Raw genomic sequence first — 72,089 nt, forward strand, 5'->3', positions numbered from 1 at the left:
CACAAATGCGGTGGATGAGGATGAGGCCCAGGAAGGGAACGACCCGGAGCCGGTGAAGCCACCGCAGCGGATGCCCCCGTTGAGGGGAGTACGTGCGCTGACCGGTCGGCTGCGGGGTGAGGCTGACGTTGCCGAAAAATAACGGGATGTGTGGGTGGGTAGAGGGATGGCCTGGCGGCAGCACAGCCAGCCATGGGCGGCTGGAGCAGGAAGATCAGAGATTGAAGAAACAGTCACTGATGTGTGTTGACTAAGTTGACAAAGCCTTGCGTACGCGTCAGTTTTTTTAGGACAGCGTCATCGTCAACCTAGTAGGCCCAGAAGTCAGCCTCCAAATCTATGGAAACAGCATACAGCCCATTAGTTGTTACTTTCAATAATTTACAGCCCATTTGCTAATTCTTAAGGATATTTGAAGCCCATATTCTTTTTATTAGCATTACAGACCATATATTCTGGGCACTGCTAAAAAATTCAACAATTTTTTGCATATTTTGGTGGGGTCCAAACTCTTTTAATCACGAAATTTTTTTAGTCACAAGAAAATGTATCTGTCTGATCCATAAAATCAACATCTTGTGCAAAAAAAATTCCAGGATGACTACAACTTGTTGTAAATAGAAGTCGAGCACGTTTAGAAGCCCATTTGTCCACCTGAAACTTCCTTTTTCGCTCTTCAATGTGTCCGTCCGTGAGAAATCTCTTGCGGTAAAACTTGAGCCTCATGGACAATAGTAACCTCGCATTCAACAAGAATAATGTGACAAAGCTTCTGTTTTCCTGGTTGGATGCATACCCTTCCATCATTATTGTCCTCAAACGAATGTCATGAGATTTGAGAAAATCCTGGTGCTTATTACGCCACCGATTGGTTATATGTTTTGCTCCATGTGGTTGTGCCTATGTAGACATGAAGATTGAAAATAGTTAAGGTCTGAAAAAAGAGTATGTCGAAAGAACGACAGCTGAACGGTTAATTCTGGTACAATATATATGGGCTTTCAATGTGCATGAAATCATCACCTCTATATATAAATTCTCCAGAGATCGAAAGCATCACAACAAGCCAATAATTATGTTCAGATCAAAACTAAACATTCTGATATATAAGATCTTGACAGAATCCAGTAGCATTGGTAGGCTATCAATGGACGAACTCTTCATTGAGCATATAACATAATATTAGTACCCAAAGTTTACTCCAAGATGATATAAAACTTATGCGCACAAATGAAAAAAATGCAGCTTATGATTACAAATGTGTAGATGATAATATACGGTACCTGAAAAAGTGAGGAGCCAAACACAAACTCCTTGTGATCATTAAATGGGTCACGAATTACACCCAAGGTCTCCAGTTTGGGCGCAGAGACGACAATTATTTGTGAAGGTTTATAACAATTATCAAGGAGCAACCTTTGAAGTGAAGGGGCATCTTCGATGATGAGTTGCTATCCTTCAAAAGAAATTCCAATGCTTTTAAGGTGAGGCGACTTTATTTGGAGATAACTGATAGGGATTTCTATTCCCAAAACAATCAGCAACAGGAGTGGATGGTGCAGTGAGGCCTCCGACAGATAAACCACCACAAGCGATTTTTTTTCTTTAGCAGTGGGAGTCAAAGCATTTGTACCAGATCATCCGGTAGATGGCACCAGGCGAAGGTGGCAGTGCAGAGAGAGGATGAAAAGCACGAGATGGACAATGGTGGCGTTGGAACGAATTCTTGGTGTGTTTGTGGTATGAAACTTTTGTGGTAATGGTACAACTCAAACTGCTGGAGTTTTGCGAATTCAGGGATGTCAGCCAAGCGTCCACCATGCTGGGTATGGACAACAGGTAGCATGTCGGGATGTAGAGGCATTGAACGGGGGCCTGCTGGTGAGAGGAGATGATGGCTCTGAGGAGATCAAATTCAGGAAGGACAGATATCTGACGACAATCGAGATTGAGGGGCACGGTGTGCCATAGAGGGCGCCACTGAGTTGAGAGGACTTGTGTGCGGCAGCAATCCTTGGTGGGGAGAAGTGAGATGATCTCCTCAAGGATGACGTCCAGGAGATCACTGATGCGGTCCACCGGAGATTCTACCGGTTCCTTATATCCGGGTGGGGGGCGGGGCTCGCCGCTTCTCCCCGCGCTACCGGGTGCGGGATCTACAACCGACATCGCCACTGGCGGGAGCCTCATCTTCTTGGCGCTCGAGCCAGCCGACTGCATTTTCCCTATGGGCGTCCGCTCATGAGTTTGAGCAGAGTAGCCAGAGACGAGCCTAGTGGCAGTGCGAGTGGGGAAGAAGGAGGGCTGGGGATTTCTGTAGGAGTGGAAGAAGAGGAGCATACATTTTCTGTAAGAGTGGGAAAGAAGGTGAGCGGGTGTTTTCTGGACGAGTGAGGAAGATGGGGAGCGGGGGGAATCGAGGGGAGACGGAAGCGGGAGAGCGAGTTGTTCGTGTTTATAAGGCTCGCTGCACTAACTACTCGCTTTTTCCCAAGAATTGCTCTCTTCTTTTGCATTGCTGCATTGGAGCTGGCGCATGGACTTGGCTGACTGGCCATGCATGTAGGATGCATGTGCCGGCCGGCCACTGCATGCATCTGGTTTGTTACTAGGCCTATTTAATAGGGTGGTTATGGAGTAAATTAAGGAGATTTCTTTTTCTCTGTGTGCATCTTCTTGATCATAGCAATTGGCTCATGGGCTGAATAAACCCAGATGGAGGGAGTATAAGTGGAAGCGAGGAGGAAGGAGGGTTTTTCTGGGATCGCCCCCTCTTTAAGAAATATGGGCTTCTCCTTGCAAAAAACAAAAACAAATGGGCTTTCAGATGGATAGGCTTTTGTATCGACCCAGTCGGCTGCCCGTGTTTCATACTGGAGGTCCTTGTGCTAGAGACAGCCCAAGACACTCTCCAACTTATTGCCCATTCGAAGAAAAAAAGAGATGCCCCCAACTTATGGCTACTCATCGGTAACATTTTTCAACTTGGCATCCACCGAATTAGACAATGCGGTACTGGATGCAGACACTCACATTAAACTAAGCTTCAGAAGATACGGTATGCACACTAACATTCAGAAGAACAAAAGTTCAGCATGTTTATGCATCTCAATTATTCACCATACTATAACCAATACAAAGTTGTGAGAAGGTGTGGAAATAAAGAAAATCAGTCGTTGCTTCTCTGAGCAAAGGGCCTCCCTGCGCACGCGCTAATTTCCTGGGCATGCTTGTTTCTTCTCAATGTTGCGAGCACTTTGAGCATGTTGGCAACTCCACAGCTAGCTAGCTGCCTCATCTTGCAATTGATGTTGACATATTTGCAGCAAACACATGAGGCAATAGAGATGACTCAACATGAGTCCATATTGTGTAGTTCCCCTGAAATCATCTTCAATGTCCATAATATGAAAAGATAGGAAAACAATAGCTATACTTAAATGGTGTTGCAAAATAGTAGCACATATCAATAGCTCGGCACGACAAAACACGATCATCTGGACGAAGGCGATACTGACCTGCCTGAGGAAGATTATATATAATTTCATAAGTCCTTGGTTGATTTCCACCTTCGGCTGCACTGCTTGTTTGCTCCTCCACACATGACAGGATCGTTCCACACTGCAATCAGCAATTCAACGTACGAATAAGCTTATTTCATCTTATGGTGGTCATTGCACCTAGTTACGAATGTAGGAATACCTGGAGCACCATGAGGTTAGCTGACTGCAGGTAGATGCAGCCATATAAATTTTGTGCGGTGTTACCAAAATTGAGGTTTGTATCCCTTCCCGTTATGATAATTCTTCTTGAAGTTGGTAGAATGTGAAGGCTTGTTCTTTGCATCAAACTTGCCTTTCCCCTAATATTTGTTCTTGTTGTTTTGGGGCTGGAAGTTCTTTTCGTGTACCATGTGGACACTAGAAGCTCCCTTAGCGACCCGAGCACATGTGTCTTTTGCTCTCGCCTTCTCTTAAAAGTCTAGAGTGCTAATGAGATCCAAAACAGAAAACTCATGTCTCTTGTTTTTCAAAGAAGTAGCAAAATCGTTCCACGAAGGTGGAAGCTTGGCAATGATGGTCCCAGCAAAAAATTTGTCCGGCAACACACACATAAAGTACTCAAGTTCCTTAGAGAGTGACTGTATCTCATGAGTCTGCTGAACAACAGATCGCTCATCAGTCATCTTGTAGTCACAGAATTGCTCCATGACGTACAACTTGTTGCCAGCGCCCGAGGCCCCAAACGTGGCCTCGAGCACAACCCACATGTCTTTGCCGATGTCAAACGACATATATGAATCCACAATGGAATCGTCAACAAAACTCAGCAGGGGCGGCTTTGAAGAGGGTACCCATGTTCTCAAAATCTTCCTGCTGTGTAGGATTAAGATCGCCCTCAGGCTTACCCTTAGTGGCGTCATAGCAGTACATGATCTGACACCAATATACTGCTCTTGTGCGCCACATTTTATATTTTACCCCCTTAAAAGTAGGCGGCTTCAAAAGCGCAGCAAAACCAGTCGGAGTAAATTGCCTATAATCAGGTTTTTGGATTGGATTGTTGAATATATGAGCAATTTACTATGAGATTTAATCTGAATCAACAGTAAATAGATCATGACGACAATTGCAAAGATCAAAGTAATGATGCGGACTAAACCAAGAGGACAGAATCACATACTGTGCAGCGGGAGCAGAACCGCTATGGTTGATGTTGTCACTCATGTTGTTGATGAAGAGGTTACCGAGGTCGGGTAAGAAGGTTGTCATTGAGGAAGTCGTCGCTGGCAGCAGTCACAGGAGTGTGCTCCCCAAAAACCTGATCGCCCCTCTCCCGTACAGGATCACGAAAGGCGGGGTTCGGAGGACTAATGTCCCTTCTCATGGTGCACACCGGAAGGAGGGCTGGAGAAGAATTGCATGGCGGCGCTAAGATCTGGAATGGTGCGAAACCATATGATACAGCGGCGACTAGGGTAGAGCATGTCAGGTCGGTCATGCGAGTAAGAACAAGTATAATTGTAGGCCTTTGGCCCCCAAACCCCACGTCCAAGTCAATAATAGCCCCACCGTCTAAAAAAACTTAGTAATTAAGGCATCCATTAATTATTAATTAATTACTCAAAATAAATTTTCCGACCAACAAAAATATAAACCACATGGATAGCTTTTGTCCTTAGACAGGCTCATTCCCAAAGAGCGCGCGTGTAGGTTTCCTATTATCATGCTCATGCAAATGCTATAGTAGATCACATTATAAAGTGGTGCAACTCACACCCACCTAGCAGTATGGGACTAAACTTTATTCCCACTCACACCACACTTAGAGCATGGTTAATAGTATAGCCAACATCCGGCTATATGAAGTTGACAGATTATCTAGAACCAACCTAATAGCCCGCTAGTACAATAGTTAGTCCCTTTAGTATAATACTATATCATTAATAATGGCCCCACCTTTTGCCTCACAAAGTATATTGGGGCTCCTGCTACAACCGGCTACAAGTTTACAACCCGCTTCTCTTCTCTCTCCTCTTCTCTCTCCTTCAACTAAGCACAAATACTATATTTAAATCCTTATAGCCTGCTTATGTCATCTAATTGTAGTACTTGCTCTAAAGTTACTCTCCACTGTGTATCCTGAAATGCCGGGCATGCAGCGGGCGGTGCCACAGGTCGGCGTGCCGCTTCAACGGCGGAAGCAGTGAGAGGTCGCGTCGCCCTGACTTGCCATCAATGTGGAGCAGCGGGCTCAGCTGGCGCCGGGCGGGAAGTGCGCGCGGGAGGGGGGAGGGGTTTTTATTGGGCCAAGAACGTGAGAAGCCAACTTGGGATTGGTCCAGATGGGGATATATCATGTGCTCCCATACTCACTAGTAGTTTCATGCATATGACACTAGTCTATGTTACTACTCCCTCCTTTCCGGTTTATAGAGATGTTTAGAGTAACATAGTAATATGTTACAATATAAGTTACTCCCCACTATGACCAAAATTGGCCTCTACCAGTGCTCCACCATGTATAGCTGCTAATCCTGCCACGTAGGCATAAAATATGATGTGGCAAGTTAATTAAGAAGAGAGAGACTAGTTTGGTGACCGCAGGAAGAAATGGCAGAAAGACAGTTTTGAGTCTATAGCTAATTAAATGAAGCAAGCTTAGCAACAACAAACTAAGCACATATGCAATGGAGACTTGAGTTGCTAAGCCATTTAATGCACTTAGCACCTCATCTAAGCACCTCTAAGCACTTACTAGCACTTAGCACCCCCTTGACCGTGGACCTTGATGGTGTACGTCACCTTGTGTACAGATCTGAGATGCCACGTGTACGATATGAATGACTCCAAGCTCGAACACCGTGATGCAATAGGTGCGAGCCGAGGAAAACTGTTGGAGACACCCCCCTCAGACTAGCCACAATGGGTAGTAACATATACTAGTAACATGCTCATGTTACTAGTCTATGTTACTACCTCTATAGTTACATATATGTGGTAACATGCAACACCTCATTTATTAGGCTATAGACACATCTTGCCTTGATATGTGTGATGTTACTACTTTCCTCTCTTTCTTCATTTATTGCTTACCACATTATCTACTTTATCTAGACATGTGTGATGTTACTACCTGTGTTACTCCCACTGTGGGTAGTCTCATAATTTTCAACGTCATCATCTGAGTCCTAGAAGATCTCACCTACATCATCATTAGGCATGCAGCCGCCTTGATAGACAACGTGCGCACAAGGAGTAGAGGCGACTGGGGACGCACCACGTTGTGGGCACTCCGTACGTGCTCGTGTGCGTGCAGCGTGCGTGTTTTTCCATCGGTGATAGCTCTAAGGCCGAGGCTGCGGTCCTCTTCTTCTCCGACTAGTCGTTGAGTAACGACGGCAAAGAGGTGCTGCAAGAGGTGCGTAGGCGTCGTCGTGTGCGAGCTTTGCCATAGCACGATGAACCGGACGTCACCGCAGATGGCACACGCCTCCATGCAGCCGAGTGTGTGCACATGCATGTGTTATTCACGTGCATTATGTGGCTGAGTGTGTGTGCATGCACGTGTTGTGTACGTGCGTTGTGTGCTCCATGTTGTGCGCGTATGTGCATGAGTTGGATCAGATGGAGTTAGTGTGTTGGCGTGTGTACATGCGTGGCTGCATGTGTCCTATACATGTGTGGCTTGTTGCGTAGTTATTAATATAAACTATAAAACATCTTCAACTTAGCATCCTGATGTATCATCTCTAGTGGTTAGCAAAGAGTTCATGTTTTTTATTTGTTTATAGGTGGGCAGGCGGCAAAAAACAGGGGGAAACGCGCAATGTTCCTTGCGGACGGTCCACCGCGAGGTTCCTTGCTCCTTCTCGGTCATCGGGAATCTATGTTCTTCAACTCTTTTTTACGTGAGCTTTGTTCATCCTTTTGCCACCGCGTGAGACATCTAGCATCGAGGTGCACGTGTCATGCAAGAAAATGGAGATAATCAGATAAGCAGTGCGTAAGTGAGTCGTGCACTTCGATGGCACCTACTATGCAATATTTCTTCTCCTCGATGGCACATGAATAGTGCATGTACTCAACGATGGAGCACGGGATGGTAGCCATGACATGGTCAGCCCTTTTTTGGAGAGAGTACGTACTACTAAATAACTTTGATGTTTCCCGTCAACTCGCAGAATGACGAGAAGCTTGCTTACTACGCCTTCTCCCTTGCCAACACGTGCGCGGTGGCTCGCAGCACGAGGAGAAACTTTTGCTTACAAGCGGTGGACGTGCAGCAGTTCATTTGGTGTCAGATTGCCAGAAGTACTACTGTAGAACCATCGACTTCCGGAAGAGGCGAAGAGCCAAGCGCAAGGTCACCTACTAACCTCAGGCTAGGCATAGTGGGAGTAACATAAGTAGGGGTACCTCCTTTTTCTATTCTAGAAACAACCACACTCGAATATTGGACGGTTGCAGCACAGCAACTGAAACAAAAATCAAAACCAACCAATGAACTAGTACTACTGGTGAGCGTTTGCTAGTACGTATCATGTACTCCGTCTGTCTGTGTATATAGGGCTTAATGCGTTTTCCGATACTAACTTTGGCCCTGTTTGGATCCACGGGTTAGAGTTAGTTTGAGCTAGTTGGGGCTCAAATAGCCCTAAAGTATCCCAGTAGGAGGGTTAAATTGGAGCAAGTTGCACCGAACCCACCAAAAAAACTATCCCACCCAAGAGGTGCTAATTGGAGATAGTTCTCATTGGGCCCACTAAAAAATCACTTTTCTCTTTCCATCAAGTGCATTTATTGTCAATCTAACTCTTTCACCCAAACACCTCTTTGGCTACAGTTAGTTCATCTTAGTCATGAGATAGTCTAACCTCTAGCTAAGTTAGAGTATCCAAACAGGAGCAGTATAGGACATGCAAGTTTCTCAAAGCATACAGTAAAATTCGTACGTGAAAGGATCTTTTTTTTGAAAATGGAACGTGAAAGGATCTTCGAATGATATAATTTTCAAATTATATAAAATTTTATCAATAGTCAAAGGCATCCTTGAAGAATACATTAGGCCCTATATAAAAACTTATCAATAGTCAAAACCAATTGTTCTAAACAAGTTCAAAACAAGAAACTGGACACACTCACGGCACGACACGCTTGTCTCGTTTGGTCCGTCGGTCAAAGCGCTTCCTCTTCTTGGCATAACAATAGAGTATATTACTATTTTTTTTAGAATGCTCTTGGCATGTTGCTAACATTTGATGAGTTAACCGACCTCAATAGACGGCAAAAACGCCAGCCCGCCGCACTTTGAGAGAGACGAGGAGCGAGAAGCGATACGGGCTGCTGGATTACTAGAGCTAGGTGTCGCATGGAAGCCAAGAAACATGGTGATAGCGTGGGTTAGCCATGTACTTTTACTACGATGTAACTACACCGGGTTGCTGTGTTTCGTACTCTTCCAGTCCATTGTGGAGATGATTGGTTGATTTTATATTGCTGAATAATATAAAATATTATGAATGCAGATGCTCCACCACGAGGTTCATTGCTCCTTCTCGGTCGTCGGGAATCTATGTTCTTCCACTCTTTTTTTACGTGAGCATCGTTCATCCTTTTGCCAACACACGAGACATCTAGCATCAACGTGCACGTGTCATGCAAGAAAATGGAGATAATCGATAAGCAGTGCATAAGTGAGTCTTGCACTTCGATGGCACCTAGTACTACACAATATTTTTTTCTCCTCGATGGCACGTGAATAGTGCACGTACTCAACGACAGAGCACGGGATGGTAACCATGACATGGTCAGCCCTTTTTTGGAGAGAGTACGTACTACGTACTAAATAACTTTGATGTGTCCCGTCAACTCACAGAACGATGAGAAGATTTGCTTACTACGCCTTCTCCCTCACCAACGCGTGCGCGGTGGCTCGCAGCACGAACAGAAACTTTTGCTTACAAGCCGCCTGCCAACTTATAGAACTGCCTCGCGCTGGCCAATTCCTCTCCAAACACCTAGGGAGGCGTTTGAACCCAACAAGTCTAACTTGCTCCAATTTAACCCTCATGTTTGTATACTTTAGGGCTATTTGAGCCCCAACTAGCTCAAACTAACTCTAACCCATGGATCCAAACAGGGCCAAAGTTAGTCTCGGAAAACACATTAAGCCCTATTTACATGGACAGACGGAGTACATGATACGTACTAGCAAACGCTCACCATTGGTAGTCGTTCATTGGTTGGTTTCGATTTTCGATTCAGTTGTTGTGCTGCTATCGCCAATATTTGCGTGTGGTTGTTTCTAGAGTAAAAAAAGGAGGTACTACTACATACTGTGGGAAAGGTGAAGTGATGGTTGCTTCGCCCGAGCAAGTTATTACTCTGGGAATATGGGAGTACCGGCGGATTCAAGGAATAGAGAAGTGATGGTTGCTTCGTCTGAGCAACTTACTGTGCCGAAGGTGGGGCTCTATGATTTGACTGCTCACTAGTCATTACTACTGCGGCGCAACGACCGGGGTGAATCTTTCCCTGCAGTTGTGCACTCAATATTGCTGCATGGCAGGTGGAGCCGGATGAAGGATGTCCCACATGTCGCGGAAACGAAGTTGAATTGTTTCTGGCATTGCTATCACTCCTTCATGATTTCTTTATATGTACGCATCATTTTAATGAAATTTTACTGTAATGCTATGAAGGTTTCAACTTTGGTTCCCGCAGGAAAAAAAGGTTTCAACTTAGGATTCGTGAGTCTTGCCTCAAGATTATCTCGTTAGAACATTCCATCAAATATAAATGAAACTACCATGGCTGCTAATGCATATCAATGATTCACGAATCAACGCCAATATTCACATCACAACTGAAGACAAAGTTGTGAGAAGGTGTACAAATAAAGAAAATATATAATTGATCGATGTTGTTCGTAGGCATGGCTCCATTTCCTTGGCACAGTGTTCATTGCTTGGCAGCTAGTTTCACCCAGCTCTGTAGCCAAAAAAGAGGTGTATGGAGAACACCACAATCCGATCATTGTGTGTAGCTCCACTAATCTCGAGCAGACCATCCCTGTTTCCAAAGATATCCAGTCAGTGTGATTACAATAATAGTGGAACTAGATGATGAAACATAACACACAAAAATAGAAGCCGATCACCTCTACAACATCTCTTTAGGACTAACTACTTGTTGGAGAAGATTAGGCACAGAGTTGGATGAGGAGGATAGCAAAACCAATCTCCCTTTTTGCAGTCCCACTGAAATGTAAAATGTTGCCCGTGTGACATTTTGGCGGAACTGCACAAAACACTCTTAAGAAAAAAGTGATTTGTGCAATTCACCAAAAGGTCGCAATAGCAATGAGGTGAAAATGGATAGCCCTGTTTGCAAAAGGAGGTAGAAAGAAAACAATTACTTCCCAATAACATGAGTTGAAGACACATACACCGACAACAAAGAAGCATATTCCATGTAATAAGGGAAAGATAGCACATGGTGGTTTATCAAAAATGTTTTGAGGACGAGATTGCAAGATGGAAAGTACACCGGCCGAGATACGTTTTAAGCAAACAACTAAAGAAGATCCACATGCAACAACATGGGAAGATGGGTAGTGGAGCAAGGCCGGAGGAAGCTGTACATGAGGGTCATCAGGATGTTACTAGGTGGGCGCCGACGGCCGGGATCTGCCCATTCTGCGGCAGCGAGCAAGTGGCGAAGGCCCTACCACGCCGGAGCTTGGTCAGAGAGAACGGTAGGTACCGTAGATCGGGACGTGCTGCCTCAACACCGTCGAACGGAGAGACGATGCACATCCTCCCTTTCTACCGGTGGACGGGATGCGGCTGGATCACTGACCAATGCTGAGAGAGAGAGGCCACCGCCGCCTTGTTTGAGATGGCGTGACGAGAGACAAACCCATTTTTCCATTTTCCCCACGGCAATCATTTTATATTCTGTTCCGTCTAGGTGTGGTACCCGACCCTCCTTCGAGTAAACAACCACTACACACGTCAAATTATCACGTGGGTTGCCTTTTCATACAGAAACAAACTCCACCGTGTACCCACGCGAGTGTGGCCGGGAACGAGGCGTAAGTATGTGCGTCCTGCGTGCACCTCTTCTTTAGGTGCAGGTACGTACGTGGGTGGGTGTGAGGGAGATGGTTTGTGCGAAACAGAGGCAATGTGTCGACGATATCTCAAACAAAAAAACGTAACATATGCAATGTGTGTGAAACAGAGTCATGCACGTGAGATATTGATAGAATTGAAAACATGGATGAAGTGTGTGGCTGCGCAATCGATAAAGAGTGCCATCAAATTTGTGTTTGCCCACGTCAAAGATACAGGGCAGCTGGCCTACTGGAATTTGAGAGGGCAGAGGTGCAGTTTTTCTCTGTGGCATGGATACCTACCTACAATGTTAGACTATCGGTGTGTGTAGGGGGGGGAGGAGGCAGAGGCCGATCGACTAGTATATGTGTGGGCAAGGAGGGAGATCGATCGGCATCCATGGATATGTGTAGCAGAGGGATAAGGTTGGGAGAATGACAAAGGTAGAGTGTCAGAGGGTTGGTGGTGGAGTGGCATCTCACAAATGGTGGGACAGGCCTACTAGACAAACGGAGGGTACGAGTGCAATATCAATAAGAGAGGGTGGGGGATGTTTGTCTGTCTATGTTGTCTATCTATGCACGTGCGTGTGAGAGACGGGTCGAGAGGTATGCAAGGATGATGAGGGGAGATGATATGGTTGTGGTAAGCATATTTAACTACATAGGAAGATCAACCATCTTGTGTCTGAGAAAGTAAGAGACATAACTAGCGAGGTAAGTGTATTGGTGCGTGGGGAAACTGAATTATAGTCGACTTGGCTATATGTAGGGAGATCGGTACGTATACATGCATGCTTGTGTTAGAAGCAAATAAGGTCCGGAGAGACAGACAGGGGGAGAGGGGTGCGGCTAGGAGGTGGTGCAAGAGGCCTACCATGTCGATGGGGGAGGATTTCGCGAGTATGAGATCAATGAAAAGAGGGGCGGGAGTGTGCACCTGCGTGGAACCGTATTGGACATAGGGGGCATGGACGGTGAGAAGAGAAGAGGGGAAGTATATATGTGTTTGTGGTAGGCACACTTGGCTAGAAAGGTATATCGACTGGTGTGTGCTGGAAAGAAGGAGCCGGGAGCCTACACACACCGCGGGTGAACGACCTAAAGAGAAATAACGAATGTGCGCGATGGAGGGGACGCTGAGGGAGGGTGAGAGGGGGCGGGCGTGTGCATGCACGATAGAAAGTTAGCACTAGCTAGCTACAAATAGAAGAGGATCGTGAAGGTGTAAAAGGCAAACAAAGATCATAATGCATTATAAAAAAATGGATACGGATACTTGAAGAAGATATCATAATGTAGAACATTGATTATAATTTGGGCTAATGTGTGGCTTTTGCAGCTCGGGGCTAAATACTTGTCATAATGTAGGGGGCGGGGCACTATACTTTGTGTGATAAACACGGTGTGCGTATGGAACATGGTTTAGATTATGAATATATAGTTAGTACATCAAATGTACTATTATTTGGAATCAACATCAAGTGTATTCAAAAAATAGAATGCGAGTTCATATAGTACACATAATTCATATCTATCTCTATAGTAATCATGTGGTGTGTTATTAAGGTAATACACGAATGATGGTTGAAGTTGGCAACAATCATGATTGTAGATTCTTATTGAAATAGAGAAACGAATTCAAATTCAGTTCGAATTGCAGAGGTAGTATAGACATTTGGAATGCACTAAAATGTTGGTATGAGTAGGTTGCATGCATTATACAGCTAGCGAAAAAAATTAATTGGACATAACATGGATTCATACTCCCTCCTTCCATCTATATAGGGCGCAATGCGTTTTTAAGACCGTCTTTGACTATTGGCAAGATTAATAGTACATGACATGGACAATGTGAAAATTATATCATTGAAAGCTCCTTTTACACACGAATTCAACGGTGTGCTTTGTGTAAGTTGCATGTCATATATTATTGCTCTAATATCTGGTCAAAGTTAGCATCGAAAAACGCATTAGGCCATATATAGATGAAAGGAGGGAGTAGCTTTGAATAGCATCTATCTGTTATATAATTAAAACAAGAGTAAAACAAGCCATGACGTTCGTCCACACAGATTAAATTATCTTGACCACTAATTTTATAGATTAAGGGTTGAGATTTCTAGATGTAAACGTTACACACAAATATTGTTACGTACAAACAATTGGACACGTCATGTACAAATAGTCTATTTTTCTCATGTACAAATAAGTCATATTTTTTCTGACCAAAGCCAAACGCCATGGGCAGGAGATGTATTCGGAGAAGTTAATGATTGAGAAGAGACACAAAAAGATAATTTGGAAGGACTCAGCCGAACATAAAACGGTTTGGTCCAGCGTATGTGCATAGGCAGGTCAAATCCAATTATGAGTAGGACAAGGACGTGTAACCTATTATGAGCATACGTGTGTATGCCGGTTGCTGGACATAAATTTGTAAACTTATTAAAGATTCTCTTCATCCATAGTGCACTAGATGTAAACGTTACACACAAATATTGTTACGTACAAACAATTGGACACGTCATGTACAAATAGTCTATTTTTCTCATGTACAAATAAGTCATATTTTTTCTGACCAAAGCCAAACGCCATGGGCAGGAGATGTATTCGGAGAAGTTAATGATTGAGAAGAGGCACAAAAAGATAATTTGGAAGGACTCAGCCGAACATAAAATGGTTTGGTCCAGCGTATGTGCATAGACAGATCAAATCCTATTATGAGTAGGACAAGGACGTGTAACCTATTATGAGCATACGTGTGTATGCCGGTTGCCGGACATAAATTTGTAAACTTATTAAAGATTCTCTTCATCCATAGTGCATGCGTACCTAGGCTGCCAGCTTTTGAACGTGTGCGAGAATACCTCATGCTTCGGATGATCTCGCCGCCCATCACTGCTGAGGCTCCTGCCACACAGCTGGGTGATCTGCTATTTCAAACAACGCAACAACGATCGACGATGTATGTGGTTACCACTAAAACGTTGTTTATTTAGCTATTGGTCATATATTTATGATCATTCCAGCGGCAGTGTGAGCTACGACAGCAGCAGAGGCGCCAGACAGGAACGCAGTGGCATGGCCGCGTAGCCGCTGACTTGCGCAGTTGAGGCAATGTGGACGAGTCAAGTGGTGAGCATGATCAGGTGCTTCTCGGCCGCCCGAGGAGAACACACGCATGTATGCATGCTTCTTGATGTGAACCAATCTGTATATCTCCTGCCTAAGGATACGTACATTAACTGATTCTTCATGGTAATACTAGCTTATATACTACATACAGGATGTACCAACTAGGCTGCATATTTTTTTGAATCATGTACGCATGTATTTGTCAGATAGATATATGTGTTTTTTTTATCCATTTGTTTTAATTTTCAAGGTAGGATATGCCTCATGCTGCAACTCCATGAGATATCTCTGTAATTCATTGGGAAATTCTGCAACAAAATATGATTGTGTCGAGTTTCAGTTAGAATTGTTTAGATTATGAACAATGGTGTCTCAAATTGACACTAGGAATTTTACAAGTGGAACCACCGCAGAATTTAGTTGTGTGACTGCTATGTAGCGAGTTATTTTGGTACTCCCAGCGATCCATTCCAAAATGATTGTGTCAAGTATTATTATTTTTAGATCAAAAGAAAGGTACAGGTAAATAATTTGACAAACAATAGAGTTTTGTGGTCATAGTATCTGTGCATGAGAACTTGAATATAGAAAAATAATATAGGAGTTCCTGTTGCAAAGATATATCTACTTTGCATTGTAAGATGGTTACTAAGATGGGCACATTGATGAAGATGGTTCATAGAAAGGATAAGGAAGTTCGAGATATGCTAGAGCTTGCAAATTGTTATGGCAACCTATTTCTTCAGCGTAGATACTTTGATCTGTTCTTGAGATGTTGTTATGATCACTACTAGATGTAAGAGAACAAAATTTACCAGCACACACACTGTTATGAAGTTCAAGATTTCTTCTTCTTTGGAAAAGTATTATCTTTTTCTAAATCATAATTTTGAAGAGAACCTTAAAGACTTACATATGCACTACTATATGTTATACCACATATGTATATATGTCCGTTTCCGTGGTATAACATATAGTAGTGCATATGTAAGTCTTTAAGGTTCGCTTCAAAATTATGATTTAGAAAAAGATAATACTTTTGAAGAGAACCTTAAAGACTTACATATAGTAGTATATGCACCTTAAAGACTTACATATGCACTACTATATGTTAAGGTGGTATAACATATGTTAAGGTGGTATAACATATGCACCTTAAAGACTTACATATGCACTACTATATGTTATACATCGAGTTGCATATGTAAGTCTTACATGTGCACTTTTGAAGAGAACCTTAAAGACTCGCGCCTTGCTATCCCGAAATTACAACGCGCGCGAAAACTCCCTCCAGTTGCCAAATCCCGACACGCGAAATCCCCCTTCTAAGACCGAGCTAAAAGGGCCGCTAGTGCAAATCGGTGGGGGTACTATTGTAACACACCCTACATTTTGGACAAGCGCGTCCCTATGTCATGGTTCACCCCCTCCCATCGTCTCCTTTTCGCCATTCAAAATCCCAGGCCGCCATAACCTCTCCGGTCCAGCCGCGAAACCCCACCCTCCTCTGTCGGCCACCTCACCGCTGCCCAGCCGGAGCCTCTTCCCCGACGACGTCGTCTACCGCAACAGCTTGACGTCCCTCGTCCACCTCCCCGAATGAGGATCCGTCATCCATCTCGTCGTTCCGCCGGTTTAGCCACCTCGTCCTCCACCTCCAAGGAGTTGCTCCGACGATCGCCTCGTCTATCACGGCTGCTCCATCCCCACAGCGCGCCTTAGCCTGCTCCACCAGAACCGCAGCATCCTCACCGACTCCTCGAACTAAGCCGAGGCCTACTCGACATCACCAAAGAGGTTGTACACTCATCGCATCGCACCTTCTCCTTAACTCGACCTCCCGGCACCGATGGTGCTCCATCCTGCACCCCCATGGAGCGGCTACCTTGAAGCCGGCACTGCGGGTGACATCTCCACGGCGGCTCTCCCCCAGTGCAAGGCCCCTTTGACGGCGTCGGCCATACCAGTCGGATCTGCTGCTGCTGGTCTAGCTCTCGCTCGCTCTGCTACTGCTACTCCGGCTCTCGATCGCTCGCTCGCGCTGCTGCTGCTGCTCCGGCTCTCGCTCACTCGCTCGCTCACGCGCTGCTGCTTCGGCTCTCGCTCGCTCGCTCGCGCTGCCGCTGCTACTCTCCCCCTCGCTCATGCTGCTGCTCTGCTCCGATTTAGCTACACTTCAGTCGACTGAATCGACTTTTGGGTCAGTCAATTTTCAGAGGGTGGGGGGGCTCGCCAGAGTTAAGGAAGAACCACCCGCAGCGGGGAGGGGGGCTTGCCGGAGAGGTACCCCACCATATATCTTATGGTTCACGGTGGGGGCGGGGGGGGCTAGAGGGGTAGCCGGGGCGGCGGGGTGACGGTGGGGAGTTGTTTCGGGGCGGCGAGGTGGCGCTCGGGCTGGCGGTTCAGCCGGTGGTGGCTGCAGGCTCAGGGGGGTGCAGGTTGAAGATGAACCGCAGGCCCTCCCTAAACTACATGTCAAGTGCCTCTCTGCTACCATTGCGTTCAGTTTTGACAGTAACATCCAGATTCCACAGTAAATTTCAGTTTCGACAGTTAAGTTCAGAGTCAACAGTTTTTACCTCATCTGTAGTAGTCAGGTGGTTTTTGGTGATGTAAATTTTACATCTATTTTACATCATCTATTGGAGATGCTATTAGAATCCCACTTGGGATTAACGATGTCTGTCTTGTGCTGCTTCAGCCTTGACGTCTTACGGCTCACCGGAGCTGCTCCAACGATAGAAGATCCATCACAACAGAGCAGTGCCCTGGATGCCGTCTACAGATTCCTCAGATCTTCCTCCACATCTCGGACAGCCACCTCTGCCTCAACTTCTTCAATGACAAACCCAATGATGTTGAGGTCGACACGACTATGGCAAAGAGGTTGTACACTTGTTGCATCCCATATTACTCTACATTCATGTCGACCCATTAGGGCTATTTTTGTTCAACAGAAAAACATAGCAATAGGGAATTTTCCTATGGCACTCTACTATTCAATTATTCGTGCATTTTGTTGAAAGGAATGGAGCAAAACATCCAATTGGACCTACTTTTCAAAATCCTATGCATGAAAACAAGACCAAGTGCATTAATACATGCTTTCATATGGTTTCACTTTATTTTGGCCATGTTTCTTTGCATTCCTTTGCTGTTACAATTCTTGTGAACCAAACACCCAAGTTGACAGAAATCATGTGTTTACAAATGCTCTGTTTACCATGTGCATTCCTATCCTATTCCGGTGTTTTTCCTATCCCTGCATTTTTAGAATCATGCAAGCCAAATGAGCCCTTACAAAATTACTTCAGTTACAGGTAGGTGTCGAAGGGAACTTTGTGAGGTTTGTCCTTCTCCTGCCGCGATGTCATCCACCTCACCTGAGCTGCTCCATCGACAGAAGCGTCCACCAAACTAGACATCGCGACTCCTGGCCGTCTTTCACCGCCTCAGATCTCCTTCCCTGCCACAGGCACCCACCGCAACGGCATCACCATCATCGACTCAGCAGATGAACCTGAGGAGTACACGGGTCCACAAGAGAGGCCGCACTCTTTTGTTTCTGCTTATGTTAAGCATTGCTTAAAATTACCTACTACTTTATCTTCCTGTTCACCTCTTAGACTCCAAGTGAGGTCCAAATTAATGTTCAAACTTGATTTATAAATTAGTTGTGGGGCACATATCGAAGAAGCAATGAATAGTATCCCTGTCTAATATCGGGTTCACCTAGGGTATGCCTATGTTGTTCATCTTCGGTGGGAAACAAATAGTAAAGCAATCATCATTTGTATTAAATTAAAGCAATCATCAGCCTGCTAACATTATTTTTGGACCCATCCACTGGTTGTTACCATCAAATTTCTACATTCTCTCCTTACATAATCTCACCATATTTTTTCGTATACATGTCAGATATTGTACACAGTCATGGTGAATATGTAGAGAAAAAGAGAAGAGTTTTGTTTGGCAATACAATGTCATGCAGACATCGCTCCATGGTGGGTTCAATGGCAAACCCTCCCCCCTCTCCAGATTGTAATCCAGAGGAAGATATCTGTTCTGAGGCAGATTCAGACATAGCTGACCACTCCTATTTACCCCCAAAGTGTTTGCTCTACCTTAACCTTGGCATGATGATGTTAGTCATATCATGCATATGTGAAAGTGCTAGTTATCGACTAGAGGGGGAGTGAATAGGCGATTTTTATCAAAGTCTTCAAAACGTGGAAGTTTCAAAGACAACCAATAGAAATAACCTAATTGATATGCAGCGGAAGATAAACTACAACAAGCAAGTCATAGTCAAGTATGCAATAGCGTTAACGTACGAAGACTAATAGCAGCTAGGTAGTAGGATCAGGATGGAAGATAGTACGAAGCCAATCAACAATAGTAGTCAAGCAATGAAGTCAATCAGATAAGACAGATAAGCAATGACTTCACGAAGACAAACTCAAGGTAAAAGAGGGAAGAGATAGAACCAGTTGCTTGTTGAAGACACAGGATTTGTTGGACCAGTTCCAGTTGCTGTGACAACTGTATGTCTGGTTAGGGAGGCTGAGATTCAACTCAGAAGACCGTGTCTTCACCTTATTCCCCTTGAGCTAAGGTCACTTAGTCCTCGCCCAAGCACCCTGGTAAATCTTCAAGGTAGACTTCCAAACCTTCACAGACTTCGTTCACCCGGCAATCCACAATGACTCTTGGATGCTCAGAACGCGACGCCTAACCGGCTGGAGGATACACAGTCCTCAAGTGTAATAAGTCTTCAGGTCACACAGGAAGAAAGACTTCAGTGATGCCTAACACTCTTTGGCTCTGGGTGTTTGGGCTTTGTCCTCGCAAGGATTTCTCTCTCTCAAATGCTTCGAGGTGGGTTGCTCTCAAATGACAAAAGCCGTATACTAACTCTAAGCAGCCACCAATTTATGGTGTAGGGGGTGGGCTATTTATAGCCACTAGGCAACCCGACCTGATTTGTCCGAAATGACCCTGGGTCACTAAGGAACTGACACGTGTTCCAACGGTCAGATTTCAAACACACACGGCAACTTTACTTGGGCTACAAGCAAAGCTGACTCATCCAACTCTGGATAAGATTTGCTCTCATTGTCTTCGCTCGAAGACATAGGATTTGGGTTGAGCATCAACTCAGTCACTCTGACTTAGTTCACTTGGACCTCACTTAATAGTATGGTGGTTCCTATGACTCAACAAAGTAGAAAAGGAAACAACGAAACCACATAGTCTTCGTGCTCCATAGTCTTCACGCAATGTCTTCTCATATCATAGTCTTCAATATGAATATCTTCTCATACCACCATTGTCGTCAATGTCTTCATACATTTTTAGGGGTCATCTCCGGTAGGTAAACTGAATCAATGAGGGACACTACCTGCGTTATCCTGCAATTCTCACAAATGCATTAGTCCCTCAACCAACTTTGGCACTAGATGCACTTACAATCTCCCCCTTTTTGGTGATTGATGACAAACTGGTTGAAGTTTTCAACGGGGATAAAGTATGTGAAATTGTAGAGGATAGGAATTTGTCTTCATAAGTAGCAAGGGCTCCCCCTGAAGATGTGCATATAAATAATTTTGCTTTTGGAATGCAAATGCACATGGCAGGTTGTACTTGTGGAGATCCACTTCAACTTATGAAGATAATTCATCATGCATGAAATGATATAGCATATAGGATGACATGCATAATGAAAAATGGACGTCTGCAGGATGATTTAAGTGCGGAAGTTATCATCGCACGTGGAAATGCAAATAAGTAGCAGACGACCATCAAGTTTAACTGTTACAACTAAGAGAACCAGATGTTTCAAAACGCAAGAGTTGTAAGCACGAGGCAAAATATAACGCAACCGCCCATTTGAACCCGCTTGAAGACTATCAACTCATACGCTTCTCCCCCTTTTGTCAGTAATGACCAAAAAGGTCTGAAGACATAGAGCATCTACTCGTCTTCTTGATGAGTAGGTGAAGCAGCAGGGTTGTCGTCGTTGGGTGGCGGTGCAGATGAACTTGGTGCAGTGTTGATGCGCGCAGTAGTAGTACGAGGTGGTGAAGTAGCTTCATATTCATCATCGATCACTCTGGCATTTACCGTTGCCGCGGAGGAAGAATATTCAGAGTCTTCAAGAGATGGAGTTCTTCGTAGGACAGCATTCCATGGAGGATTGGAGTCAAACTGAAATCTTTAATTGAAGCCATCGTCTTGAAGATCTGCTTCAGCACTAAGCAGGGTCAAACTCTTCCATGATCGCCGGCAAGTTTCATGAGCAACAAAGGCATTCTTGGTGGCAAGGTTGCGAACGCGATTGACATCCACGAAGAGGCTTTGCATTTGTCTCTTGAGCCAAAAGTAATGTTTATCCTGTTTCTGATGAAGGGCCACAAGAAGTTCTTGATCATTGAGAACGCGAGAACGCTTCCGAGGCCTTTGGGCAATGGTGCTTTCAGTGGCTTCAGTAGGTGCTCGATGAGGCAGACGAGTATTTCCAGCCAATGGATAGATTCGTGTAGCTGCTTGAACACCTTCAATGGGTTGAGTGAAACTTTGGTGCTCGACATTCTGAAGACAAAGAGGCTTCTTGGCAGGGTCAGGATATATAGCTTCAACTGATATATCAACCTCAGGTAGAAAAATCACATGATTGCGAGAAGAAGGTTGATAGGTGACAGTAGAGTGTCGCTTTATGAGCCGCATGACCCATGGAGCATAAAACTTCAGACCAAAGAGATCAGAGCCGGAGGCAGCAAGTTGTCTGATGAAGAAATCTTGTGCATTGAAGCTGATGCCATTAAAAATGTAGAAGACCAAAGTCTGCATAGCTCCTTCAAGCTTTGCCGCTGATGAGTGTCCTTTGATAGGCCATGATGTGATATATGGTGCGTGGCAGATACTCAAGGTCTTCAACAAAGAACTCTATTGGATATTCAGCATCACGGGGCAAAGGCTTCATCATGCTCAGCATCTAACTCATATTGGGTTCAGGTCTATGAAAGATGCTTTCCAGGGCATTGCGATGATGTTGACAGCCAGGTTCATAGAGTTCTCCAGGAGTGGACAGGCCTGTAAGCTCGATGATATCCATAGCTTTGGCTTCATGATGAACGTTTCCGGTCATCCACTCGAGAACCCAAGTCTTCGTATCTCTGTTGTAGCCGCGAATGTGCAGTGTGGCATAGAATTGAAGCAATAGTTCTTCATTCCAGTGTTCTTTATCTATGACAAAACTAAGCAGCCCAGCATCACGAAAGCAGTCAAGTGCTTCTTCTAAGCAGGGTAGTCCAGTAATGGCTTCAGTGTCGAGGCGCATATGAGGGAAGATGTGCCCTTGATCATACAAAACACAGGAGTAATAGCTTCGCTGCTGATGACTCCAGAACCGATCTGATGCAATTCTTGGCTTCGTGTAGGGGTTCTTCGAGCTATCAAAGAATGTGTTGTGGCTCTTGAAGCCATTTGCATTGAAGGACCCGACAGTGGTGGTAGTACCAGGAAATCTTGGCAGTCTTGCCTTGGGCTTCTGGACTTGAGGCCTATGCTCAATGTGATAGTCAAATTGAGGACTAGAGACATTAGGCGGAGGGACCAGAACGGGCCATCTGACTGTTGTTAGCTCTCCGTGGTTATATGCTTGCTCAATTGTATAGGGCCTTGGGGATGGAACAAGAGCAGTGGCAGTAGCTGAGGCTTTAGGTTGCACAACAGGTGCTTCAGAAGCAGTAGCTTCACTAGCTTCAGGTGCAGTGGCCGCATTAGCTTCAGGCACACTGGTTGTTGCAAGCTCCATATTAGCTTCAGCCATGACAATGTCATCGGCTTCACTTGCATTGGTTGTGGCAGCTACAGGATTTTCAACCTCCACTTGAGGAGCTGGAGGGTCAGGCATTGACACGTTCACCTCATGAACTATTTCTTCAGGAATGGGGGGAGTAGAGACACGTTCTTCTTGACGTTCTTCATCGGCTGATGCAGCCGGATTGTCTTCAGCAGTAGGTGCTTCAGACGCAGAGACATTCACAGCAGGAGTGGCTTCTGAAAACACTTGACGTGCAACAGGTTGATGATGCACTTCTCCTTCTGGAACGCTCGGAAGAGGAGCTTGAGGCCTTGGTCCTTTGCGAAGCCTTTGGAGTACATGTCAGGACCCCGACTCAATGCCACATCGATCTAGCATGTAACACCTCATATCACTTTGCGGCCGCACGCATGGTATCCCCACGGTGTCGCCTTACCTTTGCCCGGGACCGTTTGCGTCTTTTGGCACACGTATATGATAGTGTCGCTAGCATCCATATGATAAGGAGCCCGGGCTGACATGGCTAGTCGTAAACCCAAAGTGGCACAAACTTACAGGGACAGGCATCCATGACCCAACATCGAACATGTCGGTCATCAGCGAGTGAATCCAGGCTGTAGCACTGGGCTAGCAGGACTCCGATGAACCGGGCTGTAGCGGGCTAACAGGACTCCGGTATTCATCGCGTGACATTTCCCCGAAGGGACAGACACAGGAACGAAGAAGGACACATGCCGGCCAGCCTAAGTGTTCCGGAGCAGTAGCAAGCTACCAAGGCTCAGTGAAACACTAGGAGACATTTCCCGGTAAGAGAGGCTACTAAGGATAAACAACTAGATAGTCAGATCCCACACATACCAAGCATTTCAATAACATACACACAATATGCTCGATATGTGCAAATACAACATGGCATCACAACATGACTCTACAACTCAAGTATTTTATTCAATAGGCTCCGAGGAGCGAGATATTACAAACATGGGTCTCTCGACCTAGCATTCAGAGCATACAAGTCAAAGCACAAGCGGAAGCTTAACATGTCTGAGTACAGACATCTACAAATGAAAAAGGCTGAGAAGCCTGACTATCTACCAGATCCTGCCGAGGGCACAAGATCATAGCTGAGGTAACATGCTAAACGTCGAAGTCCACGCGCTACTACTAGCGAGACTGAAGTCTCTCTGCAAAAACATAAATTAAGCAACGTGAGTACAAATGTACCCAGCAAGACTTACATCAGATCTACCTACATATGCATCATTATCAACAAAGGGGATGGTGGGGTTTAACTGCAGCAAGCCAGCTTTGACTCGGTGGCTATCCTGAACTACGACTGCAAGTAACTCTTTTGAGGTGGCGCACACGAGTCCACATATTCACCATATCAATACACCACTATGGATCCGCCCCCGTCTCCCTACGAGAACGCCATCCATAGCACCCACGCTTATCTTGCGTATTTTAGAGTATCCACTTTCACTTGTCTATGAACTGTACAGGCAACCCATAAGTCCTTTACCGCGGACACGGCTATTCGAATAGATCATATTAACCCTGCAGGGGTGTACTTCTTCACACACGCTCTCACCACTTACCGCCGTTTACACGACATGTACTCGGCAACCTTCAAGCGGAAACCCAGCGAGGGTGTCGGCCACGACCTGACTAACCACACAAGTCTCTCGTCCAGGTTTATCGCCTATTCGGGTTCCATCCGCAAGGAGATCCGGCCGGGGTGTCGCACACGGCCCCAAACGATGTGTGCAGGGTTCCCAAGCCCACCTCGACGGGTGGATCTACGCTTGGTACACCGTGCCATGGTGCCTAGTCTGTCCCAAGCCCACCTGTACCGGGTGCCACTTGGTAGACTACTAACACAACCTACAAACACCAGAAACTAGTTGCAACTCCTGGACAGAGATCGAGTTGATTAATAAGTCGAGAGAGCTTGGAGCGCCCGGAGCCCAATGTGTGGTAGTAACTAATCATGGATCACAAACACATAACTCAGTTCCTGAGGACGGCTGCAATGAGACAACCCACCATGTACTCCTACATGGCCTCTCACCGCTACCTTTACCAAATCATGTTCACACACTTAGTTCACACACAGTAGGACATGTTCACACACCTCTGATTCATTCCCGATGAATCAGACCTGACTCAACTCTAATCAGTAGCAGGCATGACAAACAAGCATGAATGAGTAGGCACATCAGGGCTCAAACAACTCCTACTCATGCTAGTGGGTTTCATCTATTTACTGTGGCAATGACAGGTCATGCAGAGGATAAAGGGGTTCAACTACCGCAGCATGTAACAGTTGAATCGGTGTTGCCCTAATGCAGTAAAAGAGAGCAGGAGCGAGAGAGTGGGATTGTATCGGAATGAACAAGGGGGGTTTGCTTGCCTGGCACTTCTGAAGATAATATAGCTCTTCATCGGTGTCATCGATCACATCGTCGGTATCACGTCTATCGAGAGGGGACAAATACCGGCAACACAGAAAAGAACACAATCAATGCAATGCACAATATGATGCATGATCATGACATGACAATATGTTGTGGTTTGAGCTAATGCAACTAGCAATAAGTTAAATGAAGTTGGTTTGAACCCTAAGTTCAAATCCAAACTCCATATGTGATTATTCAAATGCCATTTAATTGAATTGTCCTAAACAGTACTCATAAGTTGTTCTAACATGCATGAAAATAGTACAGATGGATAGATTGGATTTTTCTGATCATTTTTCATATATAATTTATCTCATTTGGAGTTACGGTTGATTTTATATGAATTTTAGAAGTTTGTGGTATTTCTGGAATTTCCTAAAAAGAATAATTCCAGTAATTGAATTAATGCGTCAGCACTGCATCGGGGTGACGTCAGCGGTCAACTGGGTCGGCCAGGTCAAACCTGACCTGTGGGACCCATACGTCAGTGTCTCAGTCAGTTAACAGGGTTAATTAGTAATAACTAAAAGTTAATCTAGGATAATTAGTCCCTGGACCCACACGTCAGTGACTATGGGATTAACTTAAGTTAATTTCAACACTTAGCTAAATAACAGGGACCGGGGCCCGCATGTCAGTGAAAGAGAGGGGTCAAACCTCACCAGTCAAAACGGTCAACCCCGGGTCAAACTCACCGGAGTTGACCACGGCTCGTCGCCGGCGATGCCAGAGACGGCGGAGGGCGTCGGAAACGCACCTCCGACGACCAAATCGATGGCTGAGAGGTCCTACGCGATGCTGGAGCTCGTCCGCGTCTTGTGGTGCACGCAGCAGCAGCTCAGGTGACCTAAATCGACGGCGGCGGCAACTTGCACAGCGGCTGGAGTTCGGGCGCGAAAGACGGGGCGCTGCGCTTGGCTGACGAGCGAGCTATGCGGCGGGGCGGATTCCTGGGAGCTCCAGGAGCACGCTGGTGCCACTGGACCGAGCGGAGGTCCTCAGGAGCGAGGACCTTATCGGCCATGGCGGACGGCGGCACGGGAGCTTGCGGGGCAGCAGCTAGAGGACGCGAGGGACAACGGGGCAAGGGGGAAACGGGTCAGCGGCTCACCACGGGTCGTCTGGTGCTGCTGGAGAGGCCGGGAAGGCCGAAGCTGAGCGGGGCGGTGAGGCCGATCTCCGGCGGCCGAGGAGGAAAACGGCGGCGGTGGCGGTGTTGCGGCATGTCCGTGGCGTCGTGGCTGGTTGAGGAGGTTGGGGACGTCGAGACGGAGCTCGTAGGCACGGCGAGGGGTCGATGGGGAGACGATGGCCGCGGCGTTACGGTGGCACGGCTGCGGCTGCGCTCGGGCTCGAGAGGGAGAGGGAGCAGAGGAGGGGAAGAGTTCGGGAGAGAGTGAGAGAGTTCCAGGGGGGTGGTGTGGCACGCATGGAGGCGTCCAGGGTGTTGGGGACGCAGTCAGCCAGGCAGGAGGTGGCTTGGGCACGTGTGCGCGCGCGACGAGCTCGCGCTCTGCCTACTGGCTAGGGAAGAAGACAACAGGGGGAGCCCCTGGTGGGCTGGGCCAGTACAGGAGCTGGGCCGGCTCTACGGCAGGTGAGAAGCCCAGGTGAGTCCTTCTCTCTCTCTCTCTCTTATTAATTGTTTCTGTTTTTCTATTTTGTTATTTTGTTCTAAGCTTTATTAAAAATATCTAGGCACTTTCAAAAATCACCAAACTGTGCATGGACATTGTTTGGAATATATCCAACATGGAACATTTCAGTTTAGGATTATTTGGACATTTAAAATATTTTATAGTATTTAAATGCCCAAATTCAAATAGAGTATGATTTAATTCAGAACCCAAATATGTCATGAAAAAATGTGCATCACCTCTGGCTACTGTTTACAATATTTTCCATAAATGATGAACATTTTTAAAAGCCATTTGGACTTACTAAAAATATTTTAGATGAACCTAGTGAATTCCTTTAATGCTAGGGTTTAGGCAATCCCCATTTCAACTTTAAAAGAATTTAAACATGATGCAACACATGGCTAGCTAGCTCAGAGCAAACCAGAAGCTAGGGATGTGACAGTACAGGCGACGCTTTTGGAGATGGAGTGGGCAGGCCCTCATCCTCTTCAGCTTGTACGGATGTTGTGACTTGTTGTTGTTGGGGAGTGTTGGGGGAGTCCTGTTCTTGCCGGTGATCAGCCCATGAATCATCCTGTGCAATTGGCGTCAGAGGACGACCAATGCTGATGAGTTCGCTGTTCGTATGAACAGGCGATGATACCACATTGTATTCGATCTGAGGAAGAACTTCATCATCTTCAACATTGTCATGATGACCAATGTCTTCAGCAGCGGTGGGTTCAGCTGCTGGTATATCTTCAGCTTCAGGAGCCTCTGTGGAAGCAGGCTCATGAACAGTCATGTGAAGTTCTTGGGATGCAGATGTAGGATGAATCACTGAGATGGGTTCAACAAAAAGGGGCTCTGTGGGAGCAGCCCGATTCTTCTTGGTCTTGCGCTTCTTCTTGGAGGGAGTGGCATCAGAGGCTTCGGTATTCTTCCTTTTTCTGGCTTCAGCCAATGCAGCCCTCGTCTTCTTCTGTTCTGAACCGGTTGTGGTGACCTTTGGCTTCGAGCCAGTCATGCTACTTGGGAAGATAATACGTGGAGCTTCTTGGCTTGAAGGCGCAGGCTGATCAGCAGGAAGCTTCTTCTTTTTCTTTGCTGCCATCCTGGGGTCAATGCCAGGACAGCCAAGTGACTTGCGCTTCTCAGCCTCATTGTAGGCAAGCACACACTTATCAGCCAAACTCTTCATGCGCTCACGAGAGCCTTGAGCTTCTTGGCGCTTCTTCAGAAAAGCTTCTTTAAGCTCATGCAGCATGACCTTGAAGTTCCTGACGTCTTGAACACTCAGCTTGGCCATATGCTTCTTGAATTGAGCCTTTTCATAATCAATCTTGTTCTTGAGCTCAACGATTCGCTGAGCGAGAGCCAGCTCAGAAGCAATGGCACCATTGAAAGAGACGCTGAGGCCAATGGGAAGTTGTAAATCTTCAAAGCTGACATTTGGGCTGTCGAACCACTCATCAATGAAAGTGTGGATGATGGCCACATCAAAGAGAGGCAAATTGCTGAAGATTTCTGCTTCTTCCTTGCTCTTTATCAGCTGCTCAAGAGCATCATCCGCAAGATCTTCATCACTTGATAGATCAATGGGTTCTTCACGCAGAATAGCAGCAGGAGTCAGAGCTTGATCAGTACGCCTGACAAGTTGCTTTTTCTTCTTCGTCTTCTTGGAGATACAAGATTGATCTTCAGACTGCACACTGGCTTCAGGAGGTGCAGTGGCCAATGGCTTCACACGAGAAGCTTTTGGAGGTGCGGCTGATGATGAAACCTTAACCTTCTTTGGCTTCTTCGGCCTTGGAGTAGGAGCAGGGGCTTCATCAGAATCAGCATCATTGTTGGGATGGTCCACTTTGGCACCCTGAACCAAGACGTAAGATATGAGACCATCAAGGTTTGCAAAGGGGCCAATTCTATTCTCTTCAGCTTCACGTGTCCCATCCTCACGGGGAGTAGAGGGACCAGGATTGAAGTCTAATCCCCATGACTTCTTGTTTTCCTTTGCTGAAGACATAGCAAACTGGAAGTTGCCCTTGAAGAGATTGTCGTCGCGACACTAGAGCAATGATGATGGGTCGGCTTCTTCAGGCTGTGGTCCACGGACCATGCACAGATAGAATTTTTGCTCAATGGCTTCATCTCTGTTCTTGGGGGGAAGGCCTCGATATAGAATATCGCCCCAAGGACTCTTGATAGCATACTTCTCTGCGTACTCCTGGGTGACGAACTTGTACTTGTACCACTGTTCAGCCCAATAGCGTCGAATCCATTGGATTCGAGTCTTGCGTTGATTGTAATCTTCTTCAGGATCTGTTTTGTATATATCTGCAGATCCCTAGAAGTTCCCCCACGATGATGTCTGCCACCCTTCCTTGCTGATTTTTCTGCAGCCATGAACTTCAAGCTAAATGGCTTCAATACGTTCAGAGGCTTCAGAGATTTACGATTGCTGGTCAAGCATGAACTGTCTTCAGGAGAATTGATATGATGTTGTAAGTATTCTGCAAACGAATGCATACTATGAGAACCAAGGGATTCTCCCACGGACATGTACCTGTGACAGCATTAGAGATGCGAGGGAAGGGGAAGAGGTCATATGCATTCTCAGAAGATTTTGAGGATAAATCAGTTTGAAGACATTGACCTCATGATGCGAAGACATTCACTTATATGTGGTGAGTTGGTTCCAGATTTGTACCAATCCGTGAATAAGTACAAGTGAGGAATCAAACTAGATAGGAAATCTAAGTGAATAGACTAGGCATTATGAGATGCAGACGGAATAGATCTAACATTGAGTAGGTAGAAACCACTTTCGGTAAGAAGGATGAATCTATGAAGATCAAAAAGGTGGTAAAAATAGAGTTATAATTACCGCTCAACGAACTGCTAGATGGGAAGAATGAGAGACCGAGCAGTTCAGCCCACCGTGCCCTAACTTGGCGACGGAGGACACCTACGGCGACGGCGGAGAGGACGATGTCCGCGGCCGGCGTGAGGACGGCGTCGGAGAAGTCGCGGCAGCTAAGCGCTTCGTCGCCGGCGTCGTCGCGAGCTAGCGGTGGCGCTAGGGTTTTGACGGAGGTGGAGAGGTGGAAGAAGGATTTCTTTACCGCAGGGGACAAATATTTATAAGTAGGTGAGAGACACAGTGCAATTACGCTGGTGCCCCTGTCGGTTCACATCTGAGGGGTACGTGGAAAGCATGCAACATACTTAGAATTGTCCCATGTTCCCACGCCCGCCAGGCATGTCGGAGAGTTGTTCCGGCTTCACCGGATTTCAACAATAAAGATAAGTCATTTAAAACCAATTTAATGTTTGTCTCTTTGCCTTCTGCTGACTAGGACACAGAGAAGACATTCGACAGTTTCAATAGAATGCATATGATTTGGACAGATAGAGTTTGAGATAGGAAGCATAGAGAGATTAGGGTCCGATCACATTCACTTAGTTCAAAAGATTCAACTTGAAGACATAGCTATAAGTGAATGCTGTAGAGGACAGAACGCTAGTATATATATATATATATATATATATATATATATATATATATATATATATGCAATCAACTCATCATAGTGCAGAAAATCATGAAGATAAATTGAAACTGAAGACAAACCAAATGCGAAGTCTTTGCAAAAGTAACGCCATGAGTGAAACACTTCAAACAGAGAAATTTGGTGGTGGCGTTACCCACCGTATAGGAAGTATTAGACCCAGACACGGCGCATAATTATCATGGCGCTCCGAAGTCAAATTCCATGTTAATGTATTCACACTCAGAGTGTAAATCTTCATTGATTGAAGATATACATTACTTTGTGTGTTGCACATCTAAGTCATCAACATGCATAAGTGTTAGGATGTGTGCCTAATCACAGGACATTAGAGGATTCCAAGATATTTAGCTCACACCGTAACTTGCAAAACCTTTTCTCATCCAAGGGCTTTGTGAAGATATCTGCCAGTTGCTCTTCAGTGTTGACGTGCATGATATCTATATCTTTCTTCATAACATGATCTCTGAGAAAGTGATGACGTATTTCAATGTGCTTTGTCTTCGAGTGCTGGACTGGACTGTTGGCTATCTTGATGGCACTTTCATTGTCGCAGAAGAGAGGTACTTGTTTCAGTTTGATGCCATAATCCTTGAGAGTTTGCTTCATCCACAGAAGCTGAGCACAATAGGATCCAGCAGCAATGTATTCAAATTCAGCAGTTGAGAGTGATACACAGTTCTGCTTCTTTGAAGACCAACAGACAAGTGATCGACCAAGAAAATGACATGTGCCTGATGTTGACTTGCGATCCACCTTGTCACCAGCATAATCAGCATCCGAGAATCCAACTAGGTCAAACCTTGAGCCCTTTGAATACCATAATCCGAGTGTTGGGGTGTAAGCCAAATATCGAAGAATTCTCTTCACAGCTAAGTGATGCGATTCCTTTGGCGCCGCTTGGAATTGAGCACACATGCAAACACTAAGCATAATATCTGGCCTAGATGCACATAAATAAAGCAAAGAACCAATCATGGAGCGGTATACCTTTTGATCGAACTCTTTACCATTGTCGTCGGGACCAAGATGGTGTTTGGTTGGCATTGGCGTCGTGTAGCCTTTGCAGTCTTCCATTCCAAACTTCTTCAGACAATCTTTGAGGTATTTTTCTTGAGATATGAAGATGCCATTTCATTGCTGATGAATTTGAAGACCAAGGAAAAACTTCAGCTCACCCATCATGGACATTTGATATTGCTCTTGCATCATGTACCCAAACTCATCACTGTACTTCTGGTTGGTGCAGCCGAAGATTATGTCATCCACATATATTTGGCACACAAACAGTTCACCATCATATGTCTTTGTGAAGAGTGTGGGATCGAAGGATCCAGGTTTGAAGCCTTTACTCTTCAGGAAGTCTTTGATTGTATCATACCAGGCACGAGGAGCTTGTTTGAGGCCATACAGTGCTTTGTTCAGCTTGTATACCATATCAGGATGTTTTGGATCTTCAAAGCTAGGTGGTTGAGCGACATATACTTCTTCTTCAATCTTGCCATTGAGAAATGCACTCTTCACATCCATTTGATACAGCAAGATGTTGTGATGATTAGCATAGGCTAGCAGTATGCGAATAGCTTCAAGCCTAGCAACAGGAGCAAATGTTTCATCAAAGTCAATTCCTTCAACTTGAGTATACCCTTGAGCCACAAGACGTGCTTTGTTTCTGACGACTTGACCATGCTCATCTTGCTTGTTTCGATATATCCATTTTGTTCCTATAATGTTATGCTTGCGAGGGTCAGGTCGCTTGACAAGTTCCCAAACATTATTCAGCTTGAACTGTTGAAGTTCTTCTTGCATGGCTTGAATCCATTCAGGTTCCATAAAAGCTTCAGCAACTTTCTTGGGTTCTGATATTGACACAAATGAAAAGTGCCCACAGAAGTTTGCTAACTGTGTTGCTCTTGAGCGAGTAAGCGGACCAGGCGCATTGATGCTGTCAATTATCTTCTCAATTTGTACTTCATTTGCAACACGAGGATGAACTATTGTCTTCGGTCTGAGCATTGTCTTCAGGTTGGTTTGGTGCAGAAATGATAAGTTCCTCTTCAGGCTGTGCTTCAGAGGGCATGATCTCACCAGTTCCCATCAACTTGATAGATTCACAGGAAGGAGCTTCATCAAGTGTGCTTGGCAAAATTTCTCTTTGTGAACCATTGGTTTCATCAAATCGCACATCCACTGTTTCAACGATTTTGTAGTGGAAGAGGTTGAAGACTCTGTAAGAGTGTGAATCCTTTCCATAGCCAAGCATGAAGCCTTCGTGAGCTTTGGGTTCAAATTTTGACTTGTGATGGGGATCCTTGATCCAACATCTAGCTCCAAAGACTCTGAAGTAACTGACATTTGGCTTCTTGCCAGTAAGGAGCTCATAGGATGTTTTGCCCAGAAGCTTATGGATGTAGACACGGTTGATGATGTGACAAGCTGTATCAATGGCTTCAGGCGAGAACTTTCTTGGTGTCTTGTACTCGTCAAGCATTGTTCGAGCCATCTCGATGAGGGTTCTGTTCTTACGCTCTACAATGCCGTTTTGCTGAGGTGTGTATGGAGCAGAAAATTCATGAGTGATTCCCATTGTATCCAGATAAAGATCAAGCCCAGTGTTCTTGAATTCAGTGCCGTTATCACTTCTGATATGCTTGATCTTGACGCCATAATTGTTCATTGCTCGATTGGCGAATCGTCTGAAGACATCTTGTACTTCAGTCTTGTAGGGAATTATGTGCACCCATGTGTATCTTGAGTAGTCATCAACAATGACGAAGCCATAGAGACACGTCATTGTTGTGAGGGTGGAGTAGTGAGTACGGCCAAATAAGTCCATGTGCAACAACTCAAAGGGTTGAGATGTCGTCATGATTGTCTTCGAAGGATGCTTGGCCCTTGTCATCTTTCCAGCTTCGTAGGCACCACACAGATGATCTTTCTTGAACTTGACACCTTCGATGCCTATGACATGCTTCTTCTTGACGAGAGTGTGCAAGTTCCTCATGCCTGCATGCCCCAGCCTTCGATGCCAGAGCCAGCATTCTAAAGCTTTTCCAAGAAGACATACGACAAGTTTTGGACCTGCAGAGAAATCTACCATGTATAGATCACCTTTCCTATACCCTTCAAAGACTAGAGATTTGTCAGATTCCATTAGTACAAGGCAATGATATTTTCCAAATATCACAATCATGTTTAAGTCACAAAGCATTAAGACAGACATTAAGTTGAATCCAAGGGATTCAACAAGCATCACTTTATCCATGTGTTGATCCTTTGAGATTGCAACTCTACCTAGACCCAATACTTTGCCTTTACCAGTGTCAGCAAATGTGATTTGACTCTTGTCGGATGGACGTAAGGTTGAGTCCATGAGAAGACTTTGATCACCAGTCATATGATTAGTGCATCCGCTGTCAATAATCCATTCTGAAGCTTTTGGTGTACCCTATAGTGCAGTTAGAGGGATAGGCTTCACAATGTATGTTGTGAAGCATAAGCATTTGATGCACACTTGGATTATCACAGCATAGATGAAAGTTAGCACACAGTATGACAGGTAAGCGATTCATATGTGGAATACATATTAAGTTATTTTATCATGCGTCCCTTTGTGTTTTAGGTCCCCAGCAATTATATCGGACGCCATTGATTGCTGGCTGGAGACCATTTTCTGCAAAAGAGAGTTAGTTCTTCTTCACCACCCACATTTTCAGGGGTGGCTTAGAAGCAATGAGTCTAAGTGCAGCATCTGAGAATTTCGGCTTTGAAGCCCTAGCAAATAGCCTTGCAGGAGATGAATGATACTCATGTGAATAAACAGAAAAGTTCTTAGTGCTATGAACATAGAGGTTTGAAGACACACGCTCATATTCATGAGTCTGTGTATGATTTCCCTGCAAAACATTGGTGTTAGGTTGACTCAAGTGAGTGCTGTGTTCGTAAGTAGCCGTTGGACCATATGATGCCTTTGGTCTGGGGTTTGTCTTCTTCCCTGGTGGTGTCATGATGACATTCACTGGAAGATTCTCAAGGCAGCTTTTGGGAACCCAGATCTTCTTCATAGGAGGTCCATTCCTGCAGTTAGTACCAATATACCTGGCAAACACTTCACCATTCTGATTTTTGAACAGTTTATAGTTTGCATCAAAGGATTCATCAATGATAATAGGATTAGCACATGTAAATCCAGATAAAGTAGATGGATCCTCTGAAGGTTCCTTTGCAGCAACCCATGTGGTTTTGGGATACTGCTCAGGCTTCCAGTAGGAACCATCAGCATTCATTTTCCTCTCGAACCCAACACCCTCTTTCCTAGGGTTTCGGTTTAGAATCTGCTTTTTGAGGACATCACAAAGTGTCTGATGTCCCTTCAAACTTTTGTACATCCCTGTTTCAAGCAATGTCTTCAACCTAGCATTTTCATGAGCAATAGTAGTGGTATCCTCAGAAGAGGGGTTAGTTACCACATCAGTAGTTGAAGACAAAGCAACAGTAGCAGCAGTGGAACATTCAGCAATAGAGGTAGCGTTATCACGCTCAATGCATTTTAAGCATGGTGGTTCAAATCCATCCTGAGCGGGACTGATCTGTTGAGCGCGAAATGACTCATTCTCTTTTTGAAGATCTTCATGAGTCACTTTCAGTTTCTCAAGCTCTTGCTTCCTTTGAAGATAATCATAGGAGAGCTTTTCATAAGTGGTTGAGAGCGTCTCATGAAGACTTTCAAGTTCTTGATACTTAGCATGAAGATTTTTTATGTCTTCAACTAAGGACTGTGAACGTGTCATTTCCGCGTCCAACAGGTCATCGCTTTTGTCTAACAGTTTTTGAGTATGTTCCATAGCCCTTTGTTGTTCAGTAGCAATTTTAGCAAGTGTTTTGTAGCTGGGTTTAGATTCACAATCAGAGTCATCTTCACTTGATGTTTGAAAGTAAGCATCGTGCGATTTTACCTTGGCACCGCGTGCCATGAAGCAGTAGGTGGGAGCAGGATCGTCCTTGTCATCATCAGCGTTGGTGTGGGAGTCATTGTCTTCAGTGTTGAAGATGGACTTTGCGGCGTAGGTTGTGGCTAGAGCCAGACTTGCAACGCCAGAGTCGGACTTAGCTTTAGATTCCACCTCTGCCTCCTCAGAAGCAGACTCCTCCTCTGAATCCATTTCCTTGCCAACAAAAGCACGAGCCTTGCCAGATGAGCTCTTCTTGTGAGATGAAGACCTTGATGAGGACTTCGAAGAAGACTTCGAAGATTTCTTCTTCTTCTTGTCATCGGAGTCATATTCCTTGCTCTTCTTCTTCTTCTTCTCATTTTCCCACTGAGGACACTTAGAGATGTAGTGCCCAGGCTTCTTACACTTGTGACATGTTCTCTTCTTGTTGTCTTGAGTGGAAGCTTCATCATTTCTTGAACTGGATCGTGAAGACTTTCTGAAGCCCTTCTTCTTGGTGAATTTCGGGAACTCCTTCACAAGCATAGCAAGCTCCCTTCCAATGTCTTCAGGATCGTCAGAACCGCAGTCAGATTCTTCTTCTTCAGATGAGGAAACAACTTTTGCCTTCAAAGCACGAGTTCGGTCATAGTTGGGGCCATAGATATCTCTTTTCTCAGAAAGCTGGAACTCATGTGTGTTGAGCCTCTCAAGTATATCAGACGGATCGAGTGTCTTGAAGTCAGGACGTTCTTGTATCATGAGGGCAAGGGTGTCAAAGGAGGTGTCAAGTGATCTCAGTAGTGTCTTGACAATTTCATGCTTGGTGATCTCAGTGGCGCCGAGAGCCTGAAGCTCATTTGTGATGTCGGTGAGGCGATCAAACGTGAGCTGGACATTTTCATTGTTGTTTCTCTTGAGGCGATTGAAGAGATTGCGAAGAACACTGATCCTCTGGTCTCTCTGTGTAGAGACGCCTTCATTGACCTTGGACAACCAGTCCCAGACTAGCTTTGACGTTTCCAGAGCACTCACACGGCCATACTGTCCTTTCGTCAGATGACCACAGATGATGTTCTTTGCAGTCGAGTCCAGTTGAATGAACTTCTTGACATCAGTAGGGGTGACACCTTCACCAATTTTTGGAACGCCATTCTTGACGACATACCAGAGGTCGACATCAATGGCTTCAAGATGCATGTGCATCTTATTCTTCCAGTAGGGATATTCTGTTCCATCGAACACGGGGCAAGCAGCAGAGACTTTGATTATCCCTGCAGTCGACATAGCTAAACTCCATGTGGTTAAACCGAATCACACAGAACAAGGGAGTACCTTGCTCTGATACCAATTGAAAGTGCTAGTTATCGACTAGAGGGGGGTTGAATCGGCGATTTTTATCAAAGTCTTCAAAACGTGGAAGTTTCGAAGACAACCAATAGAAATAACCTAATTGATATGCAGCGGAAGATAAACTACAACAAGCAAGTCATAGTCAAGTATGCAATAGCGTTAATGTACGAAGACTAATAGCAGCTAGGTAGTAGGATCAGGATGGAAGATAGTACGAAGCCAATCAACAATAGTAGTAAAGCAATGAAGTCAATCAGATAAGACAGATAAGCAATGACTTCACGAAGACAAACTCAAGGTAAAGGAGGGAAGAGATAGAACCAGTTGCTTGTTGAAGACACAGGATTTGTTGGACCAGTTCCAGTTGCTGTGACAACTGTACGTCTGGTTAGGGAGGCTAAGATTCAACTCAGAAGACCGTGTCTTCACCTTATTCCCCTTGAGCTAAGGTCACTTAGTCCTCGCCCAATCACTCTGGTAAGTCTTCAAGGTAGACTTCCAAACCTTCACAGACTTCGTTCACCCGGCAATCCACAATGACTCTTGGATGCTCAGAACGCAACGCCTAACCGGCTGGAGGATACACAGTCCTCAAGTGTAATAAGTCTTCAGGTCACACAGACAGAAAGACTTCAGTGATGCCTAACACTCTTTGGCTCTGGGTGTTTGGGCTTTGTCCTCGCAAGGATTTCTCTCTCTCAAATGCTTCGAGGTGGGTTGCTCTCAAACGACAAAAGTCGTATACTAACTCTGAGCAGCCACCAATTTATGGTGTAGGGGGTGGGCTATTTATAGCCACTAGGCAACCCGACCTGATTTGTCCGAAATGACCCTGGGTCACTAAGGAACTGACACGTGTTCCAGCGGTCAGATTTCAAACACACACGGCAACTTTACTTGGGCTACAAGCAAAGCTGACTCATCCAACTCTGGATAAGATTTGCTCTCATTTTCTTCGCTCGAAGACATAGGATTTGGGTTGAGCATCAATTCAGTCACTCTGACTTAGTTCACTTGGACCTCACTTAACAGTACGGTGGTTCCTATGACTCAACAAAGAAGAAAAGGAAACAACGAAATCACACAGTCTTCGTGCTCCATAGTCTTCACGCAATGTCTTCTCATGTCATAGTCTTCAATATGAATATCTTCTCATACCACCATTGTCATCAATGTCTTCATACATTTTTAGGGGTCATCTCCTGTAGGTAAACCGAATCAATGAGGGACACTACCTGCGTTATCCTGCAATTCTCACAAACGCATTAGTCCCTCAACCAACTTTGTCATCAATACTCCAAAACCAACTAGGGGTGGCACTAGATGCACTTACAATATGTTGCCTTGCAGTGCCTACTTTTGACATCATATATGTCATCTGCTTAGTTTAGACATGTTCTGTAATGCCACATGTTTAGTTTCTGTATCATATATGGGAATTATGCAGTCTCATGTCTTTTAGCCAGCCATAATATATGTGAAATGTGCAATGCCATCCTGTTTAACCATGCATCATATATTTGAATGATATCTTGCCCATCCTTTTCTTCATTAAATTTCCATCTGTCGACAATGTTTGTACATTAAACTACTCTTCCTATGAATCAACCATTTGGGTGGGAGATGGAAAAATCTGGAGTGAAAACAAGGCCTTCAGAGCAGACAGTGCTACCTGTCGAGGCAGATCTCTTGTTCGGTCCCGATAGCTCCTCAGATATGGATTCAGAGACAGATGACCATTCCTATTCCCCCACCAAGGTGTATGCTCTAACTTGGCACAATTATACTTCTCATATCATGCATATGTTGTCTTGCATTGCATAGTTTAGGCATCATATACACAATATTCAACACCATGTTCTTAGTTCAGACATCATATCAAATGCCCTTTATTTAGCATATAAATCACATATGTGAATTAAATCATGCGATCCTGATTACTTAGATAACATGTAGGTGAATTATGTCATGCGATCCTGTTTAGTTATTCATCATATCTTTGAATTATGTTATGCTATGCTATCCAGTTTAGATAGACATCATATATGTGAAATTATGTCATGTTATCCGATTTAGTTAAACAATATACATGTCAACTATTTCATGCCCTCTTTTTTGCACACTATCTATTGCATCTGTCTCTCATACAATGTCTGTAATTTCAATATGTTTCTGTTTATCAGCCATTTCAATTGGAGTGGGTGATGCCAGTATATAGCGGAGTAAAAACACGGTCTTCAAATAAAATAGTGCTACCTCTTGGTGGAGATAGCAGCCCGGTTGTACATGCATGAGAACCAGCCCTACCACACATAACCCAAACTCTCGCAGATAGTACCCCTACTGCGATGGACAGAGAACCAGCTTCACCCAGTCTAACCCCAACTTCAGCAGATAGTAACCCAGTTCCTGTTGACACAACACCATCTCCACCACAGAGCTCCCAAACAAGAGCAGTTAGTAAGGTAGCTACAGTGCCCAAAGGGCCGGTACTACCACGGTGAACCCCAAATCCACCAGTTAGTACGCCTATTCCTGTGGAAGAAGCACAACCAGCTAGCCGTAGTTTAGCATCTATCGCAGTTGATGTTGTTAAATCCTATGTGTGTATCTTCCCATCTTGGAAATATTATACTGAAGATGAAGGAAAATGCCAGTTGCAGGTGTTTGTCCAGGAGTTATGTGTAAGTAATGTTATTCATGGCAATTACTTTGCTTTGTCCCATACATCCTACCTCCATGATGGTTATAATACAACAAATTTTCCCATTTTTCATTATAGAGAAGGACCGATTTGGAAACTCAGGATGAGGTAACCTGTGCTAATACCTCTGCTATCTTCAAGAATGCTTGGTGGTAGTATCGGAATTACCTGAAGAAAAGGTACTTCACCGGCAAAGAAACTCATCAAATTTCCTTACGCTCTCCTGAGACACATTTACTGGACGATGACTGGGAACGCCTTGTTTTGTACTAGTCCCGAACCAAGAATGTGGTAAGGTCTAGGAGCTCATTTCTATTTTAAGTACTATATTCTTGCATCTTACTGTACTCTATTCATGTAGAACAAGTGCCTAAACCTGAAGAACATTTGTTCTAATTTAAGATTTCATTGCTATCGTGCATACTACTTTGCTCTTGTATCACTGTATTTACTCATACAAACTTATTTTCTAATTGAAGGATCCAATTGAAACTCCAATGGCACAACCATGTTTCTTTAACAGGTTTGATCTTATCAATATCTCTGTTGATTTCAATTTTAATTTTGTATACAGTTGACTTCTCATATCATGCACATTACTAGCATCACAACAGAGCCATTAGTGTTGTTGTACATGTAGACCCGTGGTACCGATCTGAATCGTGTTGTGCCATGTAGTTTCCCATGCTTTATATTCTTTCAGTGCTGCTTTGTCTTGAACTGATATGATTTAACCGTGTCTCTATTTTGATTTGGCAAGACAATGCATAGTGACCATAGAACATAGATATATGTTTGTTTGATGCTTTTATTATGTACTGGTACTTGGCAATAGAAGACTTGGTAGTTTAATCCTATCCACCTTACTAATGAACTGGTTGATCGAAATGAGTTTCATATACTAGTACATGCTAAACCTGTTATGTGTCTGCTTGTTTCTTCTTTTAGAATGCTGACACAATATTGGGGAAGAGTGCATTATTAAGCAATGGTAAAGGAAGTAATGCAGATAAGGTTCAGGATAGTGAGACATCCTTGTTGGTCTCCAACAAAGCTGATAAAACAGCTAAGGAAGACTATCTTGAAGACAGTGAGACAACCCTAAAGTCCTGTCTAGGTTTAGTGTTCGAGTTACTGGCCACTACCGCTTGCACAAGCTATTCAAACTCACTGTCTGAATGAGTTCAGTTTCTTGAGTCTCAACTACAAGATGAAGGACATCGATCAGCTGTGCTACGACAAGAAGCGGAAGGACTGCGGAAGTCACTGGAGCATTCAGATGCATACTTTCTGGTGCAACAACAAGTGTTGGAGGATTTTAGCACCAAACAGGACAAAGCTAATAAGCTTGCTAAACTTATTGCCAGCATGGTGGATACTCAGGATAACGCTTCTTGAGCTCTTCTGAAGTTGTTTCAGTTATGCTCTTGTTTTGCTGTCGCGTTTATTTGCACTGGTGGCCAATTTTGAGGGCCAGTGTATGTAATATGCTGCTTTGTTCCCTATATTTGCACTAGTGGCGAACTTTGATGCCCAGTGGATGTAATATGTGTAATAGTGGTAATAGGCTAGCGTTAGTTGCTTGCTTATTTATTTCCTTATTGTCTTGTTTAGTTGTTTGCTTGTAGTCACTGCAGTTCTTTTTCAGTGTTTTTCTAGTGGCCACAATAACCTATTTTTGGTAACTAGGCCACAATAATCATGGCAACACATGGACTGTTGTAACCATGGGCCTCCTCCGGGCCGTATGATCCATGGGCCTTCTACGGGCCATAGGATCCATTTGTCTTCTATACGAGCCATAGGATCCATGGGCCTTCTACGAGCGGTACAATCCATGGGCCTTCTACGGGCCATACGATCCATTGGCCTTCTACGGGCCGTATGATCCATGGGCCTTCTACGGGCCGTAGGATCCATTGGTCTTCTACGGGCCATAGGATCCATGGGCCTTCTACGGGGCGTATAATCATTTCACCAATCATGGGCCGTACTATTCATGGACCATAACGGGATGTTAATAGGCCGTATTTGATAAATCTATGAAAACAGCCCAATGGGTTTTTTTGACATGAAGAAGGACCAACGTGTTAATGGGCCACAAACGGGCCGACTATAACCACGGGCTGAATTTGGCCCACAAGCAGAAAATGACAGTAACGCGCCGTAAGTAACTGAATGTTGGAACTGAGCCCAAGAATAAATGGGCCCTGAGAAGGCCGAAAGATAACATGGGCTTGAAACGGCCCAATGGAATAATGGGCCTTTAATGGGTATAAAGTGATACACTGTTCATTACGGGCCAGTTTCACCACGGGTCGTTAATGGGCCAAGAGTTAAGAAGGGCCTCATATGGGCCGAAAGACGTCATGGGCCATACATGGGCTGGAAGTGAAAACGGGCTGGAATCATATTGGACGGCCCAGTTGACGCTACTGGGCCTAATCCGGATAGGTCGTAATGGGCCACAGGGCAACAGGCTGTAAATGGGATATATGCGAATGGGCCATTACACTACTAGAGAAAACCCTAGTAGTAGCGTGGGATTAAAGCCCACTAGTAGCTCGTGCTGCCGCGCTACTAATAAGGCGCTACAACTATTACTTAGCAGTAGCGCGTGTGACACGCGCTACTGCTAAGAGACATAGCGACAACGCTTGTTAACACCCGCGCTGCTCCTAATCTAGCTACTTGCAGCGTGTTTACTGTCCATCGCTACTAGTATTCTTTTTTTTAGTGTATTTATCCGCCGTTATACAAATTTTGGTACAATACCAATTATGAGGTTTATATCATTATGTCCATAACAGTGTGTCAAATGAAGGTGGATTAGGTTCAAGTGGAGGCAATATGTGGTGCATGTCAAAAGTATACTACTAATCCAAACTTGATCTAGTTTGGACTAGTAGTACTTTCGATGTGCACCACATGTTGCCTCCACTTGAATCTAATCCGCCAGCACAAGCTATTTAATCATCATCATAGTCATTAGCACCAACATTATTTATTTAATCACCACTAACACTAGCTCATAATAATCATCATAGTCATTAACACCAACACTAGCTATTTAATCATAGTCATAGTGTAGCACATCATCATCTTTAAACTCATTTCTAGCTATCTAATCACTCCTGCTGCTCTCTATCAGGTAAAATAACATAAAACATGTGTATCTCTCCTCCTTCATCAAGTTGGAGCATGCAGATGAACCAGTCTCTTAATCGTGGGTTGCACTTCTGATTGCTGCCCCCTAGTACTTGTCTGCGCTCCTCCATCACATATTTGGTCCAGTCTTTCACTATTAAGAATTCGTCGCTAATCCTGAATGCACCATAGTGATTTGTAGGATATCTTGGCCGTAAGCTAACAATACTCATGGTACCTTTAGTCTCGATCCCATAAGGCACAACATTCATCGGGAGTCCCTGTTGAACAACATCGTATGGTAACATACTTAGCAATGAAGTTTAGCTTAAAAAATAATGTATGGAAAAGATGCACTAAGGACAAATAGTAAAAATCTTACCATCTTTCCTAAATAGATGTGACTGTAGTTCATTACGAACACTATTGGTCGCACGTTTTCAGTACTAACATTTCTAAATCCAGATAGAAAATTTGTCTTGACAGTATCAAGATCCGCAAGCCATGAAACTTAATGACTTAGCTCCTCGCAGTTTACTTCATCCCCCGCATAGTAGTAGGTCATGTCTACCAAGAGCTGGACATGTTTGCTTGAACGGAAATAAGCTCACAATAGAAATTAGTTGTCAACTATTTTTGAATAATTAATATCAAAGACATAAATATGGTTGAGAAACTCTCATAATGGTATAATTGGAGGCGTCTGCACATCGACCCAGATGTCGATATTACCTTTAATATCATCTTTCGGTTGAATATCAAAGGTGATAACCATATCAGGCCCAAATGCATGAGTCTTGCATAGTGCTCGCCATGTTTTGCATCCAAAATAGGTGTAGTCGTCTGAATTGTATAATTTTGCATGGAAAATATAACCAGGCTCGGTCTTCAAGTAAACTGTCTTTACCTCCATAGTACGACTGAAACATATCTTATCCAATACAAAAACTCTTGCATGGCAGGGGATACGCTAGCAGAATAGAAAAAAAATTATAAGTTGAAGTAAATGAAGAAGATGTCATGCTTAATTACGAAAAAAGACTTGTCGTTGTGACTTAATGTATCCACTTCGAAGTTCTCGTCCAGCTTGATGCTAAAGCGCCTATCATCATCTAGGAAGATTCCGTCGCGCAGGCAGCGCTCGACTTTGCAGTATTTGCAAATACCGAAATCCTTTTCATCGTCAGACATTTCCTATGTTCATAGTTAAAACATTAATGGAAAATAGATCGAAGACAACTACTAGGATACTCAACACACAAACCCGGGGCACTCGATATTTCCTACATATTCTGGCACAAGTCATGCCAAAATTCACAGAAAAATCCGGCATGACCTTTGCTAAAATAGGACATATCGAGCGCCTGAAATTTGCCGGAACGGAAATGAATCAACACTCAGGCAAAACATAGGCCACTCGGAGGTGTAACCTGCAAACATGACCGGCCACTTGGGCAAGCACATATCCTATTTGAGCAACACAAGATATACATTTCAAAATATCTTATAGCACTCAAATTAGCATGCATTCAATAATCAAAAGTAAATCATCTCATGCGTCCGTACATCGTCAAATATTATCACTAATACATCCCGAACAGTATCATACATATAACATCACTAATACAACTAAAACCCTAGCACACGATGGGTATCGGCATGGGCGGTGGACACCCACAGAGAAGGAACAATCACGGGATCATAGCTCCATTGAGATCCCTGGAGAACCTGCCAGGTATTGGAGAACCTGTGCTCCAACGCAAACAAGTAGCAACGGACGTGCGCGTCCTCCTCACTGACACGGTGACGCACCACCTTCGCGGGGTCCTCGAGCCTCTGGACCGTCACTGGCCCACGCGACCACCACCAAAGAAGGTTCGGGTCAATGACAGTCTGGCTCCTCACCAACCTGCGCCCCCCGGTAGGTAGCGCCTCCCAGTACCACCCTGGCGGAGCCCAGTCCCAGACATGGCCCATCTGGTCAAGCAGGTGTCGTCCTCAGCCGACTCGACGACAAGGATGCGGGATAGGCATCGTCCACGTCGATGCGGGAAAATTTACTTTAACTAAAAAAATAGCAACAAGTTCTTACTAACTAGTTCTATTAATTCAACTAGTTCTTACTAAAAATAAACTTATTATTATAAATAAAAATAAATTAGTACCTAATTAGTACCTAGTTCTTACTAACTAATTAGTACCTAGCAACTACTTCCCTAATTACCATCTAATTTGATGAACCTAGGGGTGGAAAGTGGTAGCGGATATTCCAATTATCCAACTTAAAAGTGAAATAAGTGGTCAAATTTTACTCATTTTATTATGCATTACACTAGTGTTTATTCATCATCTAAGAAAACATCCCATCCGCATTTGTATCCAATTCATTTCCACCCATAGACGAACCCTAACTAATTTGATACAACTAAAATTTGAAGAACCCTATCTAGGCAGAGGTAGGGGAGGGGGAGGAGCAGGTGTGCTCACCTCGGGTGCCTGCGGCGAGAGAGGGGCAGGCGGCGTCGAGGTCGGGGTCGGGGCTCGGGCATGCGTCGGAGGGCGGCGTCGAGGTCGGGGTCGGGGGCGGCGTCCGAAGCGGCGTTGAGATCGGGGGCGGGGGCGGCATTGGATCCGGGGTTGGGGGCGGCGTAGAGGGTGTGCGGAGAGCGCGCGGCGGCCGACGGGCAACGGCGGCGGCAAGAGCGAAGGAGTTCGATTTGGGGGAAGTGGCCGTGGGGAAGGATGAATTCGGTGGTTAAGTCAGAAGTAGCAGTAGTGCGTTCCAGAAAGCGCGCTACTGCTACGTTAGCTACATCGGGTTCTGGTATACGCGCTACTGCTACTCCTTTCTCTTTTTCCCCCTTTTTCATTTTTTTCTTCACATTTTTTTTCCTTTCACCTTCTTCTATTTCTTTCATTTCCAATTACCTTTCTATTTGCTTTTCATTTAATTTTATATCCTTTAGCAGTAGCGAGTTTAGAATAAAACGCGCTGCTACAAAGAAAGTAGCGGTAGCGCGGTTCCACATTGATTTCTACTACTATGTGTAGCCTATCGGCTAAGCCGTGGGAATTTTAGTTGTAACGTGTTTACAGCAAGACGCACTACTACTAGGAAATTATCTGCAGCGCGGTTTGCACAGGCGCGTTACTGCTACTTAGCACCAGCGTGCTTTTCTGACCCATGCTACTACTAAAGTTCTGTGTATAAGGTTTTCCCTAGTAGTGTTAATAGGCTTTTCCTGGGCCGACCCGCCACCTTTTGACCAAGTCAAACAGGTCAGCCATTTCACAGGAATGGGCCTTTGTTGGGTCGTGCCACATGTTGACGTATCATAGGCGCCTTCGGTCCAATGAGTGGATGACATCTGTCCTAACGATGAGCCGACACGTGTTTCCTCCATCCAATGATGATTTTACACATGGAAAATCCCCATTGGTCCAGGCTCTTAACGGGTTATCGAATCCAAAACCGGAATCGATAGCTTAACGGTGTTCCGTTATGGTGGATGCCATGTGTCGGTCACTATTGACGAAAGCACTTCTGTGACGGGCGATTTATCGTCATGGAAGTGGACACTTCCATGATGATAATTTTGGTAATGTCATGGGACACTTCTACGTCAACACAGGTATGACTAACTTGATTCTGTCATAAAATCATCATGGATGTACATGCCTGACAAAAAATGCGACCTACTGTGACAAACACGTATCATCACGGAACTGTATTTTTTTGTAGTGACTTGATCTATCAAGACACGGTCCGCAAAATGTGCATCGACCCGTCTAGAATCAAGCCAAGTAACACTACCTTTAAAGGAGTGATACCTGGTGTGGATGCCCGTTGTACAAGCTCATTAACACTGGAAGAGCTATTCGGCTCTCCAGACAACTTTCGTAGTGAAGAACTAATCTTTGATATCGTCCTTTCGACAGTGGCTATCACGCACTGCTCGGACGAACCGCTTTCGCTTGTTTTAATGCGATCCCGCACTATGCTTATTCGAAGCTTAAAACGCCCGGACCACGTGGAGTCATCACAGTTAATGGAAATATGGAGCGCTCCCTCCGTACTAAAGAGCACACCGCGGCCCTAGCAGCTGAGGTGCATGGCGGCTTAATCAAGCCAAATAATTCATCGGCCATCAAGACAAATGACATTGCCAAAAGAGTCCGGTCCGCACCCCATGGAGATAGCCCGGTGGACCCGGACCTTGAATAGCAATTTTGCCTCCGCTGACTGCCCCATTAGGCCACGACATATGTACCGCGTGTACATAACTACGCACTTAAAATACGTTGAGCAACGCCGGAGGCACACTGTGGAAAAGGTCCATAGTACAGCTTGACTCTATTCGGGCCCCACATACCTTTTTTCTTTGTTTCAATGTAGGTTCATTCGAAAACCTAAAAGTTGTATGGTTGCATGAGAGCTCCCTTTTCGGCCCCTCTTTCTCTCCTTTACAGACAACCATCTTACCCCTCCTCTCAAAGGATTCACTACTAAGGAGAAACGGCGCAGACGTGCGGCAGGGCACCATTGGGATCTTCAAACCATTACTTTAAGGCCATGTGTAAACGTTTCCCTTATGTAAAATTTTGGCATGTAACATGACCTCAATATTCATGGAATTATATGTCTAAACATGTCTTGATTTATAAGGATATAAAGGAAGCAAATGATCACCACCTTTTGTTCAGTACTTATGTTATATTATCATCTATATTCCCTCCTTACTTCTGATCGACGTACGTGCTTTAGCCCGGTTTCGCTCCAGGGGTTGTATTTAGCCTTGCACATTCTAAAGTCTGAACACCCATAGGGAACTCTTCGGCATCCCGGATAGTGCATTATATGCATCGGTTCCAATTCATGTCTTTGGTCTATAGTTGGGTTGCCCGGCTCCTGTGCTTACCACCTTACATTCCGTCAATTTGGCTAAGGTATTAAAGGGAGAACTACTGCGATTGTATTTCTGGTTCGTCTGGTTAAGTACCTCAGTAGAGAAAGCCGAAAACTGACCGTCATGATAAGCGAGAGTTGGTCTGCGATCCGGTGACTTAGTGTTATACTACAAATCGTTCGTGATTTTTGCCATGTCATACGAGGGGCTGGGCTTCGACCAACCATGTTGCAAAGGCACCATAATCCGGATGGACGCTCAATGCAACAGGTGTTAGTACTTAGCCCAACAATGAACTCCTATGGCTAAGTGAAGGTAATAAAGACGCATAGTTAGATTACCTAGTTCACCTCGCGGACGCCTCCTCTATGGACCAAGATGTTGGATAAAGTGCGGCCATGCATTCACGAACACCCCTGTAATATTTACATGGGGGCAGAAGCCGACAATTGGCAACCTTCAGAAATATAAATAATAAATAGCCACACAGGAGGATAAATTAACACAAAAAGCGCAATCATAGCACGGATTCATAAAATAATTTCTTCCACCCGAATACATTTAATCGAACATAACATCCTTTAAACACTGGCCCTCTACTATTTGGGCCCCTTCTAGGGCATCATCAAAGTACCTCTGCGGCTTCCGATGATCTTTGCCCTCAGGCGGACCTTCGGTCACCACTTCAGTGGCCTTCATCTTCGCCCATTGCATCTTGATGCCGGCGAAGCCCATCCGGGCACCTTCTATGCAGGCCGACCGCTTTATGGCATCGATCCAAGGACATACATTGACAAGCCGTTTCACGAGGCCGAAGTAGATGCTGGGCATGGGCTCAGCTAGCTAAAGTTGGACTATTAGATCCTTCATGGCCAAGACGACCACCCTATGCAGCTCGGTCAGCTGCTTCAGCTGGTCGCTGAGGGGTGTCGGATGCTCCAGCGCAAGATATTGCAACCAGAACAGCTTCTCGGTCGAGCTCCCCTCCTCGGCTCGAAAGAAATGCGTGGCATCAGCGACACTCCTCGGAAGATCCACAAACGCGCCTGAAGAACTCCAAACTCGGGTCAGCAAGATATACCCCCTACTTCCAAATTTACTCTGCAGAAGAAAGGTCTTACCAGCCGCTATCTGCCTCGCCTGTTGGATCTCCTGGCGAGCGCTCTGGGACTCAACCCGAACATCTTTGGCATCCTAGAGAGCCTTGGCAAGTTCGCATGCTTGGTCCGATGTCTTCCGCTCCTAGGACTCGCACTTGGTGATGGCATCCTTGAGCTCTTGCTCGACTTCGGGCACCCGAGCTTCATGTTGGCGGCAGGCAGTTTGCTCTGCCTCTAGCTCCTTAGCCTCCTTGTCAGCGGCTGCTTTATTCGCCTCTGCCTCCTTCTTGGCTTGGGCAAGCGCGCCTTTGAGGGACTCGACCTCGAATGTGCCAACTGTGATCATAATCAGAAAATGTAATAAGTTGAAAGACACACAATACATATCACCTCTGATAAATGACTTCTACATACCTTGCGTCTCCTCGAACCTCTTGTTGATGCGGTCGAGCTCCTCATCGGCCACTCACAGCTTCCGATTGATCTCGGAAACCTCTGCGGACTGGGCGGTAGCACCAACATGGATGCCTATCACACTCATTAGCATAGTATATTAGTGTCCGAATTATCTTGGGATTCTCTGTCCTGATTGTTCTGATCCGGACAGAGTCTCATGGGCTACTGTCTATACACAGGTTTATCCTTTGCACATAATAAATTTGCTTAGAACATTACTTTGCATACCTCAAAGCCCGTTAGTAGGCTGTTGAAGGCTTCGTTCAGTATGATTTTCGCAGACTGAACCTTCTCCATAACCACACCCATCAGGGTGCGGTGCTCCTCCACGATAGAAGCGCGTTGCAGCGCTTCCTCCAAAGCATGAGAACCTCCAAATTAACGGAGGCCACTGTTGGAGCCGTTGCTCCTCCCCCATCTATCGAAGGGGGCTGTGCATCCCTTCTCGGAGACGCATTGGTCTCCGGAATGGTGTGCGGTGGAGGCTCGGACTAATGGGGCTCTCCATTGTTGGTGTTCCTCGGGGTCGCCTCCCCCAGGTCTTTGGCGACCAAGGTGTTAACCTCAGACGACTTCTCGACACCCTCGTCCGCCCCTCCTATGCTAGGAGGAGTCCTTCGGGACGACACCTCGATGTCCTCCATGGTGGTAGGCGAGGGGGCTCATGACGGCGCATCACTCTGCTCCTGCTCAAGCGGCAGAGAGTTCTCCTCTGATGAGGGGGTGTTCGGAATTTCGCGGGGAGGGCTGAAAAGCAAACAGTAATATGACTTACATGACAGAGGCAGGTAAGCAGAAATTGAGTAGGTAAGATTTCGGATACTTACAATTCAGCCAGGGGCTTCACCCTGGTGGCTCTCTTGGGGATGTTTTCATACTCTAAGTTCGAACTGACCGAATGGGTTATCTTCCCCCTCTTCGGCGCCACCCCCTCCGGGTCTTCGAAGGTCGTCCTCTTATTCTTCCTCCCCTTGCGGGGGAATCGCTTTCCACTTCCTCCTCCTCCTCTTCTTCCTCGTCTCCGTCATGGGAGGAGACAACCTTGATCTCTCTAGACACAGCATCCGAAGGGCCTCTGTGGCGGAGGCCACCCTTGGGCTCCTTGCCCTTCTTCTCAGGCGCCTGGTGGGTGCCAGGACCAGCATCTGCCTCAGCTCGGGGTGGTTGGGTCTTCTGGCGGCGGAGCCAGACTGTCGATCCGATCCGCCTTTGCTGTCCAGCCCTGTGAAGAAGTGAGCTTATAAGATTCCTATTGATTAAAGCATTGACCGAACACGTCTTCGGAAAGCTTAATAACTACCTCTATGGACGGATTCTCGATGTTGAGCACGATGTCCTCGGTCTTCATGGGCCAACTCTTCTGGGCCTTGAAGAGCAGCTTCCATATCTCTTTGTGCTTAGTACCGAAGAATCGCTTCAGGGTCCGCGGCCCCTCCGGATTAAACTCCCACATGTGGGAGGCCGGTGTTGATAGAGAAGGACGCGGCTGAAGAGCATGATCTGCACCACATTGGTGAGACCGACGTTTTTGCCTGGCATGTTGGTGATGCGCTTCTGTAGCATCTGCACCTCCGTCTGGGACCCCCAATCGAGGCCCTTAGTGGTCCACGAGGTGAGCCTCATGGGGCGTCCGGATCTGAACTCCAGAATTACCACCAAGTTGGCGCAGCGGGGTTCGATGATGTAGAACCACTCATGCTGCCAGACCTTGACGGTCTCGATGAAAGCCCCTTTGGGCATGTGGCGTTGGGAAACTTGCTTACCATGGCCCCACCGCAGTCCACATGCGGTACGCCGACCATCTTCAGCTTCACATTGAAGACTTTGAGCCACAGGCTGAAGTGTGGTGGGATGCGGAGCAGAGCCTCACACACGACGATGAACACCGATATGTGGAGGAAAGAATTTTGGGCTAGATCGTGCTAATCTAGCCCGTAGTAGAACATAAGGCCACAGGTGAAGGGGTGGAGGGGAAACCCCAACCATCTGAGAAAACGGGGGAGAAAGACAACCCTTTCGTCAGGCGCCGGAGTGGGGATGACATGGTCCTCATCGGGATGCCTGTACGCAATGTTTGCAGCCAGGTACCCTGTGCTCCGTAGTTCCTTCATGTCCTTCTCCATGACGGAGGAGGCCTCCCACTTACTCTTGAAGCCTGACCCAGCCATGGCTGGAGAAGGTGGTGGCGGTGAGGAAGACGAAAGCTTTTTTCGGGTGCTGGAGCTTGGGAGATTGGGAGGCGAAGGCTGGAAGAAGGCGTGAGGAAGAAAGGAGGAATCTTTTGCCCTCTTATAGGCGGTGAAAATGCCAACCGTCCCCCCACTTAGGCCTTAAAACTCACCTATTCCCAATGAGAGCATGTGCCATGATCGGTTGGGATACCCAAATCCCATTAACGAGAATCCCTTAATAAGTGGGCATGATCTCTGTTTTGACGAGATGGGCCAAGGGGTCTCAACCTTGAAACACAAAACGGGGAGTGTGAAAATGATTCAAAACACCGAGGAGTCAAATATGATGCTTTGCCGGAAAAAAAGTTGTCAGTAAAGACACTATTCCTATTTTTTATATTTTGACTTCGTGGCTAAGGGTTGTGTTAATTATACAGAGCCGGATACAATTCTTTTATAAGGGAAAGTTGATGTAAGGTATTCAAGGGGAGGAACCCACCTCGCAATGCCGAAGACAACCCACGCGCCAAACACGTCGTCATTGAAGACTGGTTCAGGGGATACTGAGGGATTCCTGGACTAGGGGGTCCTCGGGCGTCCGGCCTATTCAATATGGGCCGGACTGATGGGTTGTAAAGATGAAGGAAGAAGATGACTTCTCGTGTCGGGTTAGGACTCCTGTATGCGTGAACGACAATATTAGGTGTCCAGATATACTATTTCTTTTCTCTGTAAACCAACTATGTACAACCCTAGGCTCCTCTGGTGTCTATATAAACCGGAGGGCTTAGACCGGAGCGAGGATCACAACATTGACAGGCTAGACAAGCTAGGGTTTAGCCATTACGATCACGAGGTAGATCAACTCTTGTAACCCCTATACTCATTGAATACAATCAAGCAGGACGTAGGGTTTTACCTCCTTTAAGAGGGCCCGAACCTGTGTAAACATTTTGTCCCTTTGTCCATTGTTACCATTAATCCTCAGACACACAGCTTGGGTCCCCTACCCGAGATCTGCCGGTTTTGACATCGACACTAGGTGATTCTCTAAGACACCTAGGTTCATAATAATAGCTCCAGCATTTATGTCGAGGCAACAGAGTACCTCAACACACTGGTTAATGTGGTTAATCTGTCCCAAAGCAACGTCGGGAACGGAAGAAGGGATTTGCAAATGCATCAGACTATTTAGAAACCTGGGATGACTCGGACAACTTAGCAACTATAAATGCTCAAAAAGAGATTTTGAGACATCCTGCAAAATGGTGGTATAACCACTCAACATCAGCATATCAAGGTTCCGAGACCAGCTATGAACATACAAAAGTAGTAGGAACTGAACTGAGGCTTGAGTCCATCAATCTTATAAGTCTACGGATTAGTAACACGTGATCCTGATAGAAAGAAGAGAATGTCTAGTTCCTTAACCCCCTAGGAAAGATAGGATGACTCGGATCAGAAGGGCGTAAGGTAAAGAAGTAAAAAAGAGCCTTACGTTCCTATCCACAATCAATTCCCTTATATAATTAAAGCATTTCTAGACTCGACTTCGACCAGTTTAGCTTGGTAATCCTACAGGTAGCCAGGTTCTGATACCAAAGCTGTCAGGACCCCGATCCTAAGTCACACCGATCTAGCATGTAACACGTCATATCATTTTGCAGCCTCATGCACGGTATCCCCATGGGTGACACCTTATCTGGCCCGAGACTGTTTGCGCCTTTTGGCTCACATATATGATAGTGTCGCTAGCATCCATATAACAGAAAACCTGGGCCGACATGACTAGTCGTAAACCCAAGGTGCCACTAACTTATAGGGACAGGCATACATGACCCAGCAATGCACATGTAGGTTATCAACGTGTGAACCCAAGTCGTAGAAAGCTACAAGGACTTAAAGGAACAACACGTGACATTTCCTCAAAGGGACCGGCACAGGAGCAAAGAAGGACACATGCCGATCATCCCATGTGTTCTGGAGTACTGGCAAGCTACCATGGCTTAGTGGAAGCACTATGAGACATTTCCCCATAAGAGAGGCTACCAAGGATAAACAACTAGATTATCGCATCCCACACATACCAAGCAATTCAAAATCATATACACAATATGCTCGATATGTGCAAATACAACATGGCATCAGAACAAAACTCTACGACTCAAAGTATTATTCAGAAGGCTCTGAAGCGTCATACATGGTAAGAATTACAATCATGGGTCACATGACCCAACGTACAGAGCATACAAGCAACGGAAGCATAACATGTCTGAGTACAGACAACTACAAATGAAAAAGGCTGAGAAGCCTGACTATATGCAAGACCCTCCCAAGGGTACAAGATCGAAGCTGAGGTAACAAGCTAAACATCGAAGTCCGACCACGGTTTCACTCACGTCCCCAAACGATGAGAGCAGGATTCCAAGAGCACTGTTCGGGTGTCATCCCGGTACACCGTGCCTCGTGTCTCTATTGCATCATAGCCCCCCCTAGGGTCAGCGCTACGCACGATCCCAACACATATTCTACAAACACCAGAAATTAGTTGCAACTCTTGGGCAGAGATCAAGGCGGCCTCTCACCGCTACCTTTACCAAATCATGTTCACACACTTAGCTCTCCGAAAGTAGGACATGAAGACCACATTCCAATTCATCCCCAATGAATCAGACCTAACACAACTCTAAGCAATATCAGGCACAACAAGCAAGCATAAACGAGTAGGCACATCATGGCTCAAACAACTCCTACTCATGCTAGTGGGTTTCACCTATTTACTGTGGCAAAGACAGGTCATGCAGAGGAAAGGGGTTCAACTACCGCAGCATGTAACAGTTGAATCGTTGTTGTCCTAATGCAATAAAAGAGAGCAAGAGAGAGAGAGAGAGAGAGAGAGAGAGAGAGAGTGTGTGTGTGTGTGTGTGTGTGGGATTGTATCGGACTACTCAAAGGGGGTTTGCTTGCCTGGCACTTCTGAAGATAGTAAAGCTCCTCATCGGTGTCATCAAACTCATCGTCGGAACAACGTGTACTGAGGGGGAACAACACCGGCAAACAGAGATGGAACACAATCAATGCAATGCAACAATATTATGCATGATTATGACATGGCAATATGCTGTGGTTTGAGCTACTTCAACTAGCAACACAATTAAATGAAGTTGGTTTGAACCCAAGGTTCAAATTCAAACTCCATATGTGGATATTCATATGCCATTTATTTTATTTGTCCTAAATATTAGCCAAAAGTTGTTCTAACATGCATGGAAATGGTACATATCGATAGATTGGATTTTTCTGATAATTTTTCATATATAAATTATTTCATTTGGAGTTACGGTTGATTTCCTATGATTTTTAGAAGTTTTAACTAATTTCTAGAATTTTTTGGATTAATAAAAACGCCAGAAAACATTTACTGCGTCAGCAGGTCAACTGGGTTGACCCAGGTCAAACCTAACGTGTGGGGTCCACATGTCAGTTACACAGGGACTAAACCCAGTCAAACCCGATGCTGACTGGGTTTGACCCTTCATTTGGGCCCACTGTCAGTGGCTGTGAGGTGGCTAATTAGGGAGGTTAGTCCTAATGATCGTGCCATGTCGGCTGTCGCCGGAGTTTGGCCGGCGGCGACCAAATCTGCGTCGGCAACTCGCCAGACCTACGCTACAGGCTGCAGATGGATGTGCCGAGACCACCAGGACGAAGCCCGGGCTCGGCAGCATCCAGGGGAGGCGACGGAATGATGTGGGGTGGTCGGAGCTTGCCGGAACGAAGCTCGGGGTGGCGCCGGAGTTCGGGTGATTGCGAGGTTGGTGCTACGGTGCACGGGATGGTGAGTGAGGGTGTGCATTAGGCTCATGGGGCTTCCTAAGCACGGTGACGCACTCTCTTGTGAGTTTGCGCGGCTGTGGCCACGGCTACGCCATGGCCGGCAGCGAGAAGCTCACGAGCGTGAGCACAAGAGAAGAAGGGAAAGGAAGAGGGGCTCACGACGAGTGCAGGGGGTGTCAAAATGGGCTCGGGGAAGGGTTGGAGCAGGCGGGGCGGCGAAGTCGATCTCATCGTCGGGAGGTCGAAGACGAGCTTGTTGACGATGTTCCGGGGCTTCCGGCGGGCCGTGTCTCAGTGAGGGGGTCGAGGACGAAGTGGCGGAGCTTTTGGGTGCCTCGGCGAGGCGAGGCAGTGGCGGTGGCCGCGGCGGCAGCGAGCGGTGGCAACGGCTGTGCTCGGCACGTGTGAGGGAGAGAGGCAGAGGGGAGGAGGAGCACGGGAGTGGGTGATAAGGTACCGGGGTGGCGCATGGCATCGTCTAGGCGCATCGAGGGGGAGCCAGGTAGGCAGGGAGGGAGGAGGTGGTCGGGTTTAGTCCATGTATTGGCACGGGGAGGAAGAAGATAGGAAGACGGGGAGGTGGGTTGGGCCAGCACAGCTGGGCCAGCTGTGTACAGTGTTGGGCTACCGCTAAGTGGCCCGAGTACTCTCTCTCTCCTATTTTTCTCTTTGTTTCTGTTTTTTGATATTTCAATCTGTTTTGAATTTGGCTGTCAAACCAAACAATTTTTCTGCTTCTAAAAATTGTTGTGGGAGCTAAATGGATTTGTCCAGAGACCAACAAAATGATTCAGAATTATTGGAGCTAAGAATATAATTATAGGGATTTATAGCTCCAATGCAAATACTTATTGGATTTAGTCAGAGAACATAAATGCCATAGAAAATGTGAATCGTGAACATTTTTAAGGGCATTTTGGGTTCATTGAAAATCATTTTAGTTGAACCTATTTGGTTTGATCTGGTGCTAGGGTTTGATCACCCCAATTTCAAGATTCAAATAAATTTAGACATGATGCAAGGATACTGATGCAACTAATTGCAATCAAATTCTAGGGCTGTGACAGGTTCCAAGGTAGATGTGATCGTCGTTGGCACACTACCTCTACATATACCTGAATAATTGTTATTTGGTGCCATTGTTGAGCATGAACAGTATATCTGGATCTTGTTTAGTGCGAGACAGTTATTCATTTAAATCAGAACATAATGGTTGTTCTATTTATTTGAGTAATATCTTTTATGGTCATGCACCCTTGAAGAGTGGTCTATTTCTGTTGAATCTCGATTGTGGTCATACACATATTCATAATATTGATGCCAAAAGATGCAAAGTTGATAATGATAGTGCAACATATTTGTGGCACTGCCGTTTAGGTCATATTAGTATAAAGCGCATGAAGAAACTCCATGCAGATGGACTTTTGGAATCATTTGATTATGAATCATTTGATACTTGCGAACCATGCCTCATGGGCAAGATGACTAAAACTCCGTTCTCCGGAACAATGGAGCAAGCCAATGACTTACTGGAAATAATACATACCGATGTATGTGGTCCGATGAGTGTTGAGGCACGCGGTGGGTATCGTCATTTTCTAACCTTCACAGATGATTTGAGCAGATATGGGTATATCTACTTAATGAAACACAAGTCTAAAACATTTGAAAAGTTCAAAGAATTTCATAGAGAAGTGGAGAATCATCATAACAAGAAAATAATGTTTCTACGATCTGATCGCAGAGGCGAATATTTGAGTTACGAGTTTGGCCTTCATTTAAAACAATGTGGAATAGTTTCACAAATCACGCCACCTGGAACACCATAGCGTAATGGTGTGTCTGAATCATAACCGTACTTTATTAGATATGGTGTGATCTATGATGTCTCTTACCGATTTACCAATATTGTTTTGGGGTTATGCATTAGAGACAGTTGCATTCACATTAAATATGGCACCGTCTAAATCCGTTGAGACGATACCGTCTGAACTGTGGTTTGGAAATAAACCTAAGATGTCATTTCTTAAAGTTTGGGGTTGCGACACTTATGTCAAAAGGCTTCGGCCTGATAAGCTTGAACCCAAATCGGACAAGTGTGTCTCCATAGGATACCCTAAGGAAACATTTGGGTACACCTTCTACCACAAATCCAAAGGCAAGATCTTTGTTGCCAAGAATGGAACCTTTCTAGAGAAGGAGTTTCTCTTGAAAGAAGTGAGTGGGAGGAAAGTAGAACTTGATGAGGTAATTGTACCTTCTCTCAATTTGGATCATCAAAGAAATCCGTTCTTGTGATGCCTACGCCAACTAGAGAGGAAGATAATGATGATGATCATGAAACTTCAGATCATGTTACTACCGAACCTCGTAGGTGAACCAGAACACGATCAACACCAGAGTGGTACGGTAATCCTATTCTGGAAGTCATGTTACTAGACCATGGCTTGAGGCCATGAAATCTGAGATAGGATCCATGTATGAGAACAAAGTGTGGACTTCGGTGGATTTTTCCCGATAATTGGCGAGCCATAGAAAATAAATGGATATTCAAGAAGAAGACTGACGCTGATGGTAATGTTACTGTCTATAAATCTCGACTTGTTGCAAGAGGTTTTCGACAAGTTCATGGAGTTGACTACGATGAGACTTTCTCACCCGTAGCGATGCTTAAGTCTATCCGAATCATGTTAGCAATTTCCGCATTTTGTGATTATGAAATCTGGCCAATGGACGTAAAAACGACATTCCATCATGGATTTCTTAAAGAAGAGTTGTATATGATGCAACCAGAAGGTTTTGTCGATCCTAAATGTGCTAACAAAGTGCACAAGCTCCAGTGATCCATCTATGGACTGGTGCAAGCACCTCGGAGTTGGAATATACGCTTTGATGAGGTGATCAAAGCATATGGTTTTATACAAACTTTCGGAGAAGCCTGTATTGACAAAAAAGTGAGTGGGAGCTCTATAGCATTTCTAATATTATATGTGGATGACATATTGTTGATTGGAAATGATGTAAAATTTCTGGATAGCATAAAGGGATACTTTAATGAAAGTTTTTCAATGAAAGACCTCGGTGAAGCTGCTTATATATTGGGCATCAAGATCTAAAGAGATAGATCAAGACGCTTAATAGGACTTTCACAAAGCACGTACCTTGACAAAGTTTTGAAGAAGTTCAAAATAGATCAGCCAAAGAAAGGGTTCTTGCCTGTGTTCAAAGGTGTGAAATTGAGTCAGACTCAATGCCCGACCACTAAAGAAGATAGAGAGAAAATGAAAGGCATTCCTTATGACTTAGCCATAGGTTCTATCATGTATGCTATGTTGTGTACCAGATCTGACGTGTGCCTTGCCATAAGTCTGGTAGGGAGGTACCAAAGTAATCCAGGAGTGGATCATTCGACAGCGGTCAAGAATATCCTAAAGTACCTGAAAAGGACCAAGGATATGTTTCTCGTTTATGGAGGTGATAAAGAGCTCACCGTAAATGGTTACGTCGATGCTAGTATTGACACTGATCCGGATGACTCTAAGTCACAAACCAGATACGTATTTATTTTGAATTGTGGAGCTGTCGGTTGGTGCAGTTCCAAGCAAAGCATCATGGCGGGATCTACATGTGAAGCGGAGTAATTTGCTGCTTCAGAAGTAGCAAATGAAGGAGTCGGGATGAAGGAGTTCATATCCGACCTAGGTGTAATACCTAGTGCACCAGGTCCAATGAAAATCTTTTGTGAGAATATGATACGTCTCCAACTTATCTATAATTTTTTATTGTTCCATGCTGTTATATTATCATTCTTGGATGTTTTACAATCATTTTATAGTCATTTTTCTCATTTTTGGGACTAACCTAATGACCCAGTGCCCAGTGCCAGTTTCTATTTTTGCTTGTTTTTTACATCACAGGAAATCAATAACAAATGGAGTCCAAACACCGTGGAACTCCTAGAGGATTTTTTTATGGACCAAAACACTCAGGATGGGCCAGAGCAGCACCTGGGGGTGCCCTGAGGGGGGCACAACCCACCAGGGCGCTCCTGGGCCCCCAGGCGCGCCCAGGTGGGTTGTGCCCACCTCGGTGGCCTCCCGCACCCCTTCTTCGCCCTATAAATTCACAAATATTCCAAAACCCTTCGGGGTAAACCTAGATCAAAAGTTCCTCCGCTGCAAGGTCTCTGTTTCCGCGAAAACCAATCTAGACCCTGTTCCGGCACCCTGCCGGAAGGGGGAATCATCTCCGGTGGCCATCTTCATCATCCCGGCGGCCACCACAACAAGGAGGGAGTAGTCCACCCTCAGGGCTGAGGGTTTGTACCAACAGCTATGTGTTTGATCTCTCTCTCTCTCTCTCTCTCTCTCTCTCTCTCTCTCTATCTATATCATGGGCTTTGTTAATTTAGTCAGATCATATGATGTTTCTCTCCTCTATACTCTTGTTATGATGAATTGAATCTTTACCCTTTAAAGCTTTGTCTTGTTAGATTGAATATTCAGAGATGAGAACACATGATATATGTCTTGCAATATGAATACTTGAGGTGACAATGAGGTATCTTATTGATTCACTTGATATGTGTTATGGCATTCAACTCGCGGGTCCCCGCGGTGATATTGGGGTAATCTATGCATAGGGGTTGATGCAGGTTTTTCCCCGACGGAAACTTTGGGGTCTCTTTATAGTTCTTTGTGTGGATTGAGTATTATGAATATAAATTTGCTTTGGTGTTATTCTAGTACGAACTCTAGGATAGATCGAATGAAAAAAATAGCTTTGTGTTATTTTAGTACGAACTCTTGGATAGATCGAACAGAAAGAATAGCTCTGAGGTGGTTTCGTGACCTACAAATAATTTCTATCTTTTTTCCTCCACTAATAGGAACTCGGGAGTGATTATTTATTGCACTTTGAGGGATAATCATACGATCCAACTGTGTTAGCATTGTTGAGAGGTTGCACTAGCGAAAGTACAGACCCTGGACCTCATTTTTAAGCAGTGCAATACCATTTTTGTGCCCATTTACTATTTGTTATTATTTATTCAGATTATAAAAATATATTTCTACCATCAATATTACACTTTTATCACCATCTCTTCCGAACTAGTGCGCCTATAGAATTTGCCATTGTATTGGGTGTGTTGGGGACACAAGAGACTTTTTGTTATTTGGTTGCAGGGTTGCTTGAGAGAGACCATCTTCATCCTGCACCTCCCACAGATTGATAAACCTTAGGTCATCCACTTGAGGGAAACTTGCTATTGTCCTACAAAACTCTGCGCTTGGAGGCCCAACACGAGTCTACAAGAATAAAGTTGCGTAGTAGATATCAAGCTCTTTTCTAGCGCCGTTGCCGGGGAAGTGAGTGCTTGAAGGTATATCTTTAGATCTTGCAATTTAATCTTTTAGTTTCTTGTTTTATCACTAGTTTGGTTTATACAAGAAAACTACAAAAAAATGGAACTAAGGTTGCATCATATTATTGATCATCTTTATAATATCTTTCTTGAAAATGATGGTTCGGAAAGTTGTGCTCAATTGATAGAAGAAGAATTTAATAAAATTATTGGCATGAATGATGAGCATGATTGCCATGTTGTTAGTATTAATTCTTTGAATATCCAAAATGCTAATGATGAGTGCACTAGCCATGATAATGATGTCTCCTATAAGAATGTCAACTTTTGCGGAGTAAATTGGGAGTGCACACACACACCAAAAAGGGAAGACAATGATGTCTCTTATGATATTAAAAATCTTTTTGGCACTTGCTTGGAATAATATGATAATAATGTTTGATATATGATTGGTGCCATTCATGCTATTTATAAGAATGATTATGATGATATGCAAAACCACAAGCTTGGGGATGCTATGTTTGATGAGTATGAAATGTTTGAAGATTTATTTGCTGAAAATAATGCTTTGTCTAAGCTTGGGTATGCTTTGCATAATGAATATCATCCTTTGATTCCTTCTACTTTCGATAAGAAAATTTATTATGAGGATAGCATGCCTCCAATTTATGATGATTACAATGATATAAGTGGGTTTGGAAGAGTGTCAACTCTAGGTAGTAGTGATCCCACTATTTTGGAGGGTGTTGGATCTTATTACAATATTGATGAAAGTGGATTTGGAGAGGTCTTGACTTTATTTAGTGATACATCTACTATTTTGGAAGAGGTTTCAATTGACTATGATAAGAACAAAGTTGCTACTTATGATGATTATTATGATGATGACATGTATGCCATAAAGAGTAATAAATTATCTATGCTTTTGGATCATGAAAAGAATGCTTTATGTGATGGTTATATGGATGAATCTATTCATGATGCTACTGAAAATTATTATGAGAGAGGAACTTATGATTCATGATGTTCTTTTTATGTTTCAATCTTTATCTTTTATGCGAGCATCATTGAACTCATAATGCCTAACTAAAAGGCATTAAAGAAAAGCGCTTGCTGGGAAACAACCCAGCACTTTTACCTACTTTTTTTGTATGTTCACATGATTAGGCTACTGTAGTAATCATGCTTTATTGTCTTTGTTTCAATAAAGTGCCAAGTAAAGCCTTTGGGATCATGTTGGGTGATAGTTGATTTGATCTTGCTGAAAAACAGAAACTCCTGTGCTCACGAAAATAGCTCTCATTTTTAACAGAAGAGTGTTTTTGAGTTGGTTCTTTTCTCAGAAGATTTATATACAAATTTTTCACGTGGTCAATTATTTTCATAATTTTTCGAGTAGCATAAGTATGGTTGAGTACAGATTACTACAGACTGTTCTGTTTTTGACAGATTCTGTTTTCAATGCATAGTTTGCTTGTTTCCTTTTTTCAATGGCTTATATTGCTCAATATAAATTGTGGAAATGATATGCTAAAGTAGGAATTGTGTGGAAACAATTATGAATCTTGTCTTTGACAGTACCAAAAGTGAAATGGTTTGCTCTTTATCATACTAACCTATCTCACAAGGTTCCGTTAAGTTTTGTGTTATTGAAGTGTTCAAGTTTTGGGTGAGATGTCGATATGAGGAGTATAAGGAGTGACAAGACCCTAAGCTTGGGGATGCCAAAGTCACCCCCAAGGTAATATTCAAGGAATATCCAAGCAACTAAACTCGGGGATGCCCCGGATGGCATCCCCTCTTTCGTCTCCAACATTATCGGTAACCTCACTTGGAGCTATGTTTTCATTCGTCACATGATATGTGTTTTGCTTGGAGCGTCAATTTATTTTGATAGGATTTGCTTGATGTTATTTATAATAACTTTTTGCATCTTTTATTTCAATAAAAGTGGCAATGATAGCCTTTTCCATGCTTATTTTGCAAGTATGCTTGTTGCTGTTCGAAAACAGAAAGTTTATCGCTATTGCAAAATTCCCTAGAAAAGTAAGAATATGATAAAATGTTGAAACTTTTTTCACAATAATCTATGATAAAGTTTATACAGTGTGTAATTTGTTTCATAATTTTTGGAGTTAGGGAAGTATTGATACTCATGCATTCTTTACAGACTATACTGTTTTGGCAGATTGCTGTTATGTTTGCATTGTTTGCATATGTTTGCTTGTTTAATGATTCTATTTGAGGATAGGAGTATTAAATATGCAGAGGCATTTAGTATGAAATGTTTAATAATAATTTTTGTGGTTTGCTACAATAGAGAATGATAAGGTTTTTGCATTAGTTTATACTAACTTATCTCACAAGTTCTTGTTGAGTTTTGTGTGGATGAAGCTTTTGAGATTTAGGGAAACCGTGATATGAGAAGAATTAAGGAGACACAAAAGCTCAAGCTTGGGGATGTCCAAGGCACCCCAAGATAATATTTCAAGAAGTCTCAAGCATATAATCTTGGGGATGCCCCGGTAGGCACCTCACCTTTCTTCATCAACAATTATCGGTTAGTATCGGTTGAGCCTAAGTTTTTGCTTCTTCACTTGAGTTGTGCTACGCTTGAAATGTCATTTTGTTTTGTTTTGATTGGTTTTTTAATAAAATACTAAGACCTAAAAGTTTTTAAATAAAATAGAGTCCTCAAATAGGAGGCTAGGTAAGCGGCATTCACATCTCGTCAACGAAGCTCTTTTCTATGGAATTGCTCTAGTACTTCACTTATATCTTTTTGAGCATGGTGTGCTTTGTTAATTTTGAAGAAATTCTCTCATGCTTCACTTAGATTTATTTGGGAGTTATTAAATTTTTAAGAAATTCTCTCTTGCTTCACTTAGATTATTTTGAGAGAAAGAAAAAAATTATGATCATGATCTTCACTAATATTTGTTTGAGCTTATCAAAAGCAACATATGAAAATAGTCCCAAAGTGATAGATACTCAAGGAGGATATAATAAAAACTTTCATGAAGATCATTGGAAAAAATAAACTTGATTCTTAGTAATGGTTTTGAGATATGGCGATATGATATGTGAGTCATGTTGATGAGTAATTGTGCTTTAGTAAGAATATTGATGTTAAGGTTTGTGATTCCCTATGCAAGCACGAAAGTCAATAGTTATGCAATGAAATTTATATCCTACTTATGGTCCATCATTCGGTGTTACTTATGCTTAATGCTTGGATACGATATTTTTTGCTTTTTGGTTGGTCGCTTCTCAATCTTTTTGCTAGCCTTCATTTTGCACTAAGTATGATCACTACTTGTGCATCCAAAACCCTTTAAACCAGTTTTGCCTTATGAGTCCACTATACCTACCTATATGTGGTATTTCCATGTCGTTCTAAGAAAATTTGCATGTTCCATATCTAATGTTCAAAATAAATTTCCCTTTTGTGTGCACTACTACTCGCAAGGCGGTAAAGGGTAGCCAATATTTTCCATGCTAGATGTGTTATTCTCACGATGAGTGTTTATTCACTTGTCATTGCACGAGAGTATGACAAAGGTACTAGGGATGCCCAGTCCCGAAATGAATAAATGAATTTACTTTATGTTGTCAAATAATAAATTCCTTGGAAAGTGTTGGTATGGAGGGCACCTGTGGATACGACTAGCCATGGAAAGTGAAAGTTATGGTGGAAAAAGGAATAAACTTTACTTTCTGTTTGGGAACCGCCTATGATGTATCTAGCATGGAAAGTGTTGGGATGCTCCAAGTCATTTTCGTTGGTAGGAAAAGTATGCCTCTCAAAATAATTTTATCTCTCAATTTAAGCTTCGAGCTCTAGCACCTCTACAAATCACTACTTCCCTCTGCGAAGGGTCTTTATTTTACTTATGCAATTTTTATTTTTAATTTGAGTCTCCATCTTCTCTTATAAAGCACCAACTAAGGGGAACTATGATCGTATTTGAGCATTGGGTGTAGCTAATATTCGAGAGTGTTTCATGAATGGATCAATGATTGAGCATGATGGGCTAGGGATAACATGCTTTAGTGTTGTTATTTTGAAAGATATGGTTGCTTGTTGGTATGCTTGAGTATTAAAGTCTTCTTGTCAAAACTAGACTATTACTTTGAATCATATAAAAGTCCATATGTCCATGCTATAAAGAAAAGAATGTGATGAACATGATAGGCAGCATTCCACATCAAAAAATCTGTTTTTATCATTTACCTACTCAAGGACGAGCAGGAATTAAGCTTGGGGATGTTGATACGTCTCCAACGTATCTATAATTTTTGATTGTTCCATGCTGTTATATTGTCATTCTCGGATGTTTTACAATCATTTTATAGTCATTTTATATCATTTTTTGGTACTAACCTATTGACCCACTACCCAATGGCAGTTGCTGTTTTTTGCTTGTTTTTTACGTCGCAGCAAATCAATAACAAACGGAGTCCAAACACCGCGGAACTCCTAGAGGATATTTTATGGACTAGAACACTAAGGATGGGCTAGAGCAGCACCTGGGGGTGCCTAAGGTGCGCACAACCCACCAGGCCATGCCTGGGCCCCTAGGCGCGCCCAGGTGGGTTGTGCCCACCTCGGTGGCCTCCCGCACCCCTTCTTCGCCCTATAAATTCACAAATATTCCAAAACCCTTCGGGGTAAACCTAGATCAGAAGTTCCGCCGCCGCAAGGTCTCTGTATCCGCGAAAACCAATCTAGACCCCATTCCGGCACCCTGTCGGAGGGGGGAATCATCTCTGGTGGCCATCTTCATCATCCCGGTAGCCACCATGATGAGGAGGGGGTAGTCCACCCTCGAGGTTGAGGGTTTGTACCAATAGCTATGTGTTTGATCTCTCTCTCTCTCTCTCTCCCTATATCATGGGCTTTGTTAATATAGTCGGATCATATGATGTTTCTCCCATGTATACTCTTGTTATGATGAATTAAATCTTTGCCCTTCAAAGTTTTGTCTTGTCAGATTGAATATTCAGAGATGAGAACACATGATATATGTCGTGCAATATGAATACTTGAGGTGACAATGAGGTATCTTATTGATTCACTTGATATGTGTTATGGCATTCAACTCGCGGATTCCCGCGGTGATATTGGGGTAATCTATGCATAGGGGTTGATGCACGTTTTTGTCCGACGGAAACTTTGGGGTCTCTTTATAGTTCTTTGTGTGGATTGAGTATTATGAATATGAATTTTCTTTGGTGTTATTCTAGTACGAACTCTAGGATAGATCAAACAGAAAAAATAGCTTTGTGTTATTTTAGTATGAACTCTTGAATAGATTGAATGAAAGAATAGCTTTGAGGTGGTTTCGTGACCTACAAACAATTCCTATCTTTTCTTCAGCGCTAATAGGAACTCGAGAGTGATTCTTTATTGCACTTTGAAGGATAATCATATGATCCAACTATTAGCATTGTTGAGAAGTTGCACTAGCGAAAGTACGGACCCTGGGCCTCATTTTAAAGCATTGAATACCGTTTTTGTACTCGTTTACTATTTTCTACCTTGCTGTTTTTATTTATTCAGATTATAAAAATATATTTCTACCATCAATATTACACTTTTATCGCCATCTCTTCACCGAATTAGTGCACCTATACAATTTGCCATTGTATAGGGTGTGTTGGGGACACAAGAGACTTTTTGTTATTTGGTTGCATGGTTGCTTGAGAGAGACCATCTTCATCCTACACCTCCCACGGATTGATAAACCTTAGGTCATCCACTTGAGGGAAAATTGCTACTGTCCTACAAAACTCTGCGCTTGGAGGCCCAACATGAGTCTATAAGAATAAAGTTGCGTAGTAGACATCAGAATACTAGAGCAATTGCCTTAGCAAAGGAATCGAGATTTCACAAAAGAACCAAACACATCAAGAGACGCTTCAACTCCATCCGTGATCAAGTGAAGGAGGGACACATAGAGATTTGCAAAATACATACGGATATGAGTATAGCAGACCCGTTGACTAAGCCTCTTCCACGAGCAAAACATGATCATCACCAAGACTCCATGAGTGTTAGAATCATTACAATGTAATCTAGATTATTGACTCTAGTGAAAGTGGGATACTAAAGGAAATATGCCCTAGAGGCAATAATAAAGTTGTTATTTTATATTTCCTTATTTCATGATAAATTTTTATTATTCATGCTATAATTGTATTAACCGGAAACTTGATACATGTGTGGATACATAGACAAAATACCGTGTCCCTAGTAAGCCTCTACTAGACTAGCTCGTTGATCAAAGATGGTTAAGTTTCCTAACCATAGACATGTGTTGTCATTTGATAAACGGGATTAAATCATTAGGAGAATGATGTGATGGACAAGACCCATTCGTTAGCTTCGCATTATGATCGTTCAGTTTTATTGCTATTGCTTTCTTCATGTCAAATACATATTCCTACGACTATGAGATTATGCAACTCCCGGATACCGAAAGAATGCCTTGTGTGCTATCAAATTTGACAACGTAACTGGGTGATTATAAAGATGCTCTACAGGTATCTCCGAAGGTGTTTTTTGGGTTGGCATAGATCGAGATTAGGATTTGTCACTCCGAGTATCGAAGAGGTATCTCTGGGCCCTCTCAGTAATACACATCATAAGAAGCCTTGCAAGCAAAGTGACTAATGAGTTAGTTGCAGGATGATGTATTACGAAATGAGTAAAGAGACTTGCCGGTAACGGGATTGAACTAGGTATGAAGATACCGATGATCGAATCTCGGGCAAGTAACATATCGATGATAAAGGGAATAATGTATGTTGTCTTAACGGTTCGACCGAGAAAGATCTTCTTATAATATGTGGGAGCCAATATGAGCATCCAGGTTCTGCTATTGGTTATTGACCAGATAGGTGCCTCGGTCATGTCTACATAATTCTCGAACCCGTAGGGTCCGCACGCTTAACGCTTGATGACGATATTGTATTATATGAGTTGTGTGATTTGGTGACCGAATGTTATTCGGAGTCCTGGATGAGATCACAGACATGGTGAGGAGTCTTGAAATGGTCGAGAGGTAAAGATTGATATATAGGACGATAGTATTCGGACACCAGAAGTGTTCTAGATGGTATCGAGTATGTATCGGGTCATCGGAAAGGGTCTCGGGCACCCCCGACAAAACATATGGGCCTATTGGGCCAAGAGGGAAAACGCACCAGCCACCAGGGGCTGGTGCACCCCCCATATGGGCCGAACCAGAGGAGAAGGAAAGAGGGGAAGGGAGAAAGAAAAAGGGGGATTCGGCCTCCCCCTTCCTTCCCTCCTCCCTCCTCTTTCCTTACCCCTTTGACATTTATGGAAGGGGGGCGAATTGGGGAGGACCCCAAGTAGGATTCGGCCTACTTAGGGAGCCCCATGGCTGCCTCTCTCCCCTACACCTATATATACATGGTTGGGGGCGCCTAGAACACACAACATCAATTGTTAGCCGTGTGCAGCGCCCCCCCTCCACAGTTTACACCCCCGGTCATATTCTCGCGGTGCTTAGGTGTGGCACCCCAGCGCAGAGCGACCGTTTTACCTTGCATTGCCAGCCCAGAGATCTAGTCTTCTGGCAGCACACAACAACTTGGTATAGAAAACAACCGCTTTATTGATGCTAGCGGAACATAGTTTATCATTACATCAGATAGCAAGGCCAACCGGCACACACAGTGCGGCTGAACAGTATGTACATTATTTAATGAACATGAAGGGGCCTCGATCACGACAACTATGTGGCAGCGGAACGACGACAAAGTGGAACTCCATAGCACAGGGACACCGATGTGGACACAGTCTAGACACGGGAAGCACTCCGATCCGGTATGACTTTCCTGAAATGTGGCATGACACACCAGGTCAGTACATTGAATGTACTTGAAAGCTCACAACAAGTAAAAGCATAATGGCAAACAATAACATGATTATTTAGCAGGTTAAATGCAAGTCTACAACATACTACTCATGAGTGAACATGCTTGTGCATCGAGTCCCTCAGACTCTCTTACCAAACGGGTTACCTCGTAACCATCATCATCCATATGGTGATCACTCCTGGATCACAAACGAAACCAACTCTTTGGTTCCCACAACAACGACCATCTCATGGTCTCAATAAGCTTATCACATAACCGATGCCAACCATATGACTTTAGTGTGCAAGTTTAACTTATTCATGTTGATCCATGGTGTGACCTACTTACGAGCTATGTCCATAACCAAGGACGTGGCTACCGATAGATTTAATAAACCCTCTGCAAAGGTTAGTACACTGTACCCACACCACGCAACCCATGGCCTCGCATTCCCATTTGAGTGGACCAACGACATTTCGACAGAACCAACCCATTGCCATGACACTCTCTCAGCCACTGAGGGAGTCCTGGATTAGGGGGTGTCCGGAGGGCCGGACTATGACCTTCGGCAAGACTCCCGGACTATGAAGATACAAGATTGAAGACTCTATCCCGTGTCCGGATGGGGCTTTCCTTGGCGTGGAAGGCAAGCTTGGCGATACGATATGAAGATCTCCTCCCATTGTAACCGACTCTGTGTAACCCTAGCCCTCTCCGGTGTCTATATAAACTGGAGAGTTTTAGTCCGTAGGACGAACAACAATCAAACCATAGGCTAGCTTCTAGGGTTTAGCCTCTCCGGAGTAGGGTTTTACCTCCATCGAGAGGGACCGAACCTGGGTAAAAACATCGTGTCCCTTGTCTCTTGTTACCATCCGCCTAGACGCACAGTTCGGGACCCCCTACCCGAGATCCGCCGGTTTTGACACCGACATTGGTGCTTTCATTGAGAGTTCCTCTGTGTCGTCACCTTTAGGCCCGATGGCTTCTTCGATCATCAATCACGACGCGGTCCAGGGTGAGACTTTTCTCCCCGGGCAGATCTTCGTATTCGGTGGCTTCGCACTGCGGGCCAACTCACTTGGCCATCTGGAGCAGATCAAAAGCTACGCCCCTGGCCATCAGGTCAGGTTTGGAAGCTTAAACTACACGGCCGACATCCGTGGGGACTTGATCTTCGACGGATTCGAGCCACGACCGAGCATGCCGCACTGTCTCGATGGGCATGATCTAGCTCTGCCGCCGGCCAGCGCCCAGAGCGCCGCTTAGGTGTCCGCTCCGACCATTAGCCCAGAGCCGACTGCGCTAACCAGGGACGGACGGTTAGACGCCGCCCCAGGAGTCGCAATCTCTACGGCGATAGAGCCGAATACCAGCCTAGTCCTTTGCAAGGCCCGTGACTCCAAGGTGCCGGACTCCGTTCCAGACTCGGAATCTTTCGCACCCGTTCCGATCGAACCCGATTGGGCTCCGATCATGGAATTCACCGCTGCGGACGTCTTTCAGCACTCGCCCTTTGGCGATATCCTGAATTCACTAAAGTCTCTCTCTTTGTCAGGAGAGCCCTGGCCGGATTACGGTCAGCATGGTTGGGATGCGGACGACGAAGGAATTCGAGGCCCACCCACCACCCACCTCATAGCCACTGTCAACGATTTAACCGACATGCTCGACTTTGACTCCGCAGACATCGACGGTATGGATGCCGATGAAGGAGACGACCAAGAACCAGCACCTATAGGGAACTGGAAAGCCACCTCGTCATATGACATATACATGGTGGAAACATCTAACAGAAATGACACGAGGATCAAAAGGGCGCAACCAGGGATCGCTCCCTCGAAAAGCAATCAAAGTGGCGGCGTAAGCGCAAGGCCAAGCCCCACCTCGACAAAGACCCAGCCATAGAGCAGGGTGAATCAACGGCGAACATGCCATCGAGCAACCGTCCAAACAGGGCGGACAATCCGAATAGCCCATCCCCGGGAAAGATAATAGTCCGGACAATCTCACGCCGGACAAATTGCTGGAGCATCAGAACCTCCACCAAAGGCTCATCGCCACTGCACGTAGCCTGAAAAAGCAGAAGCGGAGGATCAAAACAGCGGAAGATGCACTCAGGATCAGATGGGGCAAAGTACTCAATACCGCACACAAATACGGCGACAGTCGCCATACAAAGAGCTATCCGAAGCGGAAACTACTTCTGGAATTTGAGGAAGAGGCCATAAAGCCCCAGCAGCCAAAAAATAAGGAAGCCACAAGGTCGGATAGACGGCCCCACGTTCGATCTCAAGCAACGAAGGGCGCCGCCTCAATACGGCGTGCGACCCGTCCAAGAATTCGCATCAAAAAACTGGCCCAACCAGATCCATCTACGGGCCGAGAAAGCAAGCTCCAGTGGGCAATGCAATGCAAAAAATGTCTGAACATCGCGGCACACCTAAATACAGGGGCGCCGCGCATCCCCTATGTTTCACCGATGAGGTGCTGGACCACGAATTTCCAGCGGGATTCAAGCCCGTAAACATAGAAGCATACGACGGAACAACAGACCCTGGAGTCTGGATCGAGGATTATATCCTCCACATACACATGGCCAGAGGAGATGACCTCCACGCCATAAAATACTTACCCCTTAAGCTCAAAGGGCCAGCCCGGCATTGGCTTAAAAGCCTTCCCGAAAACACCATGGGAAGTTGGGAAGCGCTCGAGGATGCTTTCCGGGCAAATTTTCAAGGGACCTTTATCCGACCTCCGGATGCAGATGATCTGAGTCATATAACTCAGCAGCCCGGAGAGTCAGCCCGGAAACTCTGGAACAGATTCCTCACTAAAAAGAATCAGATAGTCGACTGCCCGGACACTGAGGCCCTAGCAGCTTTCAAACATAGTGTCCGAGACGAATGGCTTGCCAGACACCTCGGCCAAGAAAAGCCAAGAACAATGGTCGCATTAACAAGCCTCATGACCCACTTTTGTGCAGGAGAGGATAGTTGGTTGGCAAGAAGCAGCACCAGCGACCCAAATACATCCAAACCCAGAGACAAGAATGGGAAACCGCGCCAGATCAAGGACAACAGCCCGATGAGCACGGTAGTAAACGCCGGATTCAAAAGCTCTCAGCAAAATCAGAAAAAGCCGCCCCCAAAGATGACAGGGATGAGATATCCAACCTCAACAAAATATTGGACAAAATATGTCAAATCCACAACACTCCTGGGAGACCTGCAAACCATACTCACAGAGATTGTTGGCTCTTCAAGCAGTCCGGCAAACTCAACACCGAACACAAGGGACTCGACACACCAAGCGAGGATGACGACGCACCCCACAAGCAGAACACAGGAGAACAAAATAAGTTCCCACAAGAAGTCAAGACAGTAAATTCACTTCAGATGACAAAAGGGAAAAATAGAACAGCGCTTACGAAGACACGCGCCATACGGCCAGCCCCAGAGGAGCACCACCACTGGTTGTTACAACCAATCACCTTCGATCATCAGGATTACTCCAAAGGAGCCTGGAACGCAGGCTAGACTGCCTTGATCGTGAATCCGATTATTAACGGACTCCAATTTACAAAAGTCCTTATGGACAGCGGCAGTAACTTGAACCTATTATATCAGGACACAATCCGCAAACTCGGGGTCAACCCAGCTATAATTCGCCATGGCAACACTTCCTTTCAAGGAGTCACGCCGGGTCCAGATACCCAAAGTATGGGTTCCCTTTCGTTAGAAGTCACGTCCGGCTCACCCGACAACTTCCGAAGCGAAAAGCTAACATTTCACATCGCCCCATTCGTAAGTCGCTATCAAGCGCTACTGGGACATGAAGCTTTCGCCCGCTTTAACACAATACCGCATTATGCATCCCTTACACTTAAAATGCCCGGTCCACGAGGCATCATTTCATTACAGGGGAATATAAATTGACCCCCAAAGTACGGGCAAAGGTGCGGCCGCTTAGACAGCCGCCCACTAATCCAGC

This window comes from Triticum dicoccoides, chromosome 3B (assembly GCF_002162155.2).
Source record: "Triticum dicoccoides isolate Atlit2015 ecotype Zavitan chromosome 3B, WEW_v2.0, whole genome shotgun sequence".
NCBI lineage: Eukaryota > Viridiplantae > Streptophyta > Magnoliopsida > Poales > Poaceae > Triticum > Triticum dicoccoides.